Source organism: Numenius arquata, chromosome 19 (assembly GCF_964106895.1).
Source record: "Numenius arquata chromosome 19, bNumArq3.hap1.1, whole genome shotgun sequence".
In the NCBI taxonomy this organism is placed as follows: Eukaryota; Metazoa; Chordata; class Aves; order Charadriiformes; family Scolopacidae; genus Numenius; species Numenius arquata.
In genome coordinates, this window is record NC_133594.1 from 2,756,130 (window position 1) to 2,825,739 (window position 69,610).

The 69,610-nt window shown below is 49.0% G+C and overlaps 2 protein-coding genes and 1 long non-coding RNA gene across 5 annotated transcripts; 2 read left to right on the forward strand and 1 right to left on the reverse strand.

Moving 5' to 3' along the window:
* The first annotated feature begins 360 nt into the window (after positions 1 to 360).
* Positions 361 to 5,113, forward strand: ATP6V1G1 (ATPase H+ transporting V1 subunit G1). 3 transcript variants are annotated; one of them, XM_074161137.1, is made up of 4 exons: positions 420 to 501; positions 731 to 751; positions 2,044 to 2,144; positions 3,428 to 5,107. In XM_074161137.1, exons 1-4 carry the CDS (start codon positions 420 to 422, stop codon positions 3,599 to 3,601), a joined length of 378 nt encoding a protein of 125 aa, XP_074017238.1. In that variant the 3' UTR covers positions 3,602 to 5,107. The 3 variants fall into 3 exon arrangements, with proteins under 3 accessions (XP_074017239.1, XP_074017238.1, XP_074017240.1); XM_074161138.1 differs by lacking the exon at positions 731 to 751 and having other exon boundaries at positions 361 to 501; positions 3,428 to 5,113; XM_074161139.1 differs by lacking the exon at positions 731 to 751 and having other exon boundaries at positions 2,044 to 2,078; positions 3,473 to 5,107.
* An 11,674-nt stretch (positions 5,114 to 16,787) lies between these two features.
* Positions 16,788 to 26,512, forward strand: TMEM268 (transmembrane protein 268). The gene is made up of 8 exons (XM_074161287.1): positions 16,788 to 17,106; positions 18,922 to 19,031; positions 19,597 to 19,704; positions 21,243 to 21,392; positions 22,565 to 22,675; positions 24,352 to 24,432; positions 25,288 to 25,473; positions 26,289 to 26,512. Exons 1-8 carry the CDS (start codon positions 17,001 to 17,003, stop codon positions 26,466 to 26,468), a joined length of 1,032 nt encoding a protein of 343 aa, XP_074017388.1. The 5' UTR covers positions 16,788 to 17,000; the 3' UTR covers positions 26,469 to 26,512.
* Positions 26,513 to 28,027: 1,515 nt separating this feature from the next.
* Positions 28,028 to 31,592, reverse strand: LOC141473695 (uncharacterized). The gene is made up of 3 exons (XR_012463598.1): positions 31,395 to 31,592; positions 30,948 to 31,049; positions 28,028 to 28,832 (listed from the first exon to the last, which is right to left on the reverse strand). It is a non-coding gene; the product is annotated as an uncharacterized lncRNA (long non-coding RNA).
* Between the last annotated feature and the right edge of the window lie 38,018 nt (positions 31,593 to 69,610).

Sequence of the window (69,610 nt, forward strand, 5' to 3'; positions counted from 1 at the left end):
CTGTCCCCACAGTAGAGGGGCTCCAGCCCTCGCAGCATCTCTGTGGCCTCTTCTGGCCCCGCTCCAACAGGTCCATGTCCTCATGTTGGTGGCCCCAGAGCTGGATACAGTACTGCAGGTGGGGTGTCACCAGAGCGCGGTGGCTCCGTGCTCGGGGAGGGGAGGTTGGTGAGACCCCCGTGTCCCCCCGCAGCCGGGAGATGCTGCTGGAGGGGACCGGTGGCTCCCACGGCGGGAGGGGGCGTGGCCAGGGCGGCGTGGGCGTGGCCACGGCTCTGGAGGCGTGGCCACGGGCGGGATGCGGCCATTGAGGGGCGGGCTTAGGGCGGGCCCGGAGCGTTTGGGGGCGTGGCCTGACCTGACGTAGTGACGTAGTGACGGCGGTGGCGGCGGCGGGTCGCTGAGGGGAAGGAGCCGCCATGGCGAGCCAGTCGCAGGGTATCCAGCAGCTGCTGCAGGCCGAGAAACGCGCCGCCGAGAAGGTGGCCGAGGCCCGAAAGCGTGAGTACGGCCCGCTCGGCCTTGCCTTACCCCAGCGCGGGGGCCTGAGGCGGCGGGGGGGCCCGGCCTGGCCTAGCACGGCGCGGCCGCGCCGTGCTAGGCCAGGCCGGGCCCCCCCGCCGCCTCAGGCCTTGTCGCCTCAGGGGATCGGGGGAAGCCGCTGGTGCGGCCCCGCCGAGCGCGGAGGTGCCCCTGGGGTGCAGGAAAAGGCCGAGGCTCGGCAGCTGAGGAGCGGGCCGCCGTGCCAGCGGTGATACCCCACCCCCCCCACCCCGCTTCCGAGCCCCTGGGTCGGGGATGGTGGTCCTGCCTGGCTGAGGAGCCATGAGCAGCGTTGTGGGGCTCGCCCCCGGGGCTGTGAGGGGCGATGGGGAGCGCAGTGGGCCTCCAGCGTTGGTCTGCACCTCCAGACCTGTCTACTGCGTGAAGGTGTGGAAAGCGAAGTCGGATGCACCCTGGAAGCAGTGGGGAGCCGTGGTACCAGTAGCTGGAGAGGCCTGCAGAGCTCTTGGAGGAGCTTAGTGATGCCTGACCCAGTGGGATTACTCCCTAGGAGACCACCATCAGAACCCTGGCTTTCATGGCAGCAGGGTCTTCAGTTGGGGGATGCTTGTGCTTATCTGCGTCTTTCCTATCTTTTAAATTAGATTAAAATCCAAGGCCAGGCTGGAGCTTTGAGCAACCTGGTCTGGTGGGAGGTGGCCCTGCCTGTGTCAGGGCATTGGAACTCGACGATCTTTAGGGTCCCTTCTAACTCTAACCATTCTATGATTCTATGAAATTATTTTTCTTCTTTATGAAAACAGTGTATTTCCCTGTCGATGACTAGATATTTTATGGAGTTGAGAGTGCTAGTCCTTCGGGATCCAACTTAGCGTTTCCCATTAAATGAGATAAATTCAGCTTAGAGAGATCCTCACCTTTAGGCAGTTTAGGAGTTTTTCCTGCTTTAAGCACGTTTATTTTTTTTTTCTTAAACGAAGCCACACTGTGTTGTAGTTCTACCCGCTGGCAGTTTTGCAAGAAGTAGAGTGTTGGAGCTTGCTCTAATGATGATAACCTTGGCGGGGAGGGTGTGCTGGAAAGTCCAGGAGGGGAAGTTAAAGCAGTAGCCAGTTCTTCTATCATTTGCACAGTTCGCCTGAGACAAAACTAAGACTTTCTTCTGTTCTTTCTGCTGTATTCCTTGGGATCACTCAGGGGTGTTGCACACGCACATGAGCAAGGCCAGACCTGCAGGTTGTCTATTGTGTCCGCTGGCTCAGAGAACCTCTCTGTTTCTTACTGGTGGAAGCTCATTGCGTGGTGAGCTTGGCGATGGTTCGGGGGCACACAGGGCAGCCTTGTGCTCCTGAGGTTGGCTAATATGGCAAAGCTGAAGGGGTTGTGAGGGTGTGCGATGCCCTGCTGATGTCTCCTACAGAAGGAGCTGCTGCAATAGCAAATGCTACAGTGATTGTTCTGTGTCGGGCAGCTGGAGAGGTGTGGGGAAATATGCTCTCAATAATTCTTTATTTCATTTGGTATGTCCTTTGGAAACAGGAAAGAATCGGAGACTGAAGCAGGCCAAAGAAGAAGCCCAGGCAGAGATTGAGCAGTACCGCCTGCAGAGGGAGAAGGAATTCAAAGCCAAGGAAGCAGCGGTTTGTTTTCTAGATCATTCCCTGTTACCTGCCTAGCGCCTTAGCCTTGTGTTTGGGGTTACTTGCCCTGAGAGCAGCCCTAGTGGTATGAGATGTTGCTGGAGGAGTACTTCCCTAACTGCCTTCCTCTGATGCACGGCCACGTGTTATGGGGGAAAAAAAAAAAGTGGAAGTGAATCAGAACATGGTGTATTGCCTCTCAACAGCCAGAACTATTGACCGGCAGCGAATTAGCTTAATAAGCTCGTGTACTGTCTGGTGCCCTGATGGGTGGCAGCCTCTCGACCTGCTGTATGTAGCAGTGTCAAAACCAGACCAAGCTCATCCCTCCTGTGACAAGCTGATTTCTGTGATGCCAGTGTAGGAACCGCTTGCCTTGTAGATGCTGTGCTCTTGCTGAAGCAATTCTAAGGCTTTTATTCTGCTCAGCAGTCTTGCCTGCTGCATCCCAAGGGATGTGTGTTCCTTCTGAGCAAGGGGAGGGATTCCTAAAGGGTGCACGACTGGGACCCTTCACCTGCTGAGGGCTGTAGCACAGTCAGGATGTTTCCACTGCCCGTGTGGCCCTGTCGGTTCTGAAGTCTTCAGAAAATGACCTGGCAACCCTCCCCTCTATCCATGGTCTGCTAGCAAAATACCACCTCCTCTGTTCTGCTGCATGTCAGTAGGTCTAGATTAATATTTTACAATCACTTGTTAGCTTGGCTCACTAGGTATGTGGTACCAGGCAATTCCAGGTTGCTTCTGGGGCGAGAATGGCATTATAAACTGTGAGAAACTCCTAGCTGTGCACGTTGCATGGCACACAGGCCTGGAGATTTTTATACAGATTGTCCAAAGGTAGAAGAAGGGATGATCTGAAGGCTGCACTTAAACTAAATCATGGATATAACTTTTTTCTTATGCTGTTTAGTACAGTAGTGCCCGGGGGTTCCAGATTCCAGTCAGCAGTAGAGCAGGACCTTTTATTCAAGTCGCTCTTTGCTCTGATGCTCTAAATTGGTAGATTGTGAAGTCTATGCTCTAAAGTGATAGATAATGAGTAAGAGAGGATAAAAGGCACGGGTTGGGGGTGAAATACAAACTTGGACAAGTTTAGTGGGAAATCTGAGCAGAAGATCCAACAGTACTATTTAATATTTGATAGTGCAGTTCCTCCCTCAGCAAAGATTGATGGTTGAGATGCAGTGAGACAGTCCAGAATAACAAAATACAGAGCTGGGCGTAGCGTTCTCTCTGTCAAACTGCTCACGTGAACTTTCTCTTTCCTTTACTATTCGTAGGCGCTTGGCTCTCATGGCAGCTGCACCACTGAAGTCGAGAAAGAGACCCAGGAAAAGATGAGCGTGATCCAGCAGAACTTCCAGAAGAACCGTGAGGTGGTCCTCTCCCAGCTGTTGTCGCTAGTGTGTGACATCAAACCTGAAATCCATGTGAATTACCGCATCAACGGGTAGTAGTGGAAGAAGGAATGAGCATATTGGGAATGCTGGTAGTAACGTCTGAGCTTCAGGTGGAATGTACAGCTCTTAGCCATACCTTAACTGTTCTTCTTGTAAATGTGGTAAATTATTTCAGTGAGTCGTAAGTCATCGGTATCTTGTTGGAGTTCTCTTAGTTTCTCTCTTGACACATGGATTCAGAGCTTATTCAAACATTAAATGCCCATGTCTCAAATCTGTGCTAAGTTATTAAATATATATTCAAGTTGGCACATTAATGCACCCTGTTTATCTGGATAGTATTCGGTGAGAGGCTTTCCTGGGGGAAGCAGAGAGAGAGGTGCTGGCCAGGTTGAAGTAATTGTTAGACCTGTGTTACTGTATTCTTGTTGACCAAAATGCGTTTGTCAGTGTGGTGTTAACCTTTGTACAGGGGCTAAACCTTGTAAGAAGAATTCTCTGGCTGTACAGTGCTGGCTGACGATTTTCAGGTGCTTGAGTTTCTCTGTATTGAATATATCCTCTGTATATTCTGCTCTTAGCTTGAGTTACGAGTCTGGCACTATGACACTTGAAAAGTAAAAACACTTATTTAACTTCGAAGCCTCTAGTCAGTCTTCTTGTTCCTGCTAACTCGGGCTGAGAGTGCTGAAAGGTCTCGCTGTGTTGCGTGGGAGGCTGGACTCTGAAGAGTGAATATCAAGTATTGACAAAAGAAAGAGTAAGAGATACAGCAAATGTCTGAAGGTCGCAGCAGGTAAGTTAAAAACCCATTACAGAGCTCCTCCTCTTGGCTCTGGTCTGATGCTTTACCTGCCAGATCATTCTGAAAACCTTCAGGAACAAATGTTCTTGTGACCATTAGGGGAAATAAAACATTGCCAGTTCACTAGAATAGTTTGATAGCCAGGCGCTGTGCGGTAATTATCCTTCCTTTAGTCAAATACTGCACTGCTTGTTTATTCCAAGGTCATGCTGTATCCTCCAGCATCCTGCCATACCCGGGAACGGTGTGAAATAAGTGTGTTGGGATTGTGCGTCACTTTCTGGCTCTTTAATCAAAAGTACATATGAATACATCAAGAGGCTTCATGTTTCAGTGGTTTCTTCCTCTCTCTCTCTCACCAGCAGAATATTAAATGTCGCTTTGCTTTTTTGTTGAGTTCAATTGAAGACTTTCTGCAGAAAAGAGATCTCAGTGAGCGCCTACCTCATCAGCAGTTGGGGAATCTAAGCAAAAAACCTTATTGATGCCGTTCCTTGAGACAGAACATCCTGTATCTATTTCCCCGCACCCTCAGCGTAGCGTGGAAAAGCCTCTCAGACCTGTAGAGTGTGTGATGGGGAGGGAGGGAAGCAGGATGGATGGGAGTCGTAATACAGGAACGAGCGCCCGCCTGCAGTTGCACGGAGCAATGAAAGCGTAGACCGCTACGGTGTCTCCTCTTGTAATACTTTATGGTGGTGTACTGTTGTTCTGAAAGGAGCTCTTTAGGAATTCAAGCTATTAAACTGGTTGTAAAATTGAAACAAAAGCCTCTTGCAAAGTCAAATGTGCCAGGCTGGGGGAAAAGCCAGGGCGGTACAAGGGGAATGGGATCAAAGCATTTTTAATCAGCCTGGTCTAATGATGAGAGGTGCTGTGGCCTCATAAAAGGTTGCAGCCGTGCTAATTCCAGTCTGTCCTTTGGAGACGAAATGTTTCTTCCTGTTGAGAGCAGGTGCTCAGGCTCCAGCATGATGCTCCTGAGAGAAGACCTCTTAGCTCCAGGCTGCAATTAGCAATTTTCTCCAGTTTATTTATTGGTAACAGACTGCTACTCTGTCCAGGAAAAAACATAGCGTGCGCCCCACTTTCTCATGTTGGTTCCTAAGTTTCCCTTTGTTAACGAGGACTTTCTATCCTTGTTCTCTAGAGCAGTAAGAAGCAGGAGAAAAAAAAAACACAAACCTTCCCTGATTCTTTCCTCTTGGCAAAAAGTGGTGTGAAGACGCTCCCTTTAGAATGTTATGTTGCAAGAATATCAATTTTCTGTAGTATTTCCCTGGAACTCAACTGCTTAGAACTGCCAGACTCTAACTTTGCACGGAAGTGAGTGTTTCCAGTGACTGCTCTCCAGGAAGGCTGGCTTTGTTCGCAGTGTAAATGTTTGGTTTTAAATTGAGATTCTCTCCCGCTGTGGTGTTCTGGGAAAGGGAGACCTGCAACCCTCATGCCTGAGCCAGAAGAATACTCTGCGGGGAACACTTTTCTCCTGAGGAAGGTATGGAGTTGGACATGTGGCTTCTTGCCTCCAAAATTTGATTTTTCTAGACTTTCTGAAGCAAGTTTAATTAGTAAGAGTGAAACCTAGCCCAGCTGCTAGTACAAATCTGTCTCCGAATTCTCCCTGCTGCTGATCTCCATAATTCCTTGTGGATGTGACCCCGTGTATACGAGCCACAGCTCGCTCTTTTACCGCAGAAAGGACCAGAACCTGCTTTGGGCACATACATCGCTGTGTGATTCCCTTAATTTGAGCTCTCGTCCCTGGAAACGCTAGCCGACTGCCGGGACGGAGGGACTCCTGGTGCTGCGTGGAGGTGAGAAGTGGTCAGCGCTTGCTGTGACATTGCAGGAACAAAAACAAGACACGAGTGGCTGCTGCTGTTGATTTCTCCCAGTGAAAACTGCTTGTAAATAAGCACTTTCTCCTGGCATCGACACAGACATTAGGATTTACACTGTGCAATTTGGCTCCGGTCACATACAGCTCCATCAGCTGTGGCTTCTACTTGATTTTTGTGGGATTTCTTTTCAGACGTTATCTATGTGTTTATGGAGTCGATGCATTTCGCTTTTAAAATGCCGCGGAGAAGGTGTGTAATCTGGAGAAGCACCAGATGGACAAATGGCTTATTAACACCAGGATGTGCGTGTCGTCGGGATGCAGGAGTACAATTAGGACACGCGTTCGTGCTGCTTGAAGCCAGAGCTCAATTTTTAGGGCCCGTCTCTGCTGACAGGGCTCGCTCCCCTCTTGGCTCACGCTGTTCGCTCTGAAGGTCGGGGTCTCCTTCCTGCTGCCTGTTTCAGCCAGGGGTCAGAGAGCTCAGCACCCCTCCGGGAGCGGGGGGCAGAGGGGAAATTAAAGCCCTTCCATCCTGCTCAGATCTGCCACCTCTGCCCTGGCTAATGGTGCTGGGTGTTTTTTTTGGTTGGTTCAGAGCCAGCATGGGTTTGATCCCGTGTGTATTTGTTGCAATTAAATCTAAAAACATGCGAGAAAGGTCTAGTAATGGTCAGGAGGGATGAAACGTGTGTGGTGATGGCGAGGGGGGTACCTCCCTACTCATTCCCAGCCGGGGTGATCCCAGAAGGGGCTTCAGGAAGCAGGCAAAGGGCAAGGCAGTGCCGTTGCTGGGAGAGTTGTGCAATGGCAGGGGAGCGTGCTGCTTCGTGGTAATTCCGGTGACATAGGAACAATTATCATTTAATTATTTTTATAGGAGCATTTTCTGTGATAAATTTAAGTTGTAATTTTTTTTTTTTTTTTTGTTGCAGAGAAAGTGGTTTTTCCCCTCCAAAAATCCGCCCCCTGCCATTTTTCCCCTTCCTCCCTTTCCAGGGTCCAAACAGAGAGATAAAGGAGGGAAATCACCCCCAGCCCCAGGACTCCAGGAGTTTGAGAGAGCTTTCATTAAGAGGGGAGCAATTCTGACTGCCAGTGCTTTATCACAAATTCCCCCGGCAGCTTGATGGGGATGGTTTCAGAACCGCAAGAGAGGACCCTGAATTTCCCTGGTGCCGTGGCTACTGCTGAAGATGGATGAGCCGTTCCTCGCTCTGCCCCGTGGAGACAGGCTGCAGCTGGACAGTAACACAAATGAATCATTCAAGGTATTCCAGTCCGAATTTGGTAACCTTAAATTCCTCATTCTGGTTTTGTGATGTCCCTACACGATTCCTGATGATCTTTGATAAAGACGGGGCTTTGGGCTCCTGCTGTTTTCCCCACCCGAGCCCCAGAGCAGGCAGGGCTTGCTGGCAATAAGTAACCCCACAGAAAATCCAGCAGCTCATGGGCTGCGAGGCAGCTCGTGGGAGGTGTGAACAGCGAGATGGGGTGTCCCAGCAATAGACGGGCTTGGTCTTATAAAAACAAACCCTAATTTTGACTGACCTAAATACTCTTGTGCTCTCTTGCCATTCAGGTGTACCATCACACAGTCCCTTCTGTAGGTTACCAATAACTACGTAAAAACAATGCTGTTCCTCTTCCTTCTGTATGAAAACTGCTCATTTTTCCTCTTTGTCTCCTTTTTCCTCATCTGGAATCTCTTTCCCTTTTCTCTGACAGCACTAGTTCTTGCGTTAAACCATAATAACAAAGTCAAGCCTAGAACCCACTGATCCTAGCGGAGGTATGGGATACTTCAAATACTTCAAAGTATTAAGAGAAAACACTATAAAGAACCCTCAAGATCACTGTTTTGTTGGAGAAGTTCCCTAAACTAATCCAAGAAAGGAGCACAATGTAATTTTTCTTAGAGGTTGAAAGGAGAAAGTCCTAATTTCATGCAGAAAAGATTTTATCTGGGGCTGGCATAGGCATAGAAAATAAATAGGTATTGAATTACATTCGGCTGTTTCAAAATAATCTAATAAAGCATCTGCTGGATCAATAGCTGAATCATTATCCAAGGCACATCGCAAGCTTTCCTTTTTTTAATTTGAGATGCAAGAAAGAGGTCTTTGCATTACCATAATAAAAAGAATAATACTTTAAGTCTTCACAGGAAAAAGGCAAAAGTAGAGGGGAAAAAAAAAAAACAACCAAGATCCACACTTTATGCCTTAAGCAAGTGTCATTTTTCATTTGAAACATGTAATTTAGGGATATCGTGAAATAAAGTTTTTTATATCTAATGACTGTCAATCTGTCAGCTTTGCTGAGCTGTTTGACAAAAAAAAAAACCCAGCCTAGAGTCCGTGAAAGATGACTTTTTGTGCAGGAAGAGAGGGGAAGGGCGAGACAAGGCTTTCAGCTACTTTCTTCTCCTAATTAAGGCTCGGTGGGAAAAAAAAAAAGACGATGGAACAGTTATCCACTGAAAATGCAGCTTCATCAAAAGAAAATGAGATCTGCTCACTGCTGCAGCGTGCACGGACTTGGGTAGGGAGAAACTGCTGCTGGATGCAGATCCCTGCAAATAAAGGAGGGATTAACAGTGAGGTGTTATCAGCCTGTCAAATAGTGCAAAAAAAAAAAAAACAACCCACCAAACCAAAACCAAAAATGTACTAAATCATGGAATAAATATAGAGAGACAAGGTGGTCTTGGGAGTCAGAATAGGAAAAAGCAGCCTAATGAGAATTTGTCTCTGTATTTAAAGCAGCGGGAGTGGTGAAGAGTGATTTCAGAAAGAATCGTAGAATGGTTTGGGTTGGAAGGGATCTTAAAGATCACCCAGTGCCACCCCCTGCCCTGGGCAGGGACACCTCCCACCAGACCACGTTGCTCAAAGCCCCGTCCAGCCTGGCCTTGAACCCCTCCAGGGATGGGGCAGCCACAGCTTCTCTGGGCAACCTGGGCCAGGCTCTCACCACCCTCACAGCAAAGAATTTCCTCCTGAGATCTCATCTCAATCTCCCCTCTTTCAGTGTCAAACCCTTCCCCCTCATCCTATGGCTCCCCTCCCTGATCCAGAGTCCCTCCCCAGCTTTCCTGGAGCCCCTTTAGGGACTGGAAGGGGCTCTAAGGTCTCCCCGGAGCCTTCTCTTCTCCAGGCTGAACACCCCCAAATTCTCTCAGCCTGTCCTCACCGCAGAGGGGCTCCAGCCCTCGCAGCATCTCTGTGGCCTTCTCTGGCCCCGCTCCAACAGGTCCATGTCCTTGCTGTGCTGAGGACTCCAGAGCAGCAGAGGGCTATGATATCGAGATACATAATTACATTATTAAGGTAAGTAGAGGGGTATGATGTTTATGATATTAAGAACGTGACAGAGGATGGGGTTGTCCCCAGGAACAGGAGGTACCAGTGGGTACTGTCAGTCTGGGAAAACACTTCAAATAGCAGAGGGTGTATTTTTTCCTGGAATCAAGTTCCCTGTAATATATTCATTAATGCAGCGTGCTGGAATAGGGGATATGGTTATAATATATGTCCAGGGCACCAAGCTGGGAAGAGGTACACGCAGTACAGAGGAGGGAATTACAATTCAAAAGGATCTTGATAAATGGGAGAAATAATCTGAAACCAATAGCATGAGACTCCCCGAAGAGGAGTTTAAGGCTGAACTAAGAAAGTGAAATCAAACACACAAACCCCCAGCATTCTACCACCGGCTGTACAGCGCCACAGAAATTGGGAAGATGAGGGTGAACCCCCCCCCCCCCAGACTCGGCAAACGTTTTGCTTTTGAAGTGAAGTCCTATTGATACAAGTGTCCTGTGTCAGATGGAGGTGAGAGAGTTGTTCTGCTCAGGAATGTGGCGAGGTCTCCATGTCCTGTCTGGACGCTGAGCATGGAAGAGATGAGAACAAATTGCTCATTGAACAGGGCATCGAAGGGCCCCGGGGGGGTTTGGGACTCATGGCTCGGCACGATGCTGATGGGGAGTTAAGGGTTTATTTAGTCTGGAGTCTCCATCACGGAATGGAGAAGTTTTTAAATAAACCTCTCTGTTTCAAGGAGGACAGAAGTTTGATTTTTCACCCGGTTAACTGAGGCTGGAAGAACTAACCAGCTTCGTTTCAAAAAGGAAAGATTTAGTTTTTAACTGCTTTTTTACCAGGGAGGTTGAGGGGCTGCAGAGCCTCCGGCATCACCACCCCTGGGGTCCTGCTGTCCCTGTGTCCTGGTGTTGCGCCGTTGGGTTTTGTCCCCTGATAATTGTTGGCCCCGGGCGACTGGTTTCACCGTGTTGGAGGGAAAGGTGGGGTCTCATTTGGCTGTGGGGTGAAAGTGTCCCTCGTGAGAAGGCTGTGGTGGGAGCTCAGCACTTCATTGTCAGAGAGGTAAGGCTGGGAAGCAGAAAACAGGCAAAGAGCAGGTGAAGAAGGACAGGGAGACTTTGCAAATAGCTTTGCCGTGGGTTTATGGTAAGTCAGGACTTGCTTCTTCGTAGATACCAGTGAGTGAAGCTCGAGGTGAACCTCAAGCTGCCTTAACTCTGGTTTACATAAAAAAAATCCCCAAATCCCCTGCCATTCGGCACTAGCTGATGATACAGTCGAGACGATGCTTCTTGGAGCAGAGACGCCTGCGTTTTCATTCACTTTCATTTCATTCATTCTCATTGCAATTTTGGGAAGGCCTTAATTTCTAAATCGGGCCAGTTTCAGAGGGTGTCAGCTGGGCTCCAGGAAACAGAAGCAGCTCCAGTCTGCGTTGGGATCCTGCCAGTGTCCTCTTTCTGTTTTACAGTCAAATAATTCCCTATTTCTGGTGAGCCTTTGCCTCTCTAAATTTTTTTTCTAGTTTACTGATTGACTTCGTATTCGCTGTTAATTGCCGTTGTCCAGAAGAGGCTTAAATTTTTAATGCTGGAGTTATGGTAGGGCCAGTAAGAGGTGAGACAGGAATGTTACAGACACATCTTTGCATCTCAGAAGCCCAAATATAAAGGCATAGGTACAAATACAATAAACACAATAGCAACTTATTGTCCAACTGGAATCTACAATGGTGTGCTTATTGGAATACATTAGTTATTGAATATTTTATAGACTATTTTGTGGGGCATGTGGCAACAAGATACCTGCTTGATTGAGAAGATGCCTGGTAGGATCTCACCTGCCTAGCAAAACTGTCAAAATCACGCCCAAAATAAGATGGTCAGAAAACTACCACCTGCCAAAGGTGTCTGAGCATGTGGCTTGATGACTGTCAGGAAGAGTTGGGCTGGGAGGCCCTGGCTCCTTACAACCTGACCTGCAGAACCATCATCTCCTTTGGGCCAGAGCTGCAAGTCCAGGCAGGTGGTTGGGTGGAAAACTGTCTCAGGAGAGTTTGGGTTGGTTTAAATTGCTGTGGAGCTTCCTCCTCGGTCCCTTAGATAGCTGTGAAAGGGATGCGTTGAAAACCTGCAGAGAGAAAGCCTGTCAGTCTAGAAGTTTCTAGAGATTTCATAGAAGAGTTGGAAGGGACCTTAAAGATCATCGAGTTCCAACCGCCCTTCCCTGGGCAGGGACACCTCCCACCAGACCAGGTTGCTCAAAGCCCCATCCAACCTGGCCTTGAACCCCTCCAGGGATGGGGCAGCCGCAGCTTCTCTGGGCAACCTGGGCCAGGCTCTCACCACCCTCACAGCAAAGAATTTCTTCTTAATCTCCCCTCTTTCAATCTAAAACTGTTCCCCCTTATCCTATGGCTCCCCTCCCTGATAAGAGTCCCTCCCCAGCTTTCCTGTAGCCCCCTTCAGATATTGGAAGGCTGCTATGAGGTCTCCCTGGAGCCTTCTCTTCTCCAGGCTGAACAACCTCAGCTCTCTCAGCCTGTCTTCGTAGGAGAGGTGCTCCATCCCTCTGATCGTCTTCGTGGCCCTCTGCTGGACCCGTTCCAACAGGTCCATGTCCTTCCTGTGTTGAGGTCTCTGAAGCTGGACACGGTACCCCAGGTGGGGTCTCAGGAGAGCAGAGGGGCAGAATCACCTCCCTTGACCTTCTGGCCACGTTTCTTTTGATACAGCCCAAGAAGCAGGGGGCTTTCTGGGCTGCCAGTGCGCGTTGCCGGCTCATTTTGAGCTTCTCATCCACCAACACCCCCAAGTCCTTCTCAGGGCTGCTCTCCAGCCATTCAACCTGTATTTGGGATTGCCATGTCCCAGGTGCACAACCTTGCACGTGGCTTGGTTGAACTTCATGAGATTTGCTTGAGCCCACCTCTCCAGCCTGTCCAGGCCCCGCTGGATGGCATCCCTTCCCTCCAGCGTGTCAACCGTGCCACACAGCTTGTGTGTATAAATAGTGTGTAATAATAATAATAATAACAACGTGTAATAAAATAATCATAGTTGTAATAGTGTGTGGCCTTTTTTGCTGCTTCAGAGCAGCAAAACTGGGATTGCTTTAAACTTGGAATTAGCTTTTCTTTTTTTCCTTTTTTTTTTTTTTCCCAACACCCCTCCCAAAGGAGCAGGGTTTTTCTATTGGTGCCGCTGGGATGTGGTGCTGGTGCCAAGATCAGCCCGTACACGCACGTCTTGCTAAACAAGAGGTGTGCGGTGTTTGCGCTGCGTGTAATTATGAACCTTGCTCTCAATTTTATTACCCCCCCTCTTCCCCCCCCCCCCCCCCCCCCCCGAGTTTTGCCTCGGGCATTTTTTTTTGCGGTGAGCTGACAGTGCTCTTTCGAAGCACTTTGGTTGTCGCTTTCTCCCTCTGTCAGGATCCTCGCGGGGGCGAGAAGAGGAGGAAGCGAAGCCAAAGCTTTTGATGAGGAGGGTTTGCAAAAGAACCTTAAAGCTTTGCATGGCCCTATCTTGGGTGGGGATTTGAGCTGAGCCTTGAGCTAGTGACAGCAGCGAGAAGATTTATCTGATTTTTCTCAATACCTGGACGACGTTACGATGGGAGTTGCCAGTTTTCCAAGTGTAACAAGATCCCGTGTGGGTAAGTGGTTTTGGAGGCAGTTCTGCTCCCCATGCAGCCACGTGGTGTAATGAGCACATCGCTCAGTGATGTCTGCAGCGAGCAGGGCTGCGGAAATTCATCCCTCCACAAGAAGAACGGCGTTTTCTCCAGGAAGTGTACACAGGAACTGCAATGAAGCCTTTCCCCCCCCCCTTTTTTTAACTATTTGCTAATTCTAGCAGTCACTGAGATACTCGATTCACTCTGCTCCCAGCTTCCATGGATCCTCTAGCTTTTGGTGAGCCGTGAAACCATGATTCCCAGGCAAAGAAGTCTTTTCTCCTGTGGTCCCTCTTGGCATCATCTCTGCATGAAAGGGAATGGTGTCCTCCAGCAGGTGAAGCTCTTTTGGGGGGGTCTCTCTGACCGTGTCTCCGAGCCCACTGCTTTTATTTGGAGTATGGCAGCTGGAGAGGAAACTTCCACCCTCTCTCGAGGGTTACAGCTTCCCCCTGCATGTTATCCCTGTTTCTCTGTGCTTTAACACGACTTTTTTGCTAAATATACAGTGAGCCTTTCTTAGCCTTGAGTTGTTCCTTCACCTCTTCTGATTTCCCCAGCCCTGTCGTCGATGCTTGGCTCTCACTAATGCATTCACGGCAACTAATCTGATGCAACCTTGGGATTTCTTGAGTCCTGCCCAGCAGATCGAGGAGGAGGAGGAGAACAGCCTTCTGTCTGCGCTGCTTTTCAGCTCTTCACAACCTTTAGGTTGCTCCAGCTCTGGACCCCCACCCTGTGAAAGGTGAGGATAACTCCCCCGGCGGGATCTCCTCCCAACGGCTGCGCCCGGTGGGGAAGCGCTTTTGAGGAACTCTAGAGGGTTAAAACCACGCTTCTGAAACCAGCCTGGGGGGAAAAGTCACATGTGCCAGGGAGATTTTGCAAGTCAGTGCTTGCAGCTTGGGGTAATGAGAGGTAGCGTGGGGGTGTGGAGGCTTCTTGCCTCCGCTGAGCTGCGCCGGGTCCCTGGTCCCCAGGAGACGCAGGGAAGAGAGCGACCTTCTCCATGCAGGTTGGGGCTGGGGGCCCAGAGACCTCCCTGCTCCGTGGTGGGTCGTCAAGGCGCCTGGGCAGTGCAGAGTGGGATGATGGCAGATAAAGGACAGTGAGGAGGAGGAGGAGGGAGCTGAGCTGCCTCCCCAGGAGCACGAGTTGAGCTGGACCAGGTAAGCCTCTGCCAGCTGCTCTGGACATGAAGCAGAAGGACTTGCTGAGTAGGAAGGACATGAGCCTGTTGGAATGGGTCCAGTGGAGGGCCATGAAAATAATCAGAGGGCTGGAGCCCCTCTGCTGTGAGGACAGGCTGAGAGAGTTGGGGGGGTTCAGCCTGGAGAAGAGAAGGCTCCGGGGAGACCTTAGAGCCCCTTCCAGTCCCTAAAGGGGCTCTAGGAAAACTGGGGAGGGACTCTTGATCAAGGAGGGGAGCCATAGGAGGAGGGGGAAGGGTTTGACACTGAAAGAGGGGAGATTGAGATGAGATCTGGGGAAGAACTTCTTTGCTGTGAGGGTGGTGAGACCTTGGCCCAGGTTGCCCAGAGAAGCTGTGGCTGCCCCATCCCTGGAGGGGTTCAAGGCCAGGCTGGAGGGGGCTTTGAGCAACCTGGTCTGGTGGGAGGTGTCCCTGCCCAGGGCAGGGGGGTCACTGGGGGGGGGGGGGGCTTTATGGTCCCTTCCCACCCAAACCGTTCTATGATTCTCTGCTGTTCAGCCAGAGATTGGAGGTGTCCTGAAAGGAATGTCCGTAGCCTGAAGCAGGCAAAGTCACCAGAGGGATGTTGGCAATGCATAAAGAATAAGAGATATAGAGACACAGAGCCTGGGGAGCGCAGGAGATGAGAGGGTGCCCCTTGTGTTAGCACAGCAGGAGGCAGAGGAAGGTTTGGGGGGGGCTGATCTCTAAAAATGGGCAGTCGTTTTGCAGTAAAAGGCAATGGAGCCAAACGAGTCTATGCTGCATGAAGAGGTAAAAGCAAAGCTGCTTTTGCTGCCGAGCTGGTCCTGGCTGGGGAAGGGTCTTTCCCTCCCGCAGCCCCAGGATGGGCTGAGCTCCCTGACCCTGCTGTGCCCTTTGCTGTCGTTTCCTGGGGACTGTCCTCCAGGGACTCAAAGTTCTCCACATCCATGCCAGAGAGCCTTGATTCATCTCTAACTTAACATGACAGCAGCAATGACAGGGTGGTAGGTTTTAATTAGGTTTTCCTTTTGTTCCAGCTGTTTTTTCACTTTCTGCTGCTGGTTTGTGCAGGCTTTTCTGTCTTGTTTTTCATTTTCTCTCCTGTTTGACACTAACCTGAAGGGGTTGAAAGCAAAAGGGGAAAGGAGTGAGAAATCTCACTGTGTGAATCCACCTTTCAGTGCTGGGAGAAGTGCTCTGTAGCACGTGTCTGCCCCTGCTCTGCAAGGAAATGGCTCTGGAAGGGCCCTGCTCGACGTACAGCAGAATTTCTCCTCACCTCACTGGTGATGAAGAGCGGGCGTTGTGCCCATCACGTGTACACACACACACACTGCACACCTCTTGTGCTACGTGTACCATGGCTTCATTCCTTTAAGCGTGAGTTTCCAGTCTTCTGTGGGCTTTTTCTGCAATCAGGAGAGCCTTTTGTGTTGTTTCTTTTGCCTCATTTTCCTCTCCGACAGTCCTTCCACCAGTGACCATCCTGGCTTTGTGCAAGGGGCGGGGGGAGTAATTGCAGCAACCACCATCAGTCACAAATAAAGCAACACTCTTTGGAAGGACTCTGAGGGACCCTTACACCAAGAGACAGCAGCAGGCTCCTGGTGCAAGAGACAGACAGAGCAGAGGTGAAAAAGTAAACGATAGTTTTGAAGAGCCAGCGCGGACACAGCTGAGCTGCAGGAGTGAAAGATAATTGAAAAGTAAACTTCAGAGTCTTCCAAACATTTGCTTTAATAGCTCACGGATCCTGGCAAGAGGTTGGAGACCTACGTCAGCAGCCTTTGCCTGGAAAACCTGTGGGCAGGGTGCCCGCCACGGGGACGTGCCCCGTTGGCATCTCGCACTCTCAGTGGCGGAGAGAAGGGAGGGAAGGACAGCAGGGACCCTCGAAGGCTTCGCTGCTGCCGGGTGAGACCTCCTGCTTGCCCCTGCCTTCGGTGGGTGCGTTTTTCTTCCTCCACCTGCACCGATTCCTTGGTGCCGTGGGGAATCACCCGCCGTGTCAGCGCGTGGGGTGCGTCGCTGCCGGGGAGGGGCATTCACACCGGCCCCGCTTTCTTCCCAAAGGGATAGCAAAAAGCCTTTTGGCTTTGCAAGGAGGAAACCTGCTTATTCCTTGACTAACTTTTTACAAAATCTGAATATTTCAGGATGTTGGGATAGTTTAAGGAATATTTAAGGATAAGTTTTCCACCTATGAACTTAAAATAAAAGGTAATGGCAGCAAAAGGTGAGCCTGTGCATACCACGCCTGTAGCTGGCTGACACCTACCTGGTGATAACATCCTCAGGGAGTGGGGTCCAAAGAGCAGAGTGCACCCGAGTGGTCTGGGCTGTTACCCTTTATTTGCTGTCTCTTCAAGACATGGGATTTTCTTTTTCGTCTTTTCAGGGCTGGAAAATGCCTCCTTACTCGTGGAAAGTGGGATCTCAAGGAAGTTGTCGGTGGGAGTGTGAATGAGGATTTCACAATCTGCTCCCCAGAAAGGAGAGCAAGCGGCTGCTTTGGGGCTGAATCGGTGTTTCTTGGCAGTGAAAGATAAGGTGGATATACAAAGTGTTGAGTTTCTGACGATACGACACCGAGTCCCTCAAAGAGAGGCACCTTCAGCATGGCCCATAAAACCCAAGCTGGTGGAACTGAGAAAAAGGGGTCGCTTTCCTCCATCCTCTACTGTAAGAGTGATTTGAAGGAAGGATCCCTGCAGTGGGTGAAAGGTAAGCGAGCAATTTGATGAGGAGAAAGGCGGTGCTGAGTACGGTGCCCTTAAAACACCAGAGGACAGATTTTTTCAAAGACGCTCATTAACAGCATCTCATTTGCAAAAGTAACTAAACATTATGGATGTTTCGGCATTTTGGGGAGGGGATGGAGACACTTTGACTTTTTTGGAAAGCCTGGTGCATAGGAATGAACGGACATCCACCTATTGAAAACCAGGACCCTTGAAGCCCTCCTCTCTTGGCCTTCAAAAGTCAAGAAATCTTTGGGAAACTGGGCCTGTGCTTCCCAAGTGACTCCCTTTCGTGGTAACAGTTTGCTCCCTCTCTGCAGCACCCCTCCTGAAACTGCCTGAGGTGCTGTGCAGAGACAGAGGGCAGTGCCATGGATGGCTCTTCTCACCGAGACCTCCACCCACCATTCACCAGGGCACCCCTTTTTGGTTGCTCAGTCCATGGCACCTCCTCAGAGCTCAGTTTTTGCAGGGGCGAAGCAGCTCTTGCTGTTCCAGCAGAGGTCAAGGAGCTGAGCCCCTCTGCACATCTCAGGTGTCTCAGCCTGGCACCCAACTTGCCAGACTCTGCGCCAAACTTGACCAAAGCCATGGAGAACAGGAGATCCGAGCCCAATCATTTGTTTTTATTCTTGCTTTACACTCACCGCCTCCACTGCTCTGTGTCAGGAAGAGATAAACCTCAGCAAACAAACAGGACCTTGTTATCCTGGAGGTTTCAGATGCATCTGCTCTTCCTTTTTTGACTCGATGCGGTCACCCCCTGCTGTAATGTAATTGCCCTGTTTCATTTGGCATCTCCTGCTCCTGAGCAGGGAAGAGATGATGAGGATGGAGGACGTAAGTGGGAGAGAAGGGAAAGGTAAGTGCACACTGTGCACAGCCGTCTGGGAGAGCACTAAGTAGCATTTCAGTGAGATGTCCCCCCAGGGGACACCAGGCTGACCCCGGATCTGCAAAGGGGAAGAAAAGCTGGGTGAAACGTCTCAGTGAAACAAGATCTCATCTGAACAAGGCACTTCCTTAGACCCTATCTCTTCCTCTTGACATAGCACAGCTTCTGTAAACTCTAGATGGGATGCCTGGAGATCACACCTCTCCTGTGCCACAGCCTCCTGCTCTGCCTTGACTCCAAGCAGCTTGCTCCTCAAATCTAGGACAGGATGTCTTCACACTTTCTAGGCTCCTGACTGCAGCTTGGGTCTCTAGATTGCATCTCTGATCCCAGCCCAGGCTGAAACTGGGAAGCTGAGAGCCCTGAGCAGAGCCATGCTGCCCAGGAGCACTGCTGGAGCAGGGACCTTGACTCTGGAGGACCTATTGGGCTCGTGCTCCAGTGCAGCCCTGTGGCATCCCAGACAATGTGATTATTGGCAAGCGCTTTAATTTGATCGCTCAAGCTTTTCCTTGTGATGGGTGAGGTGGGTAGGCAATGGGGGATCTCTCTAAGAGGTAGATAACCTTAGCACCACCGTGCAGCTTGAGTCCATTGTCCTTTCAGTTAGGGATCAGTGAGGCAAGACATTATCCTGCTGAAGATCAGGTCCTCATGTTATCTCTGACTGCTCACTCCTGGAATGTGTTTGGGGCTTCCTTCCTTTTTGTAGGCTGTTTCCTTACAAGGGACATCAGGCTGCTTCCAAAGCTCATTGTGATGTTCTTAGAAATGTCCAAGGGGGGGTTCTGGATCCATTTAAAACATGTCAGGGTGGTCCGTGTTCCTCAGCATTCCCTTTGCCACGTGCTCCTTAGCTGCTGGGAGAAAAACCCATGTCATGGCTCCTTTTGGCTCTTGCAGAACCCCTCAATGGCCAGGTGCTCATGGTGCTCAGCACGGACAACAACTGCTCAGCTACCTCCTTCGACATGGAGCTTTGTGCAGAGAAACTGAAGTCCCTTGGGGTTCAGGTAAGCTCCTTGTGCATAATCTCCCCTGGGGACCCTGTAGGACTGAATGCTGCCCAGATCAGCATCATTTGTGGTTGCACCCACATCACAGACGGCTTTTCTTCTTGTTTTTGGTTTGAGTGGCTTGTTTCAGTTCAACTTCAGTCTATTCCCCGTGGACTGCAAGTCAACTGTAATGAACTTCTTAAACCTCCATGAAGAAACCCATTCAACATAGTGAGTGGCTTGAAAGTCACTCTAATGGGATGGAACATCCCCAAGACAATCTGTCTTGTCTTGTCCTTTGTCATGAAAAGGTGGTTCTCTCTTGTTCTGCAGTGACTTTCCCTGCACTTTCCAGGGAGATATTACTCACTGCAAATGAGTCAAGAACATGACTTTTTGGTTTGTGACAGCTGTATGGATGAGATTGGAGGTGTTCTCTGTGTGAAGGGAGTGCTCTGGGACAGAACTTTGAGTTGCTTTGCCAGCCTTGGCCCCACGATGACTGATGAGGCTAGTTCTGGTGGGACTGTGGGCCCAAAACTGGAGGGTGGCCCCAGTTTGCTGTTTGCTCCCTGAGCAGGTGGCAGCAGATGAGTGGAGAAGGATGATCCAGGATGCTGTCCTGACTCCCGAAGTGAGACGGTACATGTTCTACAACTCCAGGGTGTTCCAGATAGCCATCGCTGTGGTAAGGATGGTGGGGTCTCTCCCAGGCTTGTCATAGACATGCGCTTGCTGAGGTGCAAGAATACCTGGAGTTCTTGTGCTCAGGGAGGGAGAGGGGGTTGGATGGGGAAGGGATACTGGTTTTCACACCTCCTAGCGGGCTTAAGGCTCCTTTGGAAATCCCAGTTCACAGAATGGAGGGTAAGGCACCTTCTCCAGCCCCTTGCTGGTAGTCCCACAGAAGTGGCTTGTCCTTTGCTGTATGACCAGCACATGCTGAGGTGGTGTTACCTACACCAGGTGCTTTTTTTAACTTGATTTTAAAAATCTGTAGATATTCTAGTCCTGATGCTAATTCAGACCAATGAACCAGTCAACTTTGGTTACTGAGTTGCTTGTCTCATCTTGTTTGGCTACTTCTGGTAAGGAAGCTCCTCCAAAGACCTTATAACAGCCTTCCAGTACCTAAAGGGAGCTACAGGAGAGGTGGGGAGGGATTCTTTATCAGGGAATGTGGTGATAGGATGAGGGGTAATGGTTTTAAATTGAAAGAGGGAAGATTCAGATTAGATACTAGAAAGAAATTCTTTGCTGTGAGGGTGGTGAGACCCTGGCCCAGGTTGCCCAGAGAAGCTGTGGCTGCCCCATCCCTGGAGGGGTTCAAGGCCAGGTTGGATGGGGCTTGGAGCAACCTGGTCTGGTGGGAGGTGTCCCCGCCCAGGGAAGGGCGGTTGGAACTGCATGATCTTTAAGGTCCCTTCCAACTCTAACCATTCTATGATCTACTGTAAGGTTGATACTTTACAGCTTGCTGAGGGCATGCTAAAATCTGACTCCTTGATTTTAGTTGCATTTAGTTTTTTGGATAGCCATTATATGTGTCTTCTCATCTTTTCAGTAGTATTGTAGGAACTGGTGCTCAGTGTTTTGAGGGTTTTGGTGCCTGTTTAGTGCAAATGAGTTATATTATTGCCAGATGATGCTATGACACTCTGTGTTGTACACGTCGTATTTGCTTTTAGGCAATCATCTCCTGCCCAAATCCATGTTATCTGAAGTAAAGGCCAAATGAATTCAGTTTTGCCTTTATGCCTTATGTTTGTTAGTCCTTAACATAGTCCTTGAGCCCCGTGTCTGTGTCCACCATTTGAGCGTTACTGTAATTGAGTAGTCTCTGCAGCACCTTGAGTGCTTTGACATAGGAGCTTTCTAAATACAGGGGCCATTAGAAGTATTATCAATATGCCTCAGTGAGTGCATTTCTTATCTAAATGGAAGAACTCAGTTGAAATCCTTCCTAGGTATGAATCATTGTTAATAAATCACTCTCCGTCTTTGATGACCAGTAATTTTTTATAATAAACTAGCGCTCGCTCAGTCCTTCTAGTCCTTTCTTTCTGCTATTTATTATTGGAAAGGACTTCTGTCCTTTCTCACCCTCTGAAAATCTCGTGTGACTGAATTTATGGCAAGGTATTACGCTGGTAGTTTTCTTCCCCTCTTGACTTTTCTCACTTTCATAGTTTTGTGAGTACCATCGGTTTCTCTGGTTTTTTATAGGTTTTCTACGTGTCTCTCTGGACAAACATTTACTCCACAGTCCAGCTGTGCTCCTTTGGACGCTACTGGGAGGCCAGTGTGCTGGTGACCCTGGCTGCTGTAGTAGTCACTGTAGTTGTGATACTGGTTATCGATCGTCGCCAGAGGAAGGTGAGAGGAGGCAGCTTGTGAGTGGGCACACGGGGAGCAGGACCCCCTCCCACCAACGCGCTGGGACCTGGGTCATCTCCTAGATATGTATGAAGAACACATTTATCCAGGGAGGAAGGGAATATTTTTACAGCAGACTTGGAGATCAGGTTCAGGCAAGGGATGTTTTACAGCCAAGTTAGATGTTGTAATGCCTAAAAAGTAGGTGCTGGAGCCCAGCAGGCAGGCTCAAAGTGCCTGCTGTTGCTGGAGATAAAGCAACCCAATGCTGAGCATGGTTCACGCTCCCACGGCTGGTGGCCAACCACAGGGCCTTGTCAGCAAAGCTGGCTCCTGTCCTGCTCCTGACAATGGTCCTTGCAGTCTCGGCTGTGTGAAGCCATTAATAGGATTGTTTAATTCTGTTGCTGTGGTGCTCTGGACAAAAAGGCAGCTCCTAGCTTCAAGGCCAGGCTGGATGGGGCTTTGAGCAACCTGGTCTAGTGGGAGGTCTCCCTGCCCAGGGCAGGGGGGTTGGAACTTGATGATTGTTAAGGTCCCTTCCAACCCAAACCATTCCATGATTCTAACCCAGAGAAGCTGCAACAAAGTTATAAAACACAGAGACGATGTTAACATGAGAGGTAACCATCCTCCAGCATCCACTGCTTGGTTGTTGTCAAGTTTTGTTTGTAGGAATCACAGGAGTATGGAAATTTCTAAGGAGCGATCTGAAGATTAGTATTGGAAAGGCTTGATTCAAAATCCAGAGGGGTCTTTGCACTGCTTTGAATGGATTTTGGGGCAAGTCTCTAATGACAGCTTTGCAGTGATTGTTGCAAAGGGAAACGGGGCAAAAGTGTGGATGCGCAGAGGTTCAGGAAAGGAGTCCTTTACTCAGTGACTGTTGGGAAAGGAAAAGAGGACATGATAGTAGAAGTTCACTCCACTTCAGACATCCCATCTAGAAAAGAAATAATCCTTAGTGAGATCTCTGGCCGTGCAGATATCCACTAGCGGTGGCCGGCCTGACACTGATGGCTGGTGACAATCCTGCCTGACCACAGACTGCTCTTGTCACTGCTTTCCTTCCAGAGATGTGGTATTTGGGATTATCCAGCTGTGGTTTGTAGCTGTAGGCTGGCCCAACCCTTTCTGCAAAGCACATTAATTTTTCCTGCATTCTTTAATAGATAAATATGAACACAGATGTGAGGCTGGCAGCCGTCAATGAAATCTTTATCAAACACAGTTTAATACTGGGGATTACAGATGCCCTGGATGGGCCACACAACATCCTACAAGTATCCTTTCTGTAGGGAATCACTTGTACCCCCTCCTGGGTAGCTAATAACATGGAGGAATTTATTGATTATATGATCCATGAGGATGTCCAGTGCGTTGGATTTCTGGAATTTTTTTGATTTTTCTTTTCTCCTATTGAATGGAAAGAGGGATTGGGTATTTTTTCTTTTCCTGTAAGTGGAGATTGAGACATGCCCAAAGGCAATATGAAATAATGAGTCTAAAAGATTGAAGTGGGATTAGTCCTTTGGGCAGGCAATTATTCCTGAAAGTGTATTACACTTACATGACAATGATGATTCTTATTACAAGCAGAGTGACACCAATGTGCCTATGGCAAAAAAACCCAACCCAGCACAAAGAAAACCAGAGTTCCCATCCCCGGGAGCTCATGTTCTGCCTTGCAGAGACAAACTAAGCCAACAGCATCCAAGTGTCTCTGCTGTCTGGGTGTTTTGTAGCCCTGGGCTTCCTCTTTCAGGCACATTAAAGAATTTGATTTCATGAGGCGTGCCTGGCAGCCAGGTCTGTAGCTGCCAAGCACTTCTGACCTTCATGGCCTTTTAAAAATGAGGGTTGAAGACACCAGGTAGGAGGAAGCTCATTTGCTGCTTTTTAGATATACCTTTTCCGGACTAGACAAAGATTTAGGGGAAAGAAGAGAGTTTTAAGACAGCACGGAAGTGTCACAGGAAGGTGAGAGAGATGGTCTCCCAGACTTGCTGGTAGAACTCACTCTACCCCATCTACATAGAGAGGTACGAAATAGAAATGGAGAGGGAACCAAGGGTGAAGCACAGGGCCAGAGAAGGGTGCAGGGAATACTGCAGGAGGGCTGGCATGGTTGAAGTCATGCAGAATGAGGAAGAAACACTAAAGAACTTGAATTACATGTTTGTTCAGACCAGCATAGTTTTGCACTTCAGTGAGGACTAATCCAAGGAGCCTTCACCTCTACTTACGTGTCCCAGAACTGCCCAAGAGCAAAAAACAACCCAAGGACCTACAATTTCTCAGTCTGCTCCAAAGTCAGATCCATTTTAACCCTCTAGTTTTTATGTTGTTCCTGAATCACCTTGATGATGGCAGCTTAGGTAGATGTACAAGGGCAGACCTTTGCCTGCTTTCTGGGGGGCTGCTGCTCTCAAAGTTGGCATCCCCAACACGCTCTTGGTAGGCTCTTCACAAACAGTGCCTCTGTCCTGAAGGCAAGCACCAAGTACAGTAAATCTTGCAAAAAAAGTAAATGGGGTGAATTTGTAGAAAAAAATGAAAGAAAGGAGGAAGGAGTTTTGGGGAGTTAAGTCAAGGTCACCCACCAGTTTATACAGATGTAAGGCCATTGAGATGAGTGATGGGCAATCGCCCTGAGTTATCCCAGTTTTCACCCCTCCAGAGTGCAGGAGGTGCACTAGGAGGACTGGCTGCCTTCTGGGCCTATGTCCCCCTTCCCTGCTACCCCCTCTTCTCTTCCCCTTTATCTTGAGGTTTTGCCTTAGCCCAGTCCCTCTTGGCTTAAAATTAGCCCCATGATGTGTTATTTGGTTCCTGCATCTTGAGCATCCCATGGGCACCACCTGCCTTTGCTCTGCTTCCTGCGAGGTCGGTGTCATGATCCGCATGCAGACGGAGGAGGAAGCGTGGAAAGACCCTTCCTTAACCCTGCCTGTCCCAGCTGTGGTTTGTGCACTTCAGCCCTGAGCGCTGCCTCCAGTCCTTGTCAGCTCACATCACGGACCTGCAGAGGACACGAGAGGTAAGTGACGGTGGGCACAGCCCAAGATCCTATGGTGACACGTGTAGGTCCACCCTTACGTCCCCACTTTAGTGGGATGGAGGTGGGCAAGGAGAACCGAGTGTTTGAGTGTCCTTCTGGACATCCCCTTCTGTGAACTGAGAGCTGGACAGACTGGGATGTGGATAAACTGCGTCTGTTGGTGCCCAGTTCAGTAGGAATTTGTTTAAACCGTGTTACGTGTGTGTCTGGATAATTAACCACACAACTTTAATAAAGGAAAGTCATCAGGAGTCAAGGGCAAATTTGAAAGCATGTGCCACAACTTGAAATAGCAGACACCTTGAGCTGTCCTCCTGAAATAAATGGGATAGCCTGAGGAACAAGTAAATGCTGGACTGAGTTAACCGTATAAAAATGTTGTCCTCTTGGCCTTCAGAAAACACTTTCCCCTGTGCGGGTGTATAATACACAAACACTGTGCTCTCCAGCACTGAATTGCCCTGGCTGAGCACGGCTGTGGGATGGGAGGTGAAGGGGGTATAACCCTCCGAAAACCTCAAGGCTGCTCATCTCAAGGCATAAGCCAACAGAGGCAGATCAGGAGATGGACAGAAACACACAGATTCGCATATTGGCTGTTTTTAAAGACAAAATTCTCTGTGCTAGGCTGTGACCATCTTGCTGGGAGCAGCAGCTGATGGCAGCAGGGCTGTGGAATGAAGACACTCTTGGCCAATGCTTGTTTTGACTCTTGGGGTGATAATTCCCAGGAGTAAAAAACATGCCAGAGGAAATCATGCCCTTTAAAGGATGTCCTCAGGACACTATTGCTGTCTGCCTTTGGAGATGCCCCAAAATCTCTTTCTCTCGCAGTCGGGCTTGCGGCACAGCCTGGACCAGCTCTGTGTGGTCATGGAGGCAACAGTTCAGCCTGACCCAGGGACGGAGGAGGAGGCTTCGTGTGAAGAGTCCCCTCTCTTATCCAGTAGAGGGAACCTAAATAAAGAGCCTGTGACATGCAACGAGCTGCTCCGCCTTGTTCCTGAGGGCCCACCAGAGGTAATGAAGCATCCCTCCCCAATGGACAGAGGTGCCAAATTATTTCCCCCGTCACCTTGACTCCAAAACTTGTCCCAGCAGCCACCAAGCATGGGGACACCTCCTTTTTCACCCATAGGAGCACCTGGAAGCCTGGAGGTCTGTAAACACCTTCTCCAGCCCTGACACTGCTGAGCAGTTAATGCTTACTGAGCAGTCAGTGTTTAATCCTTGAGGAATTCATGGGCTGGGCTTTTCCTTGCTGCTGTTTGGAAGACAACCTCTCCCAGGGTCCGCGCAGGGATCCAGCGCCTGTGTCCGGGATGGGGATGAGGCATGGCCCTGCCCAGCCTTTGTCTCCTCCGTGGAACATGCCTTCAAAGACTTGTGCCATGCTGAGCAACAAATGTGTCCTCATTCCCGCTCAGCAAGAAGCTTCAAAAGGGATGATTTTGATTTATTTTATAGTTTTCCCCTTACTGTTACTAAGCTAATTCGGTGCAGGTGACGTCCCTGCAGATTGAAGCTTTCTGGCTGTCTACAGGCAAAAGCAAAGCACCAGGAGGCAGTGACAGAGCAGGCAGGTCCCCAACAGCCTGACTCCCCGGCCACCCACTGGCGAGTGGTCATTTCATGTCACTCCCCCCTTGGGGACAGTGTGCCAGCACTGCTGACCAGAAGGGGATCTGGGACAGTTATATATACCATTGGCTCCTGTCCTGTTTCTTTCAGACAAGGACAGTCCTTGAAGGAGGGAGAAAATGGTATTTTTAATGCATCATCCACGCTTCCCGCAGGTTGATGCCCTGCTCTGACACTTCTTGTGCTCGTTCCAGGTGATGGCCCAGCAGCTCCTGGTGATCTTCAGCGGATGCTACGTCCGGCTCCTGGTCACCGGCCAGCTCCCTCGGGCTGTGACAGGGGGCCACCTGGAGCAGAGCAGCGTGCCCTGTCTCTGCCAGTTCATAGAGACCACCGCGCTCAACACACACCGGAGCTGGTTCACGGGCAGGTGACCGGAGGGGGCTGGGGAAGGCTGAAATAAAAGCTGTCCATACACTACAGTGTGAAGAAGCTGTGGGGTAGAGAAGAGGGCTGTAATCGCTCATCCTGGACTTACCCAGATGAACGAGTGGAAGTATGACTCTAAATCAAACATGCAGGACACACCAGGAAGCTGCTCACCTTTGGGACCTTATGCTTGCCCACCAGCTTGGTGGGAAGGAGCTGCTCCGAGGGTCAGAAACAAGCTGGGGACAGCCTGCAGATCCCTTGGGAAATTTCCCACTGCTCTTCCCTGGGGGCCTCGGAGAGCCATGGGTAATAGTGCCAACCCCATGCCTTCAAAATGAAGTACATGGGTACAAGGAAGACAGGGAAAATGTGTGCATAGCGATGTTGTAAATGTGATGTTTGCTCTGGATTACGTTTGCGTCACATAGCTGTCAGTGACAGTGAGCTCTGTCTTGTGACAGGCGTGGACAATGGCTCAGCTCATGACTTGGCAAACTTTCCAGTGAAGAAACAGCTCGGGACAGTGCTCGGTACCTGCCACTTCTGCTGCCTCCCCTGGGAGGAGGGTGATGGACACCTTCATGATCCATGGGATGAGGCCTTAAAGAAGGCACTGGGCCCTGTGTAGGGCATCCTGGAGCACAGCTCTTTTTAGACTTTCTTTTCAGTTCCATTTTGGGACAGGCTGATTTCCTTTGGTTTTCCTTTCCTCTTCCCCTCCCATTGCGTTTGCCGTTGGTGAGCAGGAGACCTCCACATTTGCTGAGAGTCCTTAAGGGAGTGGGAACTGAAGAGCTGTAAGCCTACAAGGTGATGTGCTCAGGTAGTGCCCATGAATGGAGAACTGCTGTATGGTCCAGGAACTGCTGGTGGCTTCCTCTGTCCCCAGAGCCAGGCATTTCCATGAATTTCAGGTGGCTGCATGCACTGATGTTTACCTGACCACCGAACCACACAGTTTGGTGGCGATAGCTGTCCTAGGAAGCGGTGATGGTGAGAATAAAGAGTCCTAAGGTCTGTGTTTTCCAGCCTTGCTGTGGCTGAATGCATAGGAGGCTGGGGTCTGTTCTGCACCTTCCAGCCTGCCCCATCTGCTGCAGAGACCCACAGCCTCCCAGGCAGGCCTTGTGCCTCTCCCGCCTGAACATGGCTCCGCATGGGTCCCACACAAAGCCAGGAGGTTTTTAAAATCAAGATCCCTAGTTTATGCACATCCCTCAGTTGTGTATGTCCCATCATCCCACTGAGCATCTCCCCCTCATGTGATATTGTACCAGAAAAGTCTTTGGTACTGAAGGTCAAAGCATCACTTGGGGCAGCCCTGGAGATGCAGGAGCTCACAGCCAGCTCTCCCCAGGGGTGCAGGATGGCTCTGTCCCCTCTCCTGTTGTTTCTGTCACCAGCAATGGTGAGACAAGTTCCATCTCTCCCTACGTGAGCAGCAGGGAAAGCCTCGCCGGTGTGCCCCGGTGCTGCCAACGTACCATCCCGCGCATCGGCCTGTTCAAACACCATAACTGCAGCAAACCCCTTCCCAGAGGAAAAAACCACCACGCTCTCAGCCAGCCTCTTCTCATCCATCTTTATTTCTGGTTCGGCTCGGGCTGTCACAGGACGGGGTCGGGCAGATTCCTCCCCGCGTGAGCGGAGTTTGCGAGTCTGCTGTCATTGCTCTCTGTGACGGTGGGGGGGGGGTATCGGTGGAGGGGGGGACCCGACTGCGGTCCCTGCAGCTCCCTCTGCTCTGTGGGTGCTGTACATCACTCTGGGGTGCTGGCTGCCCAGTAGGGACAGCTTCACCAGCTTACTGGGCATGGGGAGGGGGTGTTGTACAGAACATCATGGGATTTCCACAGACCTAAGCTCTAAGACTCCTTACTCCAGCTCAGGAGCTGGTTTTACCTTCCTGGAAATTGTCTGAATGCATACCAATACCACTAGGAGCACAATTTGGTTTCACAGTATAAAAATCTAATTTGCTGTTAGAATGCAATGGCTCGTGCTCCTCCCCTGCTGCTCCGTGGCCCAAAAGTGCCAGGAGCATCTGATAAACATTGGCCATTTTTTTTCCTGCCACTTAGAAAGTTCTGGTAACGAGGGACCGATCAGGACATTTTCTATTGTCATGCTTCTGTGTTGAGAGCAGGTGCAGGAGGGATTTGCTGATATTTTCCAATCCCTGGGCTGCAGGATTCCCAGCAAACGGATTCCCTGGGAAAACCAGTGGGAAGAAAGCTCGTGGCCTCCAGGGGAGGACCACGAGGGCTTTTACCCTCAGGACCTGCAGGGCTGCTCTTGGACGGGGCTGCTGTTCCTGGGAAGCGAAGCTCTTGCTTGGGGGGTTGCTGGTACCTCAGCCTTTACATCTGCAAACGCACAAGCATCAGAGACAAGAGGGGGGTGCAGGATTAGCCAAGGGGGGAGTAAAGAAATTCTTTCCTGTGAGGGTGGTGAGGCACCGGAACAGGTTGCCTGGGGAAGTTGTGGATGCCCCATCCCTGGAAGTGTTTAAGGCCAGGCTGGATGGGGCTTTGAGCAACCTGCTCTAGTGGGAGGTGTCCCTGCCCATGGCAGGGGGGTTGGAACTCCATGATCTTTTAGGTCCCTTCCAACTCTAACCATTCTATGATTCTATGATTATTCCTGAAGGGACAAGGCTGAGGTGTGAACTGGCAAGGTGCTCAGAAAACCTCCTGATGGGAACCATAAGCAACATTGGGTAAGTGTGAGGGAGTTGGGCCAGGTTTATGACACAGAACGCAGAGCCCACCAGGCTGCGAGGAGGGGATAAAGCTCCGCAGTTTCCAAGCTGTGACCTGGGCACCACAGGTGCCTGCAGACCATCCACGTTTCCCAATGTATCTGTGCTCTGCTGAGCTGGATGGTCCTCATGCCCTGGGCTAGCTTTTCCTGGGGTGCTGCAGAGCTCACAGCTGTGGGCTGCCCCGTGATAAAGAGAGGTGCAGCCCCCCATTGCCCTTTGTACTGGTGCAGCCCCCCCCACTCCATCCAGAGTGGCCAAGGGGCCAGTGTGCCCAACCTGCCAGAAAGGCAGGGGGCCAGACCCTCTGCTCATGCCAGCTGGGGCAGCTCCCCTGATGGCGATTAACACCCAACAATTAACTGCAGGGAAGGAGCTTGACTTTGTTGCTCAAAGGTGAAGGTTGATTCCTCTTGCTGATACACCCAGGTGCCTACTCTGCTCTTCCCACCTGTGACCTCCACAAAGTCCTGGCTCCCATTGCAGGCCAGATTAATGCTCTGCTTTTCCTTCATATGCACTTAATTAAGGCATTAGTGAAAGGAGACCTCCTTTTTTTCCCACCTCCTCCCCCCACTAAGGATCCAGCTGGTTTTTTAGAGGAAATGTGATATTCTGGAGATTTTATAGGACACCCCTAGGCATGCAGTTCCTATTTTCCCCATCGTACACGGGAGCAGCAGAAGGAATGGCTCTCCTCTGCGTCTCCTGAGACAGCCTGAAGCTCCTGGCAGAGGTAGGGGACCACAGGGCACGACCTGACCACGGTGGCAGCTGCCCAGGAATGCGCTCCTGCCTGGGAACAGCGTGAGGCATGTTTGCACAAGAGCAACCAGGAGTGACTCAGCCCAACCAGTGAAACTGGTATTGGTGGGGCAGGTCTTTCCCATATGCTGACATTCCTCTGTTTGCTGTTAAAAAATGATTTCATTTTGACAGCCAGCTTTAATGCCTGGGCAGCACAACCAGGGCATGTGGGGGCAGCTCCTCACTGGGAGGAATTCCCATGGCTGGGAAAGGGACAAGGATGAGGAGCCAGGAAGGCCCTCATCATTCCCACCATGCTGAATGTGGGATGGACAGGAGGAGCAGCTGCTCCTGGGGACATCACATGAGTGATCTGCAAAGTCATTGTGATTTTTGTGTTTTAATGGGGCAGGAAGGGGCTGGGGAAGATTGGCAGCAAGGACAGAAAATCTCTCGCTGCCAGCTGGGGTGGGTGGTGAAGTGCTTTGGTATTTAGCAGAGTGCCTGGAATAACAAAGATTGCTCCAGGGGGACGTAGCCCTGGGGAAGCCTTGCTTCTGCAGGTTACATCCACTCACCCCTCTGATTACCCCCAGAGCGACTCTGTCCCCCCTTCCAAAGGCTGGTATTTGCTCATCGTCTCTCTCAGGGGCTGGGATGCAGCCATGACATTTAAAGGCAAAACTCAGCAAGGGAAGGTAAAGCAGGAAAGAAAATAAACTTTTGCAACTTCTACCTGTGACGGTTCTTCCTCAGACAAAGCTCCCAGCTCTGAGGAAGGCTTTGGTCACTGGAGCACAGGCAGGGATGGATGGGGACCTTGCACATCTCCCCCATGGGCAGGGCAGCAGCTTGCTTGAGACAGTGGGCAGCAACAGGAGATGTCCCACCCCCAGCCCATGAACCCTGGTCCCTCTGTCCCCAGCACAGCTGGGGCTGTAGCATGTGGACGTCCCCGTCCCCAGAGACTTACTTTGGTGGTGTCTATGGGGGGCTGCCTGCATCGGGCAGGTTGGTGGCTCCTGGAGCTCTCGGCCACACAGGGTCCCAATCTTCCTGGCCACATAGCGGCAGGCTGGGGAGAAAGGAGAGACCATCTGCTCGCCGCAGTAATGCAAACCCTGAAAATCCCTCCCCAGAGAGACCAGAGCTGGACTTCCCTGAGAGCTGAGGATCCCAGCGGAGGAGGATCTGCTGGGGGTCATGCTGGACCCGTGGCAGATCATGGCCAGAAGCAGCAGAGGAACTGGAAGGGACTGAATTTAACTGGCTAAAAGAGAGTTACTGTGTCTGGCTGTGTTTCAAACCACTCAGGCACCAGCCTTTCTCCCCCCGCAAGGCAATGCCATAAAATATGCAGAATATTAAAAGTGCAGAAATCCCTCTAAGCTCTCCTGCCTCAAACAAGAGGTTTCCTTACCGTTGATAATTACTCAAACCATTTTCTCCTGGGCTCAGCAAAGCTGTCCTTTTCAGCCAGCCTGTCTCTTCCTCTCTCTCCTCTCGCTGTCAGTTCTGCTGTTGTTGGTTTTATTTCTTTACAGCCTGGCTTCCTCCTTCCGTCCGTTCCGCAGGGATGTTGCTCCAGTAACACCCGGTCATGCGCGGGGAGGCAGGCTCAGCCCAGCACTGCCTCCGGGCAGGGCTGTGCCATGCCGGACGGGGATCCCTGCAACTCCCAGGATGGAGAAAGCACCCTGAGCACCAGCTATGGGCAGGGGCACTGAGGTTTGAGCCGGCCATGCCACAAAGGTGGCTTGGCCTTGGCTAGAGGGAGCTGCTATTGGTGCTTTGTGGCTGATGAAGGACCCAGGTTTGAGGTGTGGGGAGGTCAACCTTGTGCTGCGGTCTCTAAGCTGTGCTGGAGAGGATGGCTGCAGCCTGCACTGTGCTTGTGTGGAGCAGGGGTGAAGAAAGGGAATGTAAGAAGGACGTGGACCTGTTGGAATGGGGCCAGAGGAGGCCTTGAAGATGCTCTGAGGGTTGGAGCCCCTCTGCTGTGAGGACAGCCTGAGAGAGTTGGGGGGGCTTCAGCCTGGAGAAGAGAAGGCTCCAGGGAGACCTTAGAGCCCCTTCCAGTCCCTGAAGGGGCTCCAGGAAAGCTGGGGAGGGACTCTTGATCAGGGAGGGGAGCAATGGGATGAGGGGTAAAGGTTTTAAACTGAAAGAGAGGAGATCTGGGGAAGAAATTCTTTGCTGTGAGGGTGGTGAGACCCTGGCCCAGGTTGCCCAGAGAAGCTGTGGCTGCCCCATCCCTGGAGGGGTTCAAGGCCAGGCTGGAGGGGGCTTTGAGCAACCTGGTGTGGTGGGAGGTGTCCCTGCCCAGGGCAGGGGGGGTGGAAGAAGATGATCTTCAAGGTCCCTTCCAACCCAAACCATTCTATGATTCTATTATTTCCTCTCATTTCCTGCCACTGTCTGAACACTGCAGGGACAAGAATATCCTTCTCTCCCCCAGACAGACCTTCAAACCCTCTTATACCATGTCCTTTTGTACGCAGGGGAAGGTAAGGGTGACATCCCTAGCACACAAGTTGTAGGCAGTAACATTGGCCTTGGTTTCTCCAGGGTCCTTCCCCTATACCACCTCCAGAGCACTGCTTGAGTTTGTCCTCAGGGTCACTGCAGCCAGTTACCAAAGAAATCCAGGTTTTGTGCATCCTTTGCAAAACCTTCCTGTTGTTTATGCTTGGCATGCACTCCTTAATCTCCAAGTCAGGTGAATTCTGAAAGCTTCTCCTTTGCCCTTTGACCGTAGCAATGTGCTTCCTATCTCTAAACCACTCACTCACTGATTCAGGCAGGTTGGACTTTGGTTTTTGATGGCCTTGCCTTGGAATTGTATGAGGTTGGCCAGAGAGGTGGTTGATGCGGTGCAGGTATCGTGTCTTATGGGACTGCAAGGGCTGCTGCAGAAGAGAGTGCGAGATCCATGTGTGAGATAGAGAGGAGATAGCGTCACCCCACCCCACCCTCGGTCTTGTTCTGGTATTCCATGTCAGGGGATTTGAGTAAGCTCTGATGCACTGGGCTGAAAGCTGTAAAATGCAGCAGAGAAACCTTTAGCCCAGCTGGTGTCCTGTCACGCTGCTCTGTGACGTTAGAGAAAGGCAATGGCTTGACCTGACGTGATGAACGACCTCTGCTCTAAACCACAGAGGATTCCCCATCTCATCATCAGATGTCATTGGAGCCTGCAGGATTATGTGATGCAAGATATGTAGGTCTTCAAAAAAATACAAAAAATTCAAGAAAAAAGCCCCCAAACCCTGAGCATCCCCCTCCAGACCTTTCCCCCTAACCTCCCCGCAAACTCCAATCCTCTCTGGAGGACCCACCTTTCCATTTCACAGAAGAGCTCACCCAGATAAGGCGAGTGATTGCACCACAACCTCCTGCTTTAACAAACAGTGGAGGTGGCTGGAGGAGCAAACTGCTCTTCTGGGGCTTTGTTTTCAAGGGTTTGGTTCCACCTGACTCCAAACCCCATGTGTTTCAGGTGGATGGTATCCTGTGCCAGATGTGCACTGTAGAGCTGAGGCTCTCAGGTTTGCAGATGCATCCCTCTAGATGGTGCTAAGCTAAAGAGAAAAGGCGAGAGGCCTGGGAGGAGAGGTTGTCCTGCAGAGCACTGCCTCTGCACATCTGGCACTGCCTCAGGTCTCCTGGGCTGGGAGAACATCTCAGCTGTCTGCTTGCACCCATGCGTTTGTACAGCACATCTCCTATGGCACTCATCAGGTCTATTTGCAGCAAATACTTCTCTAGGCCTTTCTTCCACTTCATATTTCCCTTGCTGATGTGTGAGACTCCACAAATGCATCACAATTTTAATCAGTGCATCTGCTCCTACCCGTGCACTAAATCAGACAAGTTGATTTTTTAATGGCAAAAATCCATCTTAGCTGTTTTTTCCACTTCAACCAGCTTCACTGAGAGCACAAGTAAGACTACATCAGCTGAGTCCTCTTCTATCTCATGCATCATTAGGCAGAATCTTAACCAAAGTCAAGCATAGATAATGTATGATTTATTGATGTGGGCAATTGAGAGAGAATTCAGCCTGGGTGCCAGAGAACAGCAAGGATCATTGAGGATTAGCTGTGAAGGGGAAGTCTTTTAGATCAACAGCTGAACAGATTTTACTTGGGAGTCACAGATGGGCAGTAAATAAGCTATTGAAAAAAGAGTTATTGTTAGAAGAGACTTTTTAAAAAGAATAGCCACATTCAGGTCTGTTTTTCTTCCCCCTAAGTATAAATAGGGGGAGAACAACTCCATTAACTTCAGTAGCGCTGTGTAGATGTAACGTTGCTGGGAGAGGAGAATTGAGCTCCTCTCCCTGTGCCTTGCTCTGCAGAGGGAAAAGATGTTTGTAGGCACTGGTGGTGTGGAGACACAACCTGCTGGTTTCGGCAGGGCTGCAGAAGACAGCTCTTTGGCACCCGCAGGCTTAGCTCAACTGGAGACGAGGAGCTTTCAGCTCCCATCCAGGTGTGTGACCTGGAGACCCACCTGAGACGTGAGTTTTGGTGTCGGTCCTGTTCCTGAGCAATTAGCTCTGGGTGCTGCCCTGAAATCACCACTTCCCCCAGTCCTCCAGAGAGGCTGCTACAGGTTTTAATTACTCCCCAATCTAGATTTGTTGGCCTGAGCTTTGAATGCGGTTTCTGCTGATAAGAGTGGAGAAGGACTGCTTTTGCCAAGTTTTCCTTCCAAGAATGGCTCAGCTCCATTAATGACGAGCACATAAACTGGATTAAGAGCTCAAGGACAGATTTTCTAGTATTTGAAACCCTGAATCTGGGCTGGGCTTTCAGAACAGCTCAGTCCCCTTGTAAGCAGCAAATGATGGTCATAAGTGCTCAGCACTTTGTGGTTTATATCGGGCTACTCGAGGCCATGTTTTCTGTAAAAACCAACACCCAGTGCCCCAGGATCCGGGAAAAGCAGGGCAGTTTTCTGAGCGCTGACGTGAGACCTGAACTCTACTGAAGATAAGAAGACTCAGCCTCTTGATTCTCCTTCTCAAGAAGTGCAAGCACCTTTGAAAAGATTTAGTCCTCAAATTAATCCATGGGGCTGCAGGCAACCTGTCATCCATTAAAACCTCTGATATTGCCCATGACCACAGAACATTGGCTTGTGAAGTTAATGAGTGACCTCAACAGGATGATGATGAGCCAGCAATGTGCCCTTGTGGCCAAGAGGGCCAATGGCATCCTGGGGTGCATCAAGAAGAGTGTGGCCAGCAGGTGGAGGGAGGTCATTCCCCCCTTCTGCTCTGCCCTGGTGATGCCACATCTGGAGCACTGGGTCCAGTTCTGGGCTCCCCAGTTCAAGAAGGACAGGGAACTGCTGGAGAGTGTACAGCAAAGGTCTACAAATATGATTAGGGGACTAGACTATCTTTCTGATGAGGAAAGGCTGATAGGTCTGTTTAGTCTGGAGAAGACTGAGGGGAAGTCTTAAAAGTGCTTATAAATACTTAAAGGGTATATGTCAGGAGGATGGGGCCAGTCTCTTTTCAGTGGTGCCTGGTGACAGGACAAGAGGTAAGGGGCACAAACTTGAACATAGAAAGTTCCGTGTAAACATGAGGATGAACTTCTTAGCTGTGAGGGTGGCAGAGCCCTGGAAGAGGCTGCCCAGAGATCTGGTGGAGCCTCCTTCTCTGGAGATGTTCAAAACCCACCTGGACATGTTCCTGTGCAACCTGCTCTGGGTGGACCTGCTCTGGCAGGGGGCTGGACTAGACAATCTCCAGAAGTCCCTTCCTACCCCTACAATTCTGTGATTCCGTGATCTCCAGCCACCAGCCTGACTCCCTTTCAGACCATCTCTGCTGTAGTCACCTCCATGACCTGTGGGTTCTGCAGGTAGACCTGGAGACACCCTTAGTGTAAATGAAATCAGACCTGTTACAAGGAGCACTGTGGCCACAGCTAAATGCCTGCTATTTTTCCAATTTTATTGGTGGATTTTACCCTCAGCATTGCTACACCTGCCCTTCTCCCACCACCTCAGTTTAGCTCCAAAATTGCATCTTTCCTTGAGTGCCTGCTTGCTTACGAGGAAATAACATGCACGAGATGGATTTAGGGGTCTGGTCCAGTCCAGAAAAAAGGAAGGGTGACATTGAGCACCCAGGGGGCTGGGTCACCGCAAACAAGCTGAGCATCATGGCTGCAGCTCCGGAGCAGTTCAGTGGGCTGTGGGGCAGCAAGGAGGCAAAATGCGCTTCTGTAAACATAGTGATGCTGCTGTTTACTTAAATGCTGCAAAATAAGCACAGGCACACTGATGTGCTGTGTCGGAAAACCTCTCTGGCGTCAGGAGGAGTCAAGGCATAAGCAAAATGTCAGCAAATCCAAACAAGGTTTTTCTCCGGAGGTCTGGCATGCAGGGACGGAGGGGTCTTGGTGCACAGGAGCTAGTGACACTCCTGTGATGGCAATTATTCAAGGCCATGGGTAATAAGACAGGGAAAAGCTTTTTTTGGAAGCCAAAGTTGTCATCATGTTTTTCCAGATGCTTTGTTCTTGGCATCAATGGTGGGGAATTCCTGTTGAATCAAACATTCCTCAGGTGGGACCAGCTCTTGTCACCTTGGTGACCTCTTCGCTGTGGCACGGTGTTCATTTCTGCTGGCGGTCCAGCCCACCAGCCCAGCTCTTCCTCTCCAGTCTGGATGTAGTCATTGCAAAAAAACGTATTTCCGAATAATTGGTCCTGGCATTTGCAAGTCTGAGAAGAGATGAAGGTGACTCCAAGCCTTTCATGGCAAAAACCCCACAAAATTATTTACATGTGCCTTTCCCAGCCCTTGGCAAAGTGTCATCCTTGCTGAGAGGGAAGAGAGACACCAATGGAAGTAGAAATGGATAAGCATGAGGTGGAAAGCGCCCAACCATCATGGGGAGAGTTTCAGGAGGATTGGGAGGGTTTGTGAGTGCCCCAGAGAGAGACGGTCCCCCAGGGCGGATTGGTTTGTCCCTAGTAGAGCAAGGGCAGAGAGGTGGCAGCAATGCCACCCTGGCTTGGCTCATCCCCAGGCTCTCAGAGCAAACGCTGGCAGCAGAGCCAGCGGAGGAGATCCCTCGGGGTGTATTTCATCTCCCGCTGTTTGCTAATCATTTTAATGGTGTGGGAGCCACCACCTGGCCTGGCCTTGCTGTGGTTATCACTCTTGGCTGGGCATCTCTAGCAATTACCGGCAACCTCTGAAGAAACAGCATTTTGAGACGATTTGCCCACAAAGCACAAAATAAAGATCGCTGTCGCCTGCATCTTCTCCGGGTGCGCAGAAATGAGTGAACACGCAAGTCAGAGCTGCAAGGATTTGTATGGGTCTTCATCAGCAGCCTGCTCTCATGTAGGGCAGCCTTAAAACCACACACAAGACAGGTGTATGTGTAAAACAGTGTCCAAAGCCCTGCTAAAATTGGATATATCTGCTTTCTTCTTACCCACACAGCCAGATACCTGTTAAAAGGCTGTTATGTGACCCAATTTGCTTTTAAAAAAATGCTATTTGGTTGTCTCTTGCCATTGCAGTGCCCTAAAAGGCTTGTGTAGAGACTCTTCAGCCCTTTGATGTTCCATCTTCCTGACCATCCCCTCTCCTCTTTCCTCTCCCTTTCTGGGCGACTGGCTCGGCTCTCCCCTTCCCTGGCCACCAGGTCACCACTGCCTTCAGGGAGTTTTTGGGATGGCTGTTAGTGCTTCAGAGGCTTTCACCCATTAAATACTGGAGTATTCCATACTACCAAATATTTGATGTATTTTTTCAATGTATACAGCCTTTATTTCCTGCCATTCTCCTGCCTCATTGCTAGGCAGCTGGTGAGAATTAAGCTTGGTGTTTTTTTTTCTCTGGTGACTGAAACAAGAAGGGTATCTAACACTGTAACGTTCCCTGTGGCTCTCGGTGTTTCCTTTTCTTCTCCTCTTAGTTCCGACGAATGCAGAAAACCTTTCTTTTGGTGTCTCTCTTAACACTTTCTATCTACATCTCAACTTGCATCTCGGCATTTGAGTTTATCGCAAAATACTTGTGCCAGTCTTAGGTGATATTTACCCATATATCCTCATTTCTAGACGTTGTATTGCTCAATCTGATTTTGTGAAAGACTTCTTGTTGGTTGCAACTATGCTGGTTCTTCATAACACTTTCTATTTTTCTTCCTGGGAAGGATTTGCTATCGTGCCTGTATTTTTCTTTTACGAGCTGCCCACTCTTCTGCTTCCCTTTGATTACTTTCTGGTTTCAGATTCTCAGTCAGTTCACATTACAAACTAAAACTTAAACTGACTGTTCACATGATCTGAAACAATTTTGAAGCATAGATTTGCCTTCTCTCTAAACTCTGTGGTTGTGTTTTTTCACTTGGCGTGGTTCAGTGCAACCACACCAGTACGCACCAGTCCCCAGGCTGGATTTACTGGGTTGTGGGGGAGCCAGGGAGGCATCTGTCCCTCCAGCAGGGTCATGGCAGGGTGCAATGGAGATGCTTTTCCTCCCTCCCTGCCAGCATCAGGGTTCACCTCCCACCAGGAACAAGAGCTCCTGGCTTCAGGAAATGAACTATTTTTGACCAAAGCCAAATGTAGTATTGGGATCCTTAAATATTCAAGCAGAAAGTGTTTATCCACAATCCTTGGATATTATCGCTGTGCTTGTAACGGGTCTCATATGATGCAGATTTTTATTAGGAAGGAATCGCATCTGTGGTTAAATCATGCTCCAGTGCAGCAGGGCAGCCAAATGAACAAAGGACGTTTGGCTCATGGCTGAATATTCTGACTTTTGGTCCTTTTGTGACCCCAGATTCATTTCCAGTGATAAACTGTGGCTCATAATGCACAGCAGAGCTTCCAGTAATAAAGGAGAGACTACAGCAGCAGGATGGAAAGGGACGTGTCCTGTCTGATGACACTGTGTCCTGTTATGTGGTTGGACCACAGATTTTTGTTAATTTTTTTTCAGGCTGAAACAATGAGAAAGCTGCATCAGGAGCCATCAGTGGTGGCAGTAATGAATGGCTGAACTCCTCCTTTGAGCATTAGAAGCTCCTGGGTTGTTTTTATGCCTGGGGCCACGCAGTTTGGTGGTTACGGCACAGGGCAGGCGAGACAGGAGAGGAAGATCCTCTGGCCTGCAAGTAGGAAATGCCAGGGCATTCTTGCCAAGGCAAGAAATTCCCTCTGGGTCAGGCTGTGGTGTTTGAATAGCCAGTTATTATTTACATGAAACGGTATTTAATTCTTCCTTCTCCCCTGAGTGAAACTATCGCTTGGGTATTAGTCTGGTTTGGGATGGGGTTAGTCAGGGCCTGGGGAAGGTTTAAGTGGTGTGGGATGAACAGACCCCTGCGTCGCCCTGTCCCAGCACCTCTGAGCTCCCCCAGCTCCCTCCACCATCACAAGGGAAAATCAGTGCCAAAGGACTGATTAGGTGCAGGATGGACCAGGGCTGTACTTGGCTGGTGGCTCAGCTGCTGCTTTTAGCTCAGGGGGAAAAAAAAAGTCCACTCTCTTCCTATTAATAAGCTGCATCGTTTGGTCAACACTGCCCAGCATACCTCATGTGCTGGGCATAACACAAGCACCGATGTATCAGCTTCAGGCTGTGTTTTACTTAAAACTCTTTCTCATGGTGGGAGAATGCTAGAAAGCCTCGAATTCAGTTGTTGCAGAAGAAAATATTCCACCAAAATTCATACTCATGGGGAGTTTTCCACTAGGTGAAGTTTAGACAAAAAATTGAAGGACAACTCATGGCACTGATGCCTTTGGTAGTTTCTGATCAGATTTTGTTTAGTACCTTGAAAAGGGATGGTGTGAAAACTTGGTCTGTAGCCAGGGTGCTAAGTATACCCCTGCTAGTGACGGTAATAAATGTGATTGACTTGAGGGAGCTACATCAACTTGCAACGGTGGTCTGTCAGCTTTGGGAGCAAATTAAATAAGAACGGTTGTTACTAACTTAGACGGGGGTGAGATTTTTAGAGCAGGCCAGGGATTTAGCTGTTAACATTAATGGAACTTTTACAGAAAAATTTCTTGGAGCTGCTTTACAAATCAGCCTGGGGTGGCTGTAGGCCAGGCTGTTGACTGCATGGACCTGATGTGACTTTTACTCGTAGCAGTTTTAAGTCTCCAATGTTAGCTCCCTTGGCTTTAATATGGTTAGCCTGGATTTACAGCACTGTACGTGGGGCTGAAATCAAGTTTTCTGTGCCTATTAGAGGGTGAAATTGATGTCTTTGCAGCAAGCCAAGCCAGACAGAGCTTCTGCAATACTGAAATCTCAGGGTGGACGGAGAGTGGGATTTTCAGAACCACCTAACCCACTTCCAGTGAGGCTCACGTTGTGGCTTGTGAGGCTTTGAAAATCCCAGACAAAAGCCTGACTAACCCCTCTGAGGCAAGCTCCGTGCAGGACACACATTAGCCTTAGCACAGAGAGGTTAAGTCAATTAAACCACTTTCTAAATTAGGTTAGCTAAATCAGCATCTCTTTTCTCACAGGGACGTGGCAGGGGGAGGTGGGTCCGTGGACAGAGCCGTGGGGCAGAAGCTGCTCCCACGCAGGGGGAAAATTCAGCATGTGGCACTGCGGAGGGGACCCGGGGCACAGGATCACCCTCAGTGCCATCCTCCCCGTCACTGGGAATCCCATGGGGCCTGAAACCAAAAGGCTGATGGCAGGAGAGCTGTTTCTCGTCAGATGTTCTGCCTGACCAGAATTGGGAAGTGATGAAAATTCACTAAAAAAAGTCACAACTTGGGGGCTTTGCAGAGATTTTAGCTAGACCCTGGACAAGCAGCAATGGTGCCAAGCATGGCCATGGGGAGGAGACCTGATGCTTGCTCCTTGCTGTGTGCAGTCACTTGCCTCTTCGCAAATGCTGGGAGTGCAATTCTGTGCACGGAGGTGACCATGGGTCACCAAGGGGTGGTCAAAAATGACCACTGAAGCTTTGAGATTGACCCCAATGCCCGAGAAAACAGGACCTCTTGTTGCTACATGAGAAAAGTTGGGCTGAGCAAGAGTCATGCTCTACTTAACTGAGCCGGGGCAGGAAATCAGGATTAAGTGAGAGCCCAAGGCATGCGTTGGTCATGCTTCAAGGCCAGGTTGGACAGGACTTTGAGCAACCTGGTCTGGTGGGAGGTGTCCCTGCCCAGGGCAGGGAGTTGGAACTGGATGATCTTTAAGGTCCCTTCTAAACCGTTCTATGATTCTATGCTTGGTCGCCAACACAGTGCTGATGCTCCAGATCACTGAGGAACAGCTGCTGAGTCAAAGCTGCTGGTGCGTGGGCCAGCTCGAGTCTGCTCTTGCTCTCCCCATTGCATGGCAGGAAAAGTTCCTGTGCAGGTAGCAGCAGCCAATGGTGCCTTTCCCGTCTCTGCAGCAGTCTCTGTGTTGGTGTGATAGAGCCAGGACTTTCTGCCTGATTCTGAAATCTACACCCGGTGTCTCTGAATAAAGTGTTCCTGGGAAAAACAGGTTAATAATTACTGAGGGGTAATGAGAAGAAATCAAGCAGAGAATCCCATGCTGCTCAACAGATGCTGTTTCCGTAGGTCCAACCTAGTGGACAGTCTAATAGACACAGTCAAAATCTCACCTCTGGAGTTAATTGCAGCAAGATGAATGAAGAGAAAGGTCTGTGTTGTGAGATGTGCCGGTGCTGTCCTGTTGGAGGCTGGGCTGCACTTGCTCTGTCCCAGGTCTGTACTTTATCATCCGGGGATAACTCCTCTTGCTGCATGCACATTCAGCTTCCCAAGCAAAGTTTTTCATCCAGCCTCTCCTTTCTGCGATCTGATTTCCATGTCAAAGAGAATTTCTCCAGAACCAGCTTCCCCGGACAAGAGGGAGGGAATTCAGGGATAAAAGACCTCCAGGAGTCACCCCTCTAAGGGACAGATGATGTCTCCCAAGGTAAAAAAAAATGCTAAAAGGCCTCTACCACCTGGCACAGTCTGGCTGTGCACAAGTCGGTGCAGGTAAGCTGAGGCCATCCTGCCAACCCTGCTGAGCTCTTCCCCGTGGAGCCCACAGCACCCCCGCAGAGCCCACCCTCCTCCTTAATCCTCTCTCTTCTCCTTCACCATGACACAAGCCAGACACGGAGGATGTGACAAATTGTGTGGGAGGTTTCCTAAACGGGCACAACAGTTGGGTTCCCGGGTAGGGCAGGAGATACCAGCTCCGCTCCTGGCTCTGCTCTCACTGTGCTCTTACGCAAATGCCTTCATTTCTCCATTTCCTTCATGTCTGATTAGCTAAGGCATTTTTCTGGGCAGGGACCATACTTTATTTTCCTTGGGCAAAGCTCCCCATGTGAGAGAGGCTGGAGGAAGCTGATGGGATAAAAAAACCACGGCACATCGCAGCTCTTGCCCAGGGCGGTTGTGCAAGGAGCAGCTCACTCCCAGGGCACGAGGTCTTGCACTGCCCTACGGCATGGACCCTGCTGTACGTGCTCATCCGTGTTGGGATGCCAAGTGCAGGCATCACACCAGGGTCTCAGGGTGCTGCTGCTGCTCCCTGTGCATCCCTGCAACATCTCCCGCCCCGGGTCCCGGGTGCTGGTGAGAGCCAAGGGGTACAGCAGGACTCAGGTGGGAAAGGGAAAGAGGGCACAGCTGGGAGTTAAACCACTGACGTGGTTTGGGTTGTTACAGGTGTTGTCAAATGAGAGGTCTCAAAAAATTATTAACAGCATTTTTTTTTTTAAACTTACTTGTAAAGATACATTGATTCCAGGAAAATGCTATTTCCTCCTTGATATAAATCTTAATAAATAATTCCCTACAAAGGCAATTAATCATCTCCTTCCAGACGTTGGATTATTAAATATATACCTATTAAGAATTATGGTCTCATCTGCTTTCACTGTACGTTAAAGCCCATTACTATAGTTGTTCATAGAAATAGCCCCAGCCAGCTCATATTTTCCCTTGTCCACCTTAATGCTATTATTGTTCTTATTCTTCTTTTGTAAGAGCTCAACAAAAAAAAATGAGAAATGGGATACAAAAATGACAAAGTACGGAGGAGATTAAATGTTGTTCTGATGAATTTTGCCAACATTGTATTTTCCTGGAGGATGCTTTAGAATTCATTTCCTGTGATAGGCTGCTAGATAGAGAGTTTTATAAATTTGCATTCATCCATATTTCTGTTGATAAAAAGCTCTGTACGTAATGCATTCCAGTAGCTCTGCTGTGTCAGGTCCACTGGCACCAGAGACAGGGCTGCATTAACTCCTAGATAGTATTGAAAATCTTTATTACAAATTACTGGGCCAAGAAACTATTGCATCGTGTTTGAAAGGCAGAGAAAACTCCGCCATGTGGTTTCCCTCTGTAGATCCAAGGCTGCTGATGTCAGGGAGTGCGGAGTCCTGTGGCTACAGGGGTTGGGCAATTTGGGCTCCATCCAGGCTTTCTCTGTGCCTGGAAACGAGTCGCTCTGAAAACCCTCCCCGTCTTTTGGGACTGTGTGGGAGCTGGGGCCTTTGGTGTTCTGCTCATGGTGATTGCAGGGACACGGCTACAATTTCTTCTTCTCCATTTGCTGTCTCTGAAATGGAAGCCTGCATGCTGGGTCCCACTGTATCCCACCTGCAAAGCACTTAAGGCAGTGACCCCCTTTTTAAATACCTGTGCAACCATTTGCCAAAAGCTAATCGTGGCTACTTCCGTGAGCCAGCAATGTGCCCTTGTGGCCACAAAGGCCAATGGCATCCTGGGGAGCATCAAGAAGAGCACGGCCAGCAGGTCAAGGGAGGTCATTCTCTCCCTCTGCTCTGCCCTGGGGAGGCCACATCTGGAGCACTGGGTCCAGTTCTGGGGCCTCCAGTTCAAGAAGGACAGGGAACTGCTGGAGACAGTCCAGTGGGGGGATATGAAGATGATCAAGAGCATCTCTCTGCTGAGGAAAGGCTGAGAGACCTGGGGCTGTTCAGCTGGAGAAGAGCAGAGTGAGAGGGGACCTCATCGATAATGATCAATATCTAAAGGGCGGGTGGCAAGAGGATGGGGTCAGACTCTTTTCAGTGGTGCCCAGTGACAGGACAAAGGGTGACAGACACAAACTGGAACACAGGAAATTCCATCTGAACATGAGGAAAAACCTCTTTCCTGTGAGGGTGGCAGAGCCCTGGAAGGGGCTGCCCAGAGTGGGTGCAGAGTCTCCTTCTCTGGAGACATTCAAACCCCACCTGGACATGTTCCTGTGCAACCTGCTCTGGGTGACCCTGCTCTGGCAGGGGGTTGGACTAGATGATCTCCAGAGGTCCCTTCCAACCCCATATTGTTCTGTGATCCTAGGCTGGGAGATGCCAGTTCAAAGGAACAGGGAGAGGCTGGTCCTTGGGAAGCACAAATCATTTGTCCCAGAAGGAGTAAAAGCAAGGCAGCAATGGATGCGGTGTGCCTTCTACAGGGAGCAGAGCTTTTTTCATCATCAGATCTCAATGCTGGCATAGAAGGAGGTGACCCAGGAGCACACGACCCCTGTTGATACAAAATCACCCAAAAGCACCTTTGTGGGGCTGGGTGGGGGCTCTGGGGAAGTGCAGGCGAGGGGTGGTGCAGACGTGTGTGGCAGCTGATGGTGAGATGTGTCCAGAGCACACATGTGGTGGTTTCCCATAACGTGGTCCAGAAAACAGCTTGTTTTGAGGATATTGCTGGTGGATGTGTCCCCATGGAGACTTTTCTCTGGTTGCCAGCTGGCGGCATCCTTGTTTACTCTAATTTTGGAAAAGGGAAAGAAATCCACTGAGCAGCCACGCTTGCTGAAATAGCCAGGCCTTGTGGGAAACTGATGAAATTCAGCAATTCTCTTGTAGCTGTTTGCCCCACACTCATATAATATTTTCTTCCCTGTGTTTGCATTATTTTCTGGATTTTATTTCTTGCTGCCACCCTTTTCTCTGTGTATCCCTGGCCTGGGGGAGGCAGGGAGTTTTAGCCCCCGGAGGTGTCTAGTCCCTCTCATTGGGATATTGGGAAACCAAAGAAGCTTGCAGCAGAAATGGAGCAGAATTTGGAGTAAGCATAACCCTTTTCTTTCCAGGGGGGGTGCTGAGCTTTGTGGGGTGGGGGATGAGTTTCCAAGCCTCTTTTTGCTCTGTGTATGACATTTTTTCCTTATAAACAGGTGAATTCGTCATAGCCAGTTTGCTTATGGTGAGCGAAGCCGTGACATTTGGGTCCTTCCTCCCAACTGGCTGCTTGTCCAGGTGCCAAGAGCGAGGGCTGCAGGCTGAGAGCTGGAACCAGGCATCTTCAGGCAGTTTATTTTTGCAGCCTGCTGGAAGACTCATTTCTATTTATATCCCAGATCCAGCACTGAGTTCCTGAGCTAGCGTCAAAGTTTAACTGCATTAAATAAAACAGAGACACAAAAATAGCCCAGGCTACCGGATCTGAGCTCACCACTCTGAAATAGCTTATTAAGGGCTTTACGTTTTCAGATAAGCACCTGACTGTTCAAACAGCAGCTTCCACTTGGCTAATCAAAACAGCAATCTGGGAAATGAGGTTTATTTACTAAGTTGAAAAGCAAACAAGCTGGGTTGCATATAGCCCTTGTACTTTAGCGGAAATCCCAGGTTAACAACGCAGCCAAGGGAGAGGGCTGAAGGCAAAACAAGTGCTGTGGGAGCAGAGGTCTGTTCCAGATCTGCTCATGTAAGCAGGCTGCATGCCCTGCATCAGAGACGAGGCACCCATCTTCCAGCAATCCAAGGGCAAAGCCATCCTTTTTAACAGGTTTTTCCTCAGGCCTTGGCCCTGAGGGATGATTGGAAAAGAAATGTTCCTCCAGGGATCGGTGATGCTTCACTGGGCATAATGCTCAGGGATGCTCTCAGTGAGTCATAGAGATGCTTCTAAAAAAGTAAAAGTTGTTGTGCGGAGTCACTCCTCAAATGAGAGGAAGCTGCACGGTGGGTGATGCACGTGGGACTTCCAGCACACGCTGGGTTTATCGGTGTTTCAGGTCCTTATAGGTAGGAAAGGGGTGATAAATGCATCTCTGTGTGTTTGAGCTATCTATTCTGAGCCTTATCGTTAGCGCGCTGAGCACTGCTGACGCACTCGCGTTTGGGTGTATTATACAGGTCAGGACTACTGTAAGACACTCCTGATAAGGCGTCAGGAGGCTGGAGAAAGAGGAAAAAAAAAATCCCTTCGCTGCATACGTCTATAGTACTTGTCCAGAGCAGCTGGGTATGCAAAAAACCCCAGTCTATTTGGGGAAGGACAGGAGGTAGGGAGGAAAAGACAAGCACTGTGGGTGCAGTGGGAGAACGGTGTGTTAGCTCCGTCGCACAAAATATCACCACTATGGGCTGCCAGCGGATCCTATCAAACCTTTGCAAGCCACCTTATGAACGCCACTGAAAAACACTCTTAGGAAAGTGGCCAGATGTGTATCTACAAGGCTATAGCTGGGAGCAGAGACTGGCCTTCATCCCAGAGGGTTAGCTCCGGATTTTAGCACAAGGGCTGCCTGGTGGTGCTGGTGATATTTATTTCATGACTGAGAGGAAAGGTGACAAGAACAGAACTTTCAAACAGACTGTTTGACACCTTTAAAATCCCTAAGGAGGACGTGAAGTTTCTTCTTTTTGTTACGTCCAGCTGGTGGGATGTACTCCAAGGACAGAAAAACTGTCTGCATGGAGGCACTGCCACATCTCCAGGTCTTCTGGGAGCAGCCGGTGCCCCCGGCTGGGGTCCTGATCTGGCTGCTCTGGGCACTGCGAGTACCACATCTCCCATGAGATACCACATCTCCCGTAAAACTCAGCCTGCCATCTCCTCAGTGCCATTTGCACACAACTTCAATTAGCCACCCCGCCCTATTAACAGGGCCTTTTGAGCTGATTGCCCCTCCTGTTTCCACAGCCCTGGACTCTTAGCAATGCCAGGGAAGTCGGAGGCAGGACCGCAGCCCTCCTGGGGTGCAGGACAGAGCGAGGGTTGAGTTGGGTCCTCTGCAACCCCCTTCGCCCACCAGAGGTGCCAAGAATCCCTGTGAGTCAGGAGGGAACGCGTGCGACCGTGCCCTCCGGTGCAGGCACGTACGTCTCTGGCTGCGTGGGATGAGCCCACAGTGCCCTGTCAGTGAGAAGAGGTCCCTGCCCCAAGAGGATTCATCCCATGTGAGTCACCAAAGCGAGAAAAACGTGTCATCTCCTTCTCTCGGCTGTGCGTAAAGCAAGATGTACCAAGAGCAAGTGACGTGTTTAAGTTCACAGAGGAAATCGGTGATGAAAGCAGTTCAGTCCTGGTCCTCAGTGAGATGTAGTATTTTAGACCAACTGTGCTTTTCAAACAGCAGCTTTACTGGGGGCAAACGAGCGGTGCCTGGGTGTTAATGTGGGTCCCCATGACTTGGGGATGGAGAAAAGACTAAAATGGACAGGAAAGGAAGGGCAGTCATAAAGTTTCTCAAAACTTAACGACAGATGCAGAACAATAAAGGCAAAGGGATGAAAAAACATTCCATTTTCTTGGGTGGAATTATCAGGGAGTCCTCCCTGATTTATGCCAGCTAAAAGTTAAAAATCAGGTTTAAGAACTCTACCCAGGTTCATACCAGACGAATGATCTTGCACATCAGCATGTTAGACAAGTCACACTCAGACCTATTTCTAATTATAATGAACAGGAAAGTTATTTATAAGTGTTATTAGCATAATTGATTTGCTGATGAATAGAGTTGCCACTGTCAAGTAACAAAGCACACAGGCGTGATTTATATCTCGCAGTTGAGATTAGTAATTGTTTGTGTATCAGCCTTTCAGGTCTCTCATGTGCAAACATTCAGACACTTCTGGCTCACGTTAAAAAGCAAGAGGTTGATTAGAGAATCTGAGCCAGCACGGAGAGCCAAAGGAAAAAGTGTATCAACTTTCTTGGGGTGGCTCCAAATCCCATCAAAATTAGGAAAATCTTGTGGCCGATGAGGTAAACTGACTAGATTGTCCTGATTGGCCCTTTCTACTTGCAAAACTATTACTGTGAAAGAGGGAAGAGAGCACGAAGTTTCTGAGGCTGCTGCTGTGTTTGAACTGGTAGATTTTGTGCAAGTCCCTCCCTGCAGCCTTGGCTGTGAGGGGCGCTTGAGGAATGTCAAGGTTCAAGGTAGATCCAAGCTGTCTGGTGAGAGCTGATAGGGGTTTTTGTGTGATATTAGTGCCAGCTTGGGGGTAGCACAGACAAGGGATGGAGCTGAAATACGTACTAGGAAATAGGTATTTCCCCCCATGGGGGGCTGAGCTCACATCCCTGCCCAGGTGCGGGGCAGGAGGTGCCTCCAGGCAGCGCCGTGTTGGCAGGGGAGTGGGGACAGCTGGTGGAGAGGGGTCTGCAGAGCTCTTCAGGGGATGCGTTCCCCCAGAGATGTCTCTTCAGGAGGGATAACGTCTCTCTTGGGCTCAGTGCTGAATTTAGACAATTACTTTAAGGGCTTGAAAATTGAGTGAGAGGAAAATTGGGGGCTGAAGGGCTCTCACTGCCCTGCCAGTTCAAGGACAGCATCAATTAATTAAAGGTTTGTACATAATTTTGCCCAGAGGTTACCATGGGGCACCTACAGGAAAACAACTATTGGGACACATCTTCAAAAATGCTTTTCAACGTTTTGAAACCCTTCCAGCAGGAAGCTCATTCACAGCAGAGCAGTGACAGAAGGGAAAACAAGAACCCAAAGAAAAGGTTCAGGACTGCCATTTTTGAAGGGATAAGAATCATTTAATGCAGTCATCACGGCTGATTGACTGGAAACCATTGGTCACCTTCCTGGAACAAAGGTGCCTGCTGGAAGCATCGTGGGGCTGGATGGTGGCCACGTGGAAGGGAGGTGTCAGGAGGAGAAGGCCTCTAGGGATGGGCCAGCAGAGCACCGAGTGTGCCAGGGCAAGGGACAACACTGGAGAGTCCTGCAGTGAGGGAGCTCGGTGGCAGGAGACTTCTTCTTTGTCCCTGGCACACAGGAGATGTCTGTGTCCTGAAGCTCTGGGGCTCTCGGCATGAGAGCAACATCTGTGTCAAAATCCAGATGTGCCTAACAGCTGGGACCTCACTTCAGGCTGTGTAGGGGGAGCCTACCTGCAGTGCCCTGGTGGGTTCCAGGAGAGCTCCATAAAGCAGTTTTAGGTCAATGCCAAGGATGGGCTGGGTGGGATGTCTAGTAAAAGGCTCATTTATGTTCTCGGACCCCATGTCCCTGCCGCTAACCCCTGGTCTCCCTTTTCCATGTCAGAAAGATTCAGGCTTTAGAGAGGTGTGGAAAGACAAATTTATCAGTAATTATTGCAAGGCCTGTGGGTATTTCTCTTCATCAGGTGGATTTCTGGGAAAGGGTGAATGGTAAGAGTTTCTAAGGATAGCCGGGAAAAACACAGAATCTTCACAGAAATCCCCCCTATGAGCAAACACAGGCCGGGATGCACAAAACTGTCCTGCAGAGCCTTGGGCTTAATCTGTTCTGTGCCCAAGTGACTAATGTGCCCTTTGAGCAGAGAATAGCACCATGGTGATGAAGATACGACTGGGCCTGACCCAGAGGCGCCTTCCAGCATCAGGCTGCGGAGAGAACGAGAAAGCAGAGAAACCAAAATGAGCCACAAAGTGAGTAATATGCCCAGGAGGAGGATGCCTGAGTAAGCAGAGTCAGTCATTTCAGGATTCAGAGTGCTGAAAAGCCCTTTCTCGTGCGGTTATCTTGAAGGTCACAATGGAGCGATGTGCTGGGAAGCTGTGCCAAGGCTCGGCAATGAACCTAACCTCAGAACAACAATCATGCCTTGTTTGTTGAATTTCCCCTCTGCCTAATTTTTTATTTCCTGATTAAGCTTCAGCCCCTGTACCTGTTCTCTTTGAACTTGCAACCGAGAGAGCTGAAGAAGGGACAGGGGACTTTTACCAGGACCGCAAAGGTACAAATGACGTTTTAACTTATTGTTTTTTGTGTTTTTTTCCAGCAAAAAATATGTTTATATATGTATATCTGACTCAATGGAAAGATGGGGTGGAATTTTTTTTACTGCTTAATATTTCCATGTGTTTTCTGAAATGATTTATTGGGTGACTGCTGAAATCACTTGCGGTAAACGGGTAAGAGGCGTCAGACTCGGAAACTGTCCAATTGTGTGACTCCCCTGAGGTTCCGACGCTATCATTTTGGATGCATAAATTGTGTCCTTGCCCTGATACCCCTGGTGCTACCCACGAAGTCTTGCCCACTGTATGTGCACCAAGACATCTGTTGGGAAGCTGGTACGAGTCCAAATGTGAGTATTTTTGGGCCTGGCACAAGCTCTCTGCTCTCGGCAAGTTTCCAAGCAGGGAGGGGAGGACGGAGACCTCAGCCCTGCTGCCAGCCGGCTGGGGGAGGTACTTCCCAAAGGGCTGCAAAGTCAACCCGGCAGCAGAATGCTCTTGGTAAAACGTAGGCAGGAGCCTGACTTGAGCTGCTTTGATTTTGGAAACTTTCCGGCCCGTTGCTTCAAATGATCGATTTAAAAAAAAAAATGTTGTTTTTCTTCCTCAGCTCAGAACCGGTTAGAAAAATAAGTAAAAATTGGAGACATTTTGGCATCTGCATGTCTTTCTAACCTTATCTGATATTTTCTCTGCTGGTGACCCACACGTCCTGTCCCAGGGGAACGCACAGCTCTGTATTCACCCTGTCAGAGACACTGTAAGATATTGGAGAATCTTTGCTATTCATCCGAGGTGTGAAATAAATCACTGCTGCTAGACGCTACAAGAGTTTAAAATTATCAGTTCTCATGAAATCTCTGCAGCAGGAGCTGAGCCTTATCTCCTTCCAGTGTGCTGACAACACAGCCCACGTAGGCTTGTTCCCATTTATTCATTAGGAATTCACTTGTCACTTAATTGGCTCGGCTCTCGCTCTCCTGTCACACGGTGCAGAGCAATAACCTCTCGGCAAAATGCGCATTAGAGAGTGAAAGTCCAGTCCTGTTTCCACGTGTCTCTATTGTTTGTGCTAAACTTAGAGCAGAAATTCCACTCCCAAAATAGAAACTAGGGTATGCTCAGCCTGGTGGGACTGTTCTTCATCCTGAGCTTGACTGTGGCTTTGGGACCAGACAAATCATTAAACCTCTTAACCTCTTGGCCGAAGCTCTGAGGTCAAATATCGGAGTATTGGCAGTGTTACCTTATTTTGAAAGCAGAAGGAAAGCAGGTGCCTCCACCGAGCTGGATAAGATTAAGGTTGCAGTTATTTAAGGTTTACAACAATAGGTTCCATGGGGTTAGAAACCGTCAACAGCTGATTTCTTCTGCTGGACCAGGTCACATTAGGCATTTGTCCTAAGGTTCAGCAGGCAGCCTCCAGGAACACAGCAAGGTCCATAGGTGATTGCCTGAGTTACACCATCAGCTGGCCCTGGATAGATCCATGCTGATATGGATCAGCTGGGAATGGGAGACACAAACCCTCTCCACCTGGCTGGACCCGTTCCTGGCAGTGGTTGGAGAGAATTGGGTTCAAAACAGGCTCAAACCAGGCTGGAGTGCTATGATGTTGGTGCAGCTTTCTCTTTTGCAGTGCTCAGAGATGTTTCTGAGAGTGGAGCAGTGCCTGCAGAGGTGTGCTGTGGATGTCAAATGGCACTGGAGGCTTCTCCGTGGGAGCATCTTCTACTGCATGCAGCAGAAACACAAGTGCTCAAAAAGGTCTCTTTTGCGGTAACTCTGTAAGGTTTTGTGTTTGAGTGTAGCTCTCTGATATCCCTTAGATGCACAGATATGTCCTTGAAGGACGGGAAGGCAATGTGGGGCTTGGTAGGAAGGAATTCACAGGATGTTCCAAGTGAAGAGCTGTGTCCTGGCTCATGGCCATACCCAAGCAGTTCCTCGAAGATACTTGTCTCACTGGTTTCTAAAACACCCAAGATGGGATCTGTTCCCTTCTCCCCTCACTTTGAGGCAGCCAGCTCTCAGCACTACAGAAACTCACTTAGGAAACACTTCAGGGCCTTCTGTGGCTTCTGTAACGTACATGGCTGCCACGTGGGACAGCCAGCCTTCCCTTGTGCTGCTCCTGGTTTGTTCCCAGCAGAAGTTAGGGTTACCAGAGTTGAAGGTCTCCTTCCCATTGCTGTCTGTGGGACCTGCAAAATGGCCCCGTGCTGTGGGCTTGGCACTTTCTCCTGAGCTCTGGTGAGGGAGGCTGCTGGGATGGGTATCCCAGGTGCAAAAAAATACCACTATGTTGTATTGGAATGGAGAAATACCTGGAAAAAGAGCATCCAGCCAGAAGCCGTGTATCTTGGCTGGTATCCCATGATCCTAACTCCTAGCACCATGCTCGTAACGATCAGGAGTACCATGAATAGCATTAGCTCTGTCACACCTACGGTCATAACCCTGCTGGGGGCAGAAGCACGTCCAATTTGTCCAGCATCAGCCCTGCCTCTTGCCCCAGGTAAAATAAAAGAGTTTCTTCCCTGTTGCAGCAGATGCTGCATGGGACTTCCAGGAGAAATGAATCATCCCCAAGCAAACAAAACCAAAACAATAGCGCCGATTTTGTAGAAGACAAGGAAGGGCAAGTCTGTAGGACAGAGCCCTGCAAAAACAAGATGGTTTCAAACCTCCTTAAGCTGCATCCAGCCCTTTCCCAAACACAACGCCGGGACCTTATAGGAGAGGGATGGAACCGGCTCGTGCCTCCGGTCTTTCAGACACACGTTGCTAAGGGCTGCCTTGCAGACACCTTGGTGTTGGCGCTCAGCAGGAGGAGCTGGGGCGAGTTTTGGGGATGGGGACACCTGCCAATGAGGAGCACAGAGAAGCAGTGCTGGGGCCAACTGGCTCGCCACTGGTTTCTGTTTCCTTATTCTGGCTGTGACTGGAAGTTGCGCTGCTGAAAAAGAACATGATAAAGGCCCATGCTCACCCCCATTTAACTCCGCTGAGATGTGTGTGGTTGCAGCAGAAATGAGCCTGGCACAAGGTTTTATTTTATTTTTAGCCCGACTAAGCAATAGAAATTTTGTAATTGAGCAATTTCCGGGTTTGTTTTGCAAACTCTAGAAGATTCTGCTGCTCAGGTAAACGTGCAAAGCGCCCGAAACTTTACACCTCTTCACCATTTCCCATCACCTCTCTCTACCTTTAGCCACAGCAAATAGAGATGAAAGGCCAAGGTGGTCATTTGGGATTTAGGTGGCCTTGCCACAATCTGGGCAAGGGGCTGTCTGAGGCCCTGCACGCCTCTGTCCCTCACCTGCATCACCGATGAAAGATGCAGGAACACCTTCAAATGGGGAAGGCCTCAGGTGTTCTGGGAGTGACAGCTGTGTAAATGCCAGCTATAAATAACCATCACGCTCATGGCGTAAGCAAGACAAGTTTGAGCCTTTACACTGAGCATGTGGCTGTGGCTTGACAGTAAAGCTGACACATTGAGAAATAATTCTCCCAGCTACGTCAGAGCCAGGAAACTCTCTCAATTAGAGAAATATCCTTTCCATTACAAGATGCACTCACCATTCACTTGACTCAGAACTCTCTTAATCCGAGTGGCCGTGCCCCACTTCACAAACATCCACTAAGGAAGGTTTAATTTTGGAGCTGAGATGCCCAGAGGCTGTGGGCAGTGAAATGTCAGTCGGGATGCTGTTTGTAGGTAGCAACAAGGCTGCTTTGGTCTTCTGCTGACTTTGGTGGTTTGCAACCAGAGCTGGCAGTGATGAGCTTGGGCATTTGCTGCTTCAGCAAACATCCCTGCCAACCACTGCCTCTTTTGCTGTCATGATCCAGGTGGTAGCACGTAGCAGGATGCAAAGAAAAAAAGCCCACCCTAATAAGTCTCAAAAATTTTTTTATTAAGTTCTTGAATTTTTCATGTTTGGTTTTTTTTTTCTTTGTTTTTGAGATCCCCACCATGATGTAGAGCTTTTTGGTCCTCTGCTGCTCTTGTGCCATGGACCTGCCTCTGACTTACACCAATACCAGCAAAAGCAGAATCCTCCTCTCCAGCTGGCACATGGAAAGCCATCGACATTAAACCCCAATAGATGCCAGTACCTCAGATGGGCAGAGGAGATCTTAGCTATTGAGTAGAAAGAGGCATTTGGAAATGCAATTTGCAGTGCAAGCAAAGTATAAAACTACAAAGCCCTTGGCTGCATCGTCCAGCTTTCACAAGATTCTCTATTCTTATAGTTTCCACTTACTGGGATATACCTATATATCTCCAAGGAAAGACATCTCTCTCTGTTTTTGCTTACTGGGTGCTCTTTCTTTCTAGAACATATAGAAATACATCAGCCAATTTTCTTCTGAAGGAAGGACAACCCCTTCAAATAGTTAACGCCAAAAAGCCCACACTTCGCTATGCCCAAGCTGTAGAACAGGAGGGCAGAGGGAAAGTTTGCTAATGCCTTGCCTTGAAATACACTTTTCCTCACAGAATAGCACAAAGTGAATTTCTCAGGTCCCATGCCAGTCTCCTTTCCATGCTTAGAAAGAACATGCAATAATCTCGAACTGCACAAACTCAGGAATGTACACACCAGTTTCCTGTGATAGGGCATATGGATTCCTGCAGTACAGCTATGTGCTCCTGCAGACTGGAAACGCTCTACAAATATTAGCACGAGTAACTATTCTCTCATCTATTTCACTGTAGCTTTCTTGCATGGTTTCAATTGTTTATTCAGGGAGCAGAAATGCTTACTCACACAGCCATCCACACCACACAAACAGCAGGTCTCTGTTGGGACCGGGCTAGCTGAGATCTAGACAGATTTGCGTGTGACTTATTGATCCCAAAATGAGAAGTAAGCCTGACTTTAGCGCTTTGCCCATCTGCCGTGAATGCTACCGGCAGAAAGCGAAGGCAAAACACTCCCACCAGTGGAAGTGGAAAGCTCTGATTTGGTACCGTTTCATGCTTGGTTTGCACGGAGATGCATTTCTCCTGAGGGGTATGCAGCAGTGCAAAACCAGCCTCACCTCATGAGTTTATCCAGCCCTGCTGCCATAAAACCCATTAGATAGACAAGAACAGAAATACCGAAGTCTCCTTACAGTTTCCCCCGGTGCTGTGCAGACAGAGCGAAGGTCTTCAGGGCTGGCTCTCTCTTTCTATAATCAACCCTTCAGCATCTTGCCTGCCTTCCTGAAGACATTTCTGCAGGGGTTATCTCCCCTTCTCCCTCCAGGCTGGGAGACAAACGGAGCTGTCTTCTCACAGCCCCCATCCTGAAGTGCCCTACCACCTTTCTCACTCGATCAGCGATGAGCGAAGCGACGGCAGGAAACCCAGCGAGGCTCCCAGCTGGGCTCGGGCGATCTTTGCACGGTGGTTTCTCGCTCTGTGGCAAGGACGGGTGCGGACGTGGCAACCATTCCCATGGCAGCAGGTGCTGGAGTGCGAGCTCCGAAGGCCACTGCCTGGTGGGTGCAGTTAACTGCTTTGTTTTCCCTTCTCACCCACGGAAACTAATGTGATTCTTTCACTTTCAAGCTCAGAGTCCGGATTTCTCTGTTTGAACAAGAGCAAGGTGTGAAGCAGATTTTCTCAGGGTCTCAGGTCAGTGGTTCAGGCATTTGGTGTCCGCAGGCTGGACTATGCACTCTGAATTCTGCCTTCCTTTTACATTTTTACTGTTTAAAAAGGACTGTGAGCCAGACTGTTTTGATTGTCTAAGCAGAAGCAGAAAGGGATTTCTTCCACCAGGGAACTGTAAAGCTGAGCAAATAATGGATTCTTTTAAAAAAACAACACACTTTTGTCCTGGTTTGAGCAACACAGGACTAATTTATCTTCTAATCCTTGGGGAAACTGCACTTTTAGAAGACTCTATTTGGGAAATATTTACTGAATTTGGGAAAATATTTACTTTATAGCCAGCTCTGGGGTGTGGGTTTCAAGGTCTCGGTGTTTTCAAGTTCTCCAGGTGCAGGGATGAGGAGGAGCAAGACCTGGGCACTTGACCCAAGCTGCCAACAGGGTTATTTCATACCATGAACGTCACATTCAATATAAATTAGAAAGTTTGCTGAGGACTGCTCTCTCTCCTTTGATGGCTGCCACCCTGGGAACTCCTCGCCCCAGTGCCGGAGCCCTGAGCCCTTCCCTTCCTCCTGAAGCTGCAGCGCTCGCAGTGTCCCACATCGGCTGTCCCTGCTGGGAGAGCACAGCTTCCTGGGATAGAATGGGCTGAGTATGATCCTTGTGTATTTTATATTGGCGTTGGGATCAATATTGATTCTTTAGTGTTATTAATCCCAATTATTTAGTCTCATTCTATCAAATCCGTTTATATTTCAGCCCTTGGGTTTCCCTGTTTATTCCCGATTTCCTTTCCCACATGGGGAGGGGTCATGGGGTTAGAGAATAATTGTCTAAACAGCAATAAATTGCTGTGGGTTTCTCCAATCACAACACTTCTTAAGGTGAGCTTGTGAGAGGCGTCTGCCCAGCTCGCTGTCATGTGTGTCAAGACTACAGGGTTTCCGCTGCTAATAACAATATGGAATTTTTGATTATTCAGGATGAGGATTTACTCTCACACAAGCAGGTGGCAGTCAGCTGAGGTTATTCTCCTCCTTTATGACATGATATTACCTATTTAACTGATATTATAAATAAATATAAAATCTAAAATGAAGTTCCCCAAAAGGTCATTCAGGGAAACACTTTGGAAAAAAATCAGACGGAATGGTTTGTGAATGGTTGGCAGGGAGCACTGGGGGTTTTGTTCCCACGGCACATTGCCCTGCACAAGAACACGCCTGGCCAAACAGCTGCCTCTGGCGTGTTTGCAGGGAGTAAAATTGATATAAATTTAGGCGTATTTCACCTGAACGCATTCCTCTTGTATGCACACATTGCCTCAACAATCTGCAATGGGAATGGGAGGGGTTCACGCACTTCCTGGCATTTGAGGAATGAACCTGAGTGTTTCCAGGGCTGCGTGCGATTCACCACTTTCATTCCTAGCCATTCCCTGCCCTTTTCCCTGGAGGAAATCCCAACCGGTTCCTTGCCTATCTGTTCCCAAATATCCTGGTAATAATAATCAGTCTTTGATCCAAGATCATGCTCTCAGCAGGAGGCTGAGGTTGGAGGGCTCCTATTGCTGTTCTGTCTTGAGCGGTTGCAGGAGGGCTTGGCAATGGCTTGAGAGAAACATGGAGGGACTTTTGGGGCTGGCACAGCTCTGATCGAAAGAACTTCATCTCACATAAGCCAGGAGAAAGCACCAGGTACACCACTGAAAAGTACTGTAGGAAACAATAGCCCCATGTACCAACCATAGCGTATCTGTTGTCCAGGTTAATTAGTTTAGAGAGAGGATGGAAACTGGAGAGCTTCACTTTGGTAAGGAACATAGAATCATAGAATGGTTTGGGTCAGAAGGGACCCTAAAGACCACTCAGTCCCACCCCCTGCCCTGGGCAGGGACACCTCCCACCAGACCAGGTTGCTCCAAGCCCTGTCCAACCTGGCCTTGAGCCCCTCCAGGGATGGGGCAGCCACAGCTTCTCTGGGCAACCTGGGCCAGGGTCTCACCACCCTCACAGTAAAAATTTCTTCCTAATATCTGATCTAAATATCCCCTCTTTCAGTTTAAAACATCTCCTCCCTGCCCTTCGGGACCATCCAGATTGTCCTGCCTGTCTAGTATGGTCTTTCTCTCTGGATTTGGTACTGTCTTCTCATGATGCCTCATCCAGCGTGTCCCTCCTGCACTTGCACTTGTTCTCTTTATATGAATTATTTAACAGACCCCTACAGCCACCTTTACAGGTGCTCTGGATGAAGCCATGCTTCAAGACATCTGAAATTTCCGGCTGCTTCAACAGAGTCAGTTCCCCCTCCTGTTTCAAACTGGTGCAGGGCTTACTTGGGTTTGATTAATTTACCAGAGGTTTAATTACACTTACTTCAACTAAAGCAATGTAAGGTTGATTACGTTCGAACAGAGAGCATCCACACCAGCTGTCGGAACCACTTTTCAGCTGACGACTGACACCGAAGCGCGAGCAGTGCAGCCCTTGTTACCTCGGCCAGCCCGGGGGCTCTGCGGCTGGGGGGGTCTCTCAGCCTGTATCCTGCCCCCATCCCTCCCCGCGGTACCCAGGCAGGCACCGATGGGTACGGTATTTTTGGAAGCACAGCGCAGAGACCTTGCCTAGGCAGGTACCCTCAACCTGCAGCAGATCCAGTTCACCCAAGCAAGCTGTGATATTTCTGCTGGCACTATCTTCTGTGAGATCTACATGGGATTCTATGTGCATATGTAAGCGATCCTTAAAATGCTGGGCTTTTCCTGTAAGTTACTGATTATTCATTGATGTTTTTCTAATTCCATCTAACGTTCCAAGGACGTTAAAAAATCAACGCAAGGGGAAAGCCCATGGACTTGTGCCCTTTATTGCTTCTTTATCAGGTCTGAAAGGGCACTTCAAAAACTTTGTCGTCCTTGACTGTTGTAGCACCCTTCTCTTTTACTCAAGAAATGTGAAAGCTGGTGGAGAATTAATGAAACTGCGACATCCTGGCAAGGAGACTTCCGTCAGACTGTTTAAAGTTGTTTGCATTAGGGGTTATTTCACTTTTGCATTTTGTTCAAAGTACAAGACTGCAATTATTTCACCTGACTGATGGTAACACTTAGTGCTAATTAGAAACAGGCAAGATTTTTTTATGAGCTTATCCATTGAAATTTCTAATTTAGGTCAAACAAAACTGTCAAATTCTGCATCGATCTTTTTTCTTTTAATGCCAAAGTGTTACCTTTGAACATTTTTCAGTATAAAATATTTCAGTGTTACATTTCAAAATGAGGCTTCAATGTTAAATTCAGATACCCTTTGATTTAAAAAAAAAATATAAAAAATTTAATTCCCGTGGGAACATTTAATTTCACCCCACCCCCTCAAATTTTCTAGTCTGTGTTTAGGAAGAAAAAAAAGTTCATAATGGGTTTGACCTTAATTTTACTACAGAGGGAAAAAAGAAATTTATTAACTGAATCACTAATGCAGTTGTTTCGCAGTGTCTCAATATAAAGCTTGATCCACGCATCTGCAAAATACAGTACTGTCAGCTGCAAAAGCAGAGATTTCTGATGGATTTTTATAATTCTGGCCAAACCTCCAGCCCGGGTGTGTGGAGGGGCAGGGGAAGGAGGGGATCCCAGCACTGCCCAGGCGCAGCCCTGTTGCTGCTGCAGGGACAGGGGTGATCGATGCTCCCGCTGCCATCGGGGATGGGAGGGAAAGGGCTGTTTGCTGGAAAGGGTGGAGCAGATCTGGTTTGGAGGTGCAGGCTGTGGTGTCCATCCAAGCCCGTGTTCAGTGTCAGCCCTGCAAGGCAGGGAGCAGAATGGTGTTCAGATCACCAAAGCAGCTTTGCCAGGGAGGGAAACAGGGAAGAGCAAATGGATCCTCTTTTCCTGGGTACAATTAGATCTGAGAAACCATCCCAGCTGCTCCTCAGTAACAAGCATGGACACACAGCCTTCCGTCCAGCTTCAAACAAACCTCTCCCAAGTTTTGCTACAGTGTCCTGCTATTTTTGCAATTTTTTTTTCACTTTTGTGCTGTGAAATCACTACATATCTGCACCATATTTGCAGGAAGCACCATGCACTGGACTTCTCGAAACCTAGTTCATCTACAGTTCTTAAAGGTGTTCATGCCACTGCCAATAGGCCAGAGGAAACCTAACCAGCTCTGCCAGCTAACACAGCAGAACCAGGAGGAACCTGGAAAGGAGGTGAGTGCTCATTAGTGGCTATACAGAAATAATTGAGAGCAGAGACCTAGGGTTGTCTCCAATGTAGGTCATCTTCAAGAGCTAATCACACTTGTCAAGGGCCTTCAGAAAGAAGCCATCCACCTCTCAATTAGCCACAGGATTTGAATGTAAAGGGCTGCAGAGCATCAAACTGCACTGCCCTTGTCCATTCTGCTCTTCTGACAAGTGGGACACTTTCAGGTGTGTCCTGCCGGTAAGGTTTTCCTGAAGGAGCCAGTTGTGGGGTGTTTATGAGAAAATATTTCCACTTTTCTGACCATGTCCCTGCTGTCTCCAGTCTGTTTTTGTAGTCTGCCTAGGGAGGGGGGAGCTGTGAGAACTTCTCCACAGGGGGAAGCAAAAAGACTTGCACTAGAGCAAACCTGGCTGAGGGGACTCTCCCCTGACCCCTTCCTCTAGCAGGGGTAAGAGGCCGAGTAGGGTCTGCCTGGACCCAGGTGCTCAGAAACAGCCCTTAGTGGTCAGAGAATTGCAGAAAATGGGTTTGGAAATGCAGCTATCCCTTCCTCAGACAGGTTCAATAAACCAATGTATTCCCGAAGGAAGTTTGTAAATCCTGGTCTCAAAGCCTGCCCGGAGGAGACTCCACCCTGCTCAAACAATCAGTACCAGCACGTCCCTGTTCCTACCACCAGGACATTTTCTAATGCTCAGCTCATATCTCTTTCTCGTTACAGTTTAACCCTGTTACTCTCTGGCACATCCCAAGAAGATATGATGAACAAGGACTGAGTGCCATGGGACAGGTTTTCACTTGGTATTAATTGGCAGAACTCCCAGGAAAAACAGCAAAAAAATATCCAGCGAGGAACCAGACCAGGGGAATCACGCCATAAGAGTGATGGTCTGACATGCCAGAGGAGTGAGAGCTGAAGTCATCTCCTATGCTTGCCGTTGTGAGCTGCATGGAGTTAGGAGTGAACTGAGATTGCACAGCTTGACTTTATTTGTTGTATTTCCCAAAGGGCAGGAATATCTCTGCGTCTGGGCTCCAGCATGGTCCCATGCTGGGCTGGGCTGGGCTGGCAGTTACCTGGCCCTAGAGTCTTTAATGAAAGACCCAGCCTTTGCATGCCCATTACTGACCCAAAGAAGGGCAGATTTTCATATTTTGATGGCTGCTCATCATTAACTCAATCTCTTTTCAGGTGGTTGATGAGGGGATGATTCCCAAAGGACTGCCCTACTCAATGGTTCCCTTGAACAGAGTTTCCTCCTCCCTTCCTTCCCTTTCTTTTGATTTCTTCTACAGACCTATGGAGCTTCTCTTTCAGCCTCTCCAGTTCCCATCCTTCCCCACTCCTGAATATACCTTTCCTTGCGTGAGTTTGGTTGTCTGATTTCTATCTGTATTGATGGCCCTGGGCTCCTTTTTCTTAGGCCTGGAACTTTGCTTTTACCGACAAAATTTATCTTAATCAGAAATATTGACAGATTGGGAGATTCATCCAGGCATCTCTTATAATTGCATTTTCCTTTTTGCTCAGTGACAGGCAGTAGGTTTGTTGCTCAGCAAAATAGTACTGAGATCAATGGCAAAGCTATAATTTTATTTTTTTTATAACTAAAATATTATTGCAGCTAATTTAAGAGCTGAGATGAGCATCAGGAGCGGGAGAGTTGCAGCAGCCCCCTGCTTTTCTTCGGCCACCTGAGTTGTTTCAAAGACACCTGCTGGTGTTAAACCAGTGAAGAAATGAGATAAAGTATTACACCAGTGGAGAGGGATGTGCCCCACACTGAGCTGTGGGGTTGACTGGAGCATCACAAATGACTGTGAAGAGGGAGGGATAGATAAAGGGCTCCAGGATTTATATGGACCGGAGCACTTCAGTGTGGGTCTCCATGTGGTGTTTGACTGGAAACTACTGGGAGGTTCCCGAAGATGGAAAGTGCCTGGACCAAAGGAGGTGGAGGTGGTGGCAGCAGTGGTGGGTACGGTTCTTGCAGGAAGGGTCACACCTGTCCTCCTCTGCCTGTGAGGCCAGCCCCCTTCTCCTAAAAGGAGAAATAGGTGATTGTTCATCAAAATCTGATTTTTCTGAGCCTACGAGGAGCCAAAGAAGGGCTGACAGCTTCTTGGCTCACTGTTTCTAGCCTCTCTCAGCCCCCAAAACTCACTCTCTCTGCCAGGGCCATGTTGTCAGTGCTGCTTGGCCTCTCATTCCTCTTCCCTTTTGCAGTCCTTTGAGCTGTGAAGGTCTTGCTTGTGTGTGCACCTTTGTTCTGGGGAATGTGCCAGAGAGGAAAAGCTGCTGTTATTCAATTCCTTTGTACCATAAAAAAGCTCTGAAGGAAAAGGCTGTAATGTGATTTCAGATAAAAGTAACTCAATCAATACAATATAATTCCATCCTGAGAAACAACCACAACATTCACTTCTGCTCCTTTCTTTCCCACAGAAGGTGTCTGTTTGTCTCGAGCATCCTACATGGACAGATGAGTGAAAACCTCATTGTTTGTAGCTTTATCCCCATACACAGCGTTTTTCTGCCCGGATAATGTCAAGGCGACTGTCAAAAGCCAACAGGGTTTGCATTGCTGGTTACTACAAAGTTTGTTTTTCTCTTTTTCAGCTAAGCAGAGAGGGTTTCTTTGAGACACTGTCTGAGGATGGTCTGCTCTCCCCTTGGTCTGTGCCCTTGGTAAAAGGGCCTTTGTGCTTGGTCACCTGCCTGCAGGCAAGTGCCACCGACTAGGTGTGACAAACAGAGAGGGCACTGAGCAACTTCCCTTGCCATTAACATTTCAAACATTTCACAGCTCAGCTGGAGAGCCACTGCCTTAAAATGTCTGGCCTGTGGTTTAGCTCTGGGGATGGTTTTACTTAGCCTTTTCCTAGCAGTTTCCTCTTGCTAGCGTCTCCTCCTGGTGCAGACCAAAGCTGCAGTAACACCCAGCCTGGCCTGCAGGGCTGAGGAAGTCATTTCACAGGTAGCAAGATGACTTAATTGAATTTTCCTTAGTTTGCAGAGCATCCAGCTCCATCAGCTTTTTCTCAGCCCTAGAGCTGATGGATGGCCGAGTGGCACCTCCTGCTGTACCTCTCCCTCTGCAATGGCTCCTGTCCCTTGGCCGTGGGTAATGGTGAGGGCACCGTGTTTCCCACATTTCAGTCATGTGTTGGACCAGTCTGGTAGAACTCAGATTAATCCTGACCAGATTACCCACTTCTCAACTGTGAAGTATTTCAGGCTGTGTTATTCTTCCTCATCCAAGCCCCCAGTAGCAGGCAGAGACAGTTATGGTAAGGATGGCTGTGGCTCAGCTTCACCTCTCTCCCCTCTTTGCAGCGTTTCTGAGTTTGCCAGATCTCTGCTTCGCAGCCAGGTTCCCCTTTCCGTGCCAGCTGCCTGGCGGATACATTCGGGAAGTGAGCAGTTCTGCTTTGGAGGTTTTGCAACTCCAACTCCTTTCAGCTGTTTCAGCTACTTCTCATCTTTCCTTCCTGCAGACTGGGACAAGGTACAGCTGCTGTGAGACCACTGGCCGCAAGGGTGGTTGGCACCCATCCTTGTCTGTAAGACTTCATTAAAGTTATATCTCTTGTCCACAAATCATTCCTGGCCCTGGGAAGCTTCCCCAGGACGTCATACAAGGGACTATTCCCTTCAGCAAATGGGTGACATGAAGTTGTAGGCAATGCTAAAAAGTGTCCTCTGTTTCCATCCTTATTTTGATACAAATATTTAACAAAATCAAATCTTGAAGCTCTTTGGAGCTGGTGCATTTTTGGTGTCGGGGAATGGGAGCTTTGAGTGAATTCCACCCTTCCCACTCTGAATCCTGATGTCAATTAATCAAACTCCAGTCTTTCTTCTATAATTATTCCAGAAGATGTAGGAGGTGGTGCCTGGGACTCTATAAGCCATGCCATACACTTGTGATAACAGACACTAGTACCTGCCATGCTCCCCCAGGCTGTGGTCCCAGGTGTACCCCTCAGGACCCAGTTCCCTGTCTGGTGTTTCTCCCAGCCCCAGTTATCGACCGCTCCTGGTGTGATGTTCTGGCTGTTACCACAAGGGTAACATGGTGTGAATATGTGAGTCGTGCCTCGGTATGGTGAAATCGCCCACTTGGCTGCTCAGGGAGTGTGGACCTGCTTGGGAGTTTGGAGAGCCACTGCTTGGGAGCCACTCATTCTCCAGGAGCAGTCCTGATGCTACGAGCTGACCCTCTGTACGGAGCAGGCTGCTGCGGAAAAGGGTAAGCTGGAAACAGTGTGTTTGGAATTTTCATGGGAGACAGGAAAGAGTTAAGCATCCAGGTTCCCTAGCACTTTTAAAATTCTATTCTAAAAATGCTGTTTGGTTGTTTTTTTTCATTCTTTAGTCTGCTGCAGCATGTTGGAGCCTTGGCCTTAAAACGTCAGGAGTTTTCTTTAGCTTTTGCAGCTGGAGCTCTCTCTTTGTCTTCAGCGCTAGAAAAGGAGAAAACGTTACATGCTACTCGTGTCTTGTGTGTTCTGATCTCCTGGAAAATGTTGCAATTGAGTTCATCTAAGCAGGGGATGTTGTTTCCAGCAGTAATGGCTTAACGGTCTCCAATTTCCTTGAAACTCTGCAGACGTTTGTGACCAAATGGCAGGAGATGTCAGTGCTTCAGAGGGCTAACACTGGGAATATCAGAAAAGATGTTGACATCTTGGGGAGAACTATGTAAACATGGCTGAATAATCCCTTGTGAGGTCCAGAACAAAGTTAACTGATTGAAATTTAGAGGAAGGGGATGAAAGCATCACCTTGTAAATGGTGAAAGGGGCCTGGGCTGCTCGGTGTGTGTCATGCTGCTGCTGCTGCCGATGCCTCTCAGAGACAGCTGTGACAAGGTCAGTGCCACTCTTGTGGTGCTTCCCCAGAGCCTGGGAGGTGACGGAACACCTCCTGGCATACACGCTGCCCCTCGTGCCTCAGAAGGCCTGGGAAATTCACCCCCTTCTCGATCCATGGACTGGGTCCAATATCAGTTGTTTTATAAGTCTTGGTGTCAGTTAAACACACTCGAGTTCTCCCAGTCTGAGGCAACTTGCTAACGTGGCAGTGGCTGCCTGGGGTTGCCACATATGCAAAAAAAAACACTTGGAAACTTCAAGATACTTCTGAATCTTTTGATCTGACACTTCCAAGCCAAGGCAAGGTGGCGTCTCCATTCTGGGAATGAATCACACCAAAGGTTGGGGACCTCCTCATGTTTCCATCCCCATCAAGAAGAAGGTGACAGCTGCCTGCCGCTGGCATGTCAGCATTGTGTCAGGCATTAGCAATTCGCCCTCCTCTTACCCCAGGGTGTGCTGTGAGCTGGGTCCAGCCTGGGGGAACCCTTGTACTGAGGGAGAATGGACTGTGGCCAGCCCTGCATCTTCTGCCATGTCTCCTCCCAGGCAGCAGGCCCTTAGCACAAACCCATGACATGCATGGCCGCAGGCAAACATCATGGTCTGTCTTCCTCCTTCAGCTTGGATTTAAGGTTAAGAACCAGATGGGTTGTTTTGTAATCTTGTTACAGTAATGACCCCATTACAAGAATTATCACTTCTATCTTACTGTGCCTCCTCCTTTCCTAAGATTCTTCAAGGAAACCTCTATTGTGTCCAGATGCTCTGTCTGGAACATGTAAAATTGCAGCTTTTATTACTCAGAGATGTCACAGCAGCTGGATGCATGTTTAAAGTCTTCCCACCTCAGCTTCAAAACCAGCCCATGCTAGAAGGATTAACAGGAGGGCAGAGAAGATCATGCCGAGACCTAGTTCTGTGTCACATATTCCCAGCTGTCCATTGCTTTGCTCTGTGGTCAGCATGGACAGATGGCCTTCCTGTGTCAGGAGCATCAGCTACATCTCCTGGGATTGTGTTTCCCTTGGGGCTGTTCATGGGAAGCCTGAGGGGTCTTTGCCCAATGGCTCACGCGAGCATTCTTCTGCTACCGATCGTTAATTCAAAAGGCCAGAGATCACACAGTTACTTTGAGTGAAGGGGAAAGAAAACTGGTGATTTTTGTTGGAAAGTGTTGATTCATCCAATGCTTACTGGAAGTTCTTTGGTGGCATTTCCTTCAAGGATGACATGATACTTCATCCACTGGTCTGGTGGGCAGCTCAGGAGCCTGGACTTTGTTAGCTGTAGAGGGCACACTGATGTTTTGGTGTACATCCATGGGAAGGGACCAGCTCACTGGTGCCTGGGGAGTCCAGAGAACAGCAGGCATCGGTAGCCATGGTGCCTGCAAACCCTGGCTTCCCAGGCTGTGTGTGGCAGGGGATGTTTGACCATCTCGGTGATGCAAGCTGTTGTCACATATCCAACAACAGTACCTAGAGGTGTATTGTGTTGAGGATTAAGGCACTAGATGGGTCTGAAAAGCTTGGTCTTGCTGAGAGATCTGCTTGAGTCACCTGGGGACTCTCAGCCTTAGAGATGTCCTTGATCTCCCCTCTTCTTTTCCCATAGTATATTCGTCTTTTGCACAAAAGGGGTGGTGCTGGTTCAGCGGAGATGCTTGTGCAATCAGGGCAAAGGGGGCAGGAGAGGCTGTCTGTGGCTGAGGGGGGTCACACTCAGCTGGGTTTTCCCATCCCACACAGAAATCTGGGGTCCTTGGCCCCAAAGGGTGGAAAGAGGTTATTGCAGAGAGAGGGACTCTGGCTGCGGCCCAGCACCACAGTGTCTGTAATCATTGTGGTTTGGAAGACGCCAATTTTGCATCCTTTCAGTGCTTTCATATCTCTACATCACCTCTGATAATGGACCCTGATTCCACATGGCAACAAACAGAGGCTGAGACCCTGAAAAATACAGTTTCTCCATGGCAGAAGGACCAAAACATACCATTTCTGACTTATCACTTCAGAGAATATCACTTCAGTGCATTATATATCATGTGAAAATAATTTTAGTGGCACACTTGAAAGACTCCTCATTTTAAATATATCATTTGCCTCTAGATTTCCCTTTGGTTTTCCTGTTTGAGAAGCTCCAAATATTTGTCTTTACATATTCTCTTTATCACTCATTGCTTTGGGCACGCTTATGTGGTTCCCACCCTCTTTCCTTAAACAAGTCTGGCTTTTTACTTGCGGGCAAGAACCTAAAATTTTCCATGAGCTTTCTTCAGCAAGCTCAGCCCTGGGGATCCAAGTCACTGCTTGATTTGAAAGCAGCATGGAAATTATGCCTCTGGGTATGGCTGTCTCTGGGGCAAGGAAAGGGGCATGGCAGCTGTTTGCTTACAGCTTCGTCAGCTCTCTCAACCATGCAGGTTCCTCCGTTCACCCTTTGGTCTCTTTTTCCTCCCTGGACCTGCCTCCCCTTCCCCCTTATGCCCCTCTGTGGGAAGTGTTTCTGGGAAGGTGGACCTGGCTTCCTCTTAGCCCAAAGGCACATCTCCCTCCTTCCTTCCTTCCTACATCTCCTCTCTACTGAGGAAGAACCACTGGGCTTCATCTGACATGGGGATTCCCGGTGCTGCTGATCTCATGTCTGAATTCCTCTCAGAAGCTGTTTACAAAGGGTACCCCAAGGAAGGGCCTGCAAAGCTTTTCATTCACATCTGTTGGCATTTGTAAAGTATTTAGAGAACAATAACCGAGTGGAGCTTGGCTTCCTTTTTTACTACGGAAATGAAACAGGAACAGCTGTCTTAATGACAAAAGAACTGATACAGGACATGTGCTTGGTTATTTGGTGCTTCTTTTCGTTCAATTACAGAAAAGTTCCCTAAGAAGTACGAGAAATGTCATTTCCCACCTTTATGCCAAAGCAGAACTGAGCTCGAGCCCACCACCAGCACAGAGAGGAATAGCCACGAGGCAATGCCCCAAGAAATCGAGCCCATGAGCTCCTCTGCCTGCTCCATCCCGTGGTGGGTGTTTACTCCTTTTGAGAGAATTTCACTTACTGCATGCAGAATTTTCCTAGTTTCTGTTAAAGAAAACCCACTGGCTACATGTAAATTTCCACAGAAGAAAAGCAGGTTTCTTTGAAATTCTCCAGCAGGATGGAATTAATAGTTGCGAGATTTTAAAGTAGCAAAAACTGAACAAAGATAACAACCCTAAATAAGCACTTAATCCATTGGATTTTCAAAGTCCAATGACTTTTTAAGAGAGTGTAAAATTGTTTTAATTCTTCCATCTGCCATTGGAAATCTTTACCCCTTTAAAATCACAGTGCAGGTCTTCAATAATGTTGGAACAATTAAGGCTGTAACATCCAATGCTGTACATTTTAATGGCTCACTTGTTGTAGTCCACCGTTATATCATTGTAGGATATTTTGAATCTATGCAATTGAAATGAAGAGCCCTATGAAAAGAAAATGTGCCTTTGGCACTGAATTTAAAATGAAATGTGTGTCACAGAGTATCTGGTGTTAGACCCAAAGGCATATTTAGGGTAGAAATCCTCTGCTCTCATAAACTAACATCCTTTTTAGGCTTCTACGTGTTTAAACCCCCTGTGATTGGTGATGTAATTAACATTAAAGAAACCACAAAACCTCTCAGCTTGGGACTGGAAAACTGCATGTACTGGTCTTCTGAGACCCCCTCACCCTAAAACGTGGCAGACTCCAGCAGCGCTGCAGAGCTCTGCCAGAACTGGGGAGTCGAGCAAGTGACGGGACCTTGTGCAGGCAAGGAGAGATGGAAATGCTGATGAGATTGTATATACTGCTGAACTGTAGACTTATGCTCTAAAAGAAAAGTCTTTATTACTTCAGAATGGTAAACTTTATTCAGTGTGTCCTGGAGTAGAACACAAGCATTTTTGCCACCCTGAATAGAAACATACTCAAGTTGATCAAAAGTTTCTTCTACCCATTTCTCTCCCTTCTCTAAGTTTCAGTAAAGAACCTCAAGTTGCTCAAGTATAATAAAAACTAAATCCTTTGCTTCAGTGTTGGTAGAAATTTCATTATACACAGCTTTCTATAATTTCATCTGGAAGCGATTCAAGCTGTTGCCTCATGCATAACAGCAGTAACGCAAGAGCCAGACCAAGCCAAGGGAAACTCCTTCCTTAATGTGAGTGAATACTAGGCATGAGTAGACACAAACTTGTTTCGAGAGGTTCTTGCTTCTACAATGTAGCTTTTGAAATTACCGCTTCTCTTGAAAATTAAAAATGGCACCAGCGAGAGCTTTCTTTGTGATGGATTCTGATTTAGGTTATGGATGTGAGCAAAACTCGCCTTTGGGTCCCTGACGTGAATCCCTATTTCTGGTCTTTGTGCCTTTGACTCTCTTTCACGGGTGAATCATTGACAGGGCTTCATTGAGAATAGCATTCAAATTTATATTCTTACCTCAACTTCATGTCCATAGATGCTCTGGACCTAATTTCAACCATGTCATTGCTTTTACTTGACCCTGATGGAAATGTCCCATGTGTTTTGTTTCAGTGCAATTGATTTGGAGACTTGTAAGGGCATTGAGATTGCTGCAAGAGCCTGGTGGGATTATTTCACTTGTGTATGGCTGGCATATAAGTTATGGAGCAAAGGTAAGTACATCTATCCTTATTTTTTGAACAGGACACATACAACTGTATGATATTTGGGTTCCGACTTGTTTAGATTTCAGTTCCTGGCCTGGTTCTGCCCAGGCGAATGTTTTTAGTAATTGGGTGTTTAAGGTCATGCAGCTCAATGCACTACTGAAACTCTATTTCACTCTCTTATTCCTCCCTTTTCTTTGATTATGGTTTCCTGTCTTTTGGACAAGGCCAAGTCTTGCTAGGATGCAAGTAAAGATGCAATTTTGTGTCTGGAAAAAGAAAAT

Excerpts from the sequence above, each read along its gene's own strand:
- ATP6V1G1 (XM_074161137.1), top strand. The coding sequence starts at position 420 with ATGGCGAGCCAGTCGCAGGGTATCCAGCAGCTGCTGCAGGCCGAGAAA. Across the intron at positions 502-730 it reads GGTGGCCGAGGCCCGAAAGC|GAGCGGGCCGCCGTGCCAGC; the intron begins GTGAGTACGGCC and ends TCGGCAGCTGAG. Across the intron at positions 752-2,043 it reads AGCGGGCCGCCGTGCCAGCG|GAAAGAATCGGAGACTGAAG; the intron begins GTGATACCCCAC and ends CTTTGGAAACAG.
- TMEM268 (XM_074161287.1), top strand. The coding sequence starts at position 17,001 with ATGGCCCATAAAACCCAAGCTGGTGGAACTGAGAAAAAGGGGTCGCTT. Across the intron at positions 19,032-19,596 it reads TGAAGTCCCTTGGGGTTCAG|GTGGCAGCAGATGAGTGGAG; the intron begins GTAAGCTCCTTG and ends CTCCCTGAGCAG. Across the intron at positions 22,676-24,351 it reads GGCCACACAACATCCTACAA|CTGTGGTTTGTGCACTTCAG; the intron begins GTATCCTTTCTG and ends TGCCTGTCCCAG.